The sequence below is a fragment of the Varanus komodoensis genome, unplaced genomic scaffold (genome assembly GCF_004798865.1).
Source record: "Varanus komodoensis strain SLA01 unplaced genomic scaffold, ASM479886v1 scaffold8, whole genome shotgun sequence".
In the NCBI taxonomy this organism is placed as follows: Eukaryota; Metazoa; Chordata; class Lepidosauria; order Squamata; family Varanidae; genus Varanus; species Varanus komodoensis.
In genome coordinates this window covers 1,868,970-1,938,838 of record NW_025336481.1, presented here as the reverse complement: position 1 = coordinate 1,938,838, position 69,869 = coordinate 1,868,970, and the positions used below count along the sequence as shown (strand labels likewise).

General features: G+C 51.0%; 3 protein-coding genes across 3 annotated transcripts in view; 2 read left to right on the top strand and 1 right to left on the bottom strand.

The window, feature by feature from the left end:
• The window catches only part of RAD21L1 (RAD21 cohesin complex component like 1), a 24,977-nt gene extending 10,581 nt beyond the window's left edge, over window positions 1-14,396 (top strand). The window contains exons 6-13 of the mRNA XM_044455121.1: window positions 3,421-3,519; window positions 4,000-4,104; window positions 4,439-4,668; window positions 5,944-6,031; window positions 8,548-8,663; window positions 12,646-12,741; window positions 13,280-13,357; window positions 14,187-14,396. Of these exons, the coding sequence (XP_044311056.1) occupies window positions 3,421-3,519; window positions 4,000-4,104; window positions 4,439-4,668; window positions 5,944-6,031; window positions 8,548-8,663; window positions 12,646-12,741; window positions 13,280-13,357; window positions 14,187-14,396 (1,022 nt within the window). The remainder of the gene's footprint in view (window positions 1-3,420; window positions 3,520-3,999; window positions 4,105-4,438; window positions 4,669-5,943; window positions 6,032-8,547; window positions 8,664-12,645; window positions 12,742-13,279; window positions 13,358-14,186) is intronic.
• A 26,210-nt stretch (window positions 14,397-40,606) lies between these two features.
• Window positions 40,607-51,066, top strand: SNPH (syntaphilin). The gene is made up of 5 exons (XM_044455672.1): window positions 40,607-40,619; window positions 41,499-41,586; window positions 43,293-43,499; window positions 48,082-48,231; window positions 49,803-51,066. Exons 2-5 carry the CDS (start codon window positions 41,543-41,545, stop codon window positions 51,064-51,066), a joined length of 1,665 nt encoding a protein of 554 aa, XP_044311607.1. The 5' UTR covers window positions 40,607-40,619; window positions 41,499-41,542.
• A 6,412-nt stretch (window positions 51,067-57,478) lies between these two features.
• On the bottom strand, window positions 57,479-65,951 carry SDCBP2 (syndecan binding protein 2). The gene is made up of 8 exons (XM_044455119.1): window positions 65,784-65,951; window positions 64,675-64,789; window positions 63,344-63,453; window positions 62,681-62,842; window positions 60,623-60,798; window positions 59,603-59,774; window positions 58,823-58,914; window positions 57,479-58,386 (listed from the first exon to the last, which is right to left on the bottom strand). Exons 1-8 carry the CDS (start codon window positions 65,949-65,951, stop codon window positions 58,332-58,334), a joined length of 1,050 nt encoding a protein of 349 aa, XP_044311054.1. The 3' UTR covers window positions 57,479-58,331.
• Window positions 65,952-69,869: the final 3,918 nt, after the last annotated feature.

The following is a 69,869-nucleotide window of genomic DNA, read 5'->3' as shown; positions in this document are numbered from 1 at the left end:
GTCATAACTTTTAAGATGGGAAAACTTTACAGCTGGGTTGAAATGAAAAGCAATTCAGCTCATATACAAAACTATCTTTTGATAGAATTTTACCAGAGTTGCACTCTGCCTCAGTAATTTCATGTAACCTACTGAGCAATTGTTTGTTTGTTTGGGGGGGTGCATATTTATATTATAGAGGGGAAGATAAGAGTGAGATCAATAACTATTTACTGTGTTCACATGAAATGGTGAGCCAAGATTCTAGCAAATCCTGAATTAACACGAATGAGTAGCATCCCAGTGCATGAAGCCATTTGCTCGTGCTTGGCTCATCCCACTAGTGTGAGCAGCTAAACAAACCAGTTTCATGACTTGTTCTCAACCACAACAAGATTTGTAGGCAACAGCAAGTTCTGGTATGCTATCCTGGTTTGTAAAGGTGGCAACACGCCATGATCCTGGGTTCAGACAACAAGCTAAACTAACTTCCCCCAATCTGTGTGCCAGAGTACAATTCCCATCATCCCCAGCTAGCATGAGGAAGATTTTACTAAACTATTTCTGGTTTGCATGGTCACCAGAGAACGCAGGTACACTGGGGGCGTACAATCAAACGGACATGTACAGTTCATTCAAATGTACAGGAAATGCATGCAGCATGTAGGCACCCACCCAAGGGACTGCCAAGATGGAGTCCGTACAGGATGCTTTTGTAATGCGTCAGTTTCATTCACAGTTTGTGCGAGGATGGGGGATCACATACACAGTAGAGGCACATTAGGATAAGTTCATAGTGGTGCATTGTCTTAAGACAACACAGAGAAAAGAACGTTCAGGACATAAACAATTAGCATGTCTCAGAGTACACTTCCAAAGGAAGACCTTTCAGGATAGGGACATTTACGTTTCGAAGTGGATTCTTGATCAGGTCAGGAATTGCATCTTAAGTCTAAAGCAGTTCTTACAGTGTATGGTTTTAGCAACCATATTATGGCAGAGCTTTCACTCACTTTGTCCTGAAAGTGGCAACACACCAGTGAGAGGAACCAAAAAGAAGCAAAAAGAACATGCACAGTAGAAAGGATGGATTTTGTGGTTTCATTATAACTTCAAGAAAATAGCACACGTTCTCCAGAAATGCATATGATTAAACAAAAAACCACCCTACAGCCCTACTACCCTAAGGTTCTAGAAGTATCTGGATCTTCCTTTTCACTTTTCTTGGCAAATGAGATAATACAGGCCCAGCTGTTGTAATCTCCCCTCATAAAAGAGAATATATTATTTTCAGTAATTGTTGCAGCCCCTTCAAAGTAAGATTACACTGGGTCACCAAACCATGATTAGGGAGAAGAGGATCCATCAAGTCTTTGCAAAACTGAAAGAAAGAAGGAACATTATAGAGGATTGATTTTGCAGAACTAGTTAGGCAGTTCAGTTGATCCTAGCCAGTACCTGGATCCCCGTTGTTTATTCTGAGCTTTGTTTGCTTTGAAACACTATCTCACAGGAAATTCATAAAACCAGCTGGATAAAGTTGATCCCCTTTCACCCTTTTTAAAAGTGTACCTTTGAAGTAATCCATGTTGTCCCCCAGTGGATTACACACAGAATGTTGGTCGCATTGTCCAGAGTCTTATAACTCATACTGCTTGTGCAGGCACTGCTCCAAATTTTGTAGGACTGAGAATTCTACATAAGTCCTTCAAAATAATTGCTGGTAATGGTTCCTTGAGTACTGCATAAGCTATGCTTTGTTGGCCTTTGTAAAAGACTTAGATTTAACTATCTGACCTCAGTCAAAATTATTTACGTAATTGCATTTCACTATAAACATACTTTTATTTTTGTATTCATGTTGTTGGCATTCTTGAGAGCTGGAGCGGACCCTACTTTGTAGCCCTGAGACAGTGTTCCTTATAGCTGGTCATTCCTTTCTTAATGTTACTCATTTTCCCACTAGGCATGAAACCACAGCATCTTCTGAGATTCCTGGTAGCTGCATTGCTTGTTACTATTTTTAAGATGTGGGTTGATTTCTGTTAGTCACTCCCATAATTGGCAAGACATGCAGAACATTGCCTAAAAGTGTAGTATGAAGATCTGCAGGCCTTTCCTCCCCAGTTCCACCTCAGCAGTGGCTGATGCAAGAACAGTACTAAGATGTTACTGAGATCGGCAGCAGAGGCCTCCTCCAGGAACCCTCTGTGAAAGAGGTCAGGAGACAGAGTACCCGGAGGAGGGCCTTCTCTGTGGTGGCACCCCGTCTATGGAATGCGCTCCCCAGAGAGGTCCACCTGGCACCGTCATTATATGTTTTTCGGCGCCAGGTTAAGACTTTTTTATTTAGTCAATATTTTAACAAGTTTTAATATGGAATTTTATTACCATATTTTAATTGCAGCCAGAGTGGGTCGTTAATTTATTTATATTATACTGTTATGTATTGAATTTTATTTGGGTAAGCCGTCCTGAGGCTCTCACAAAGGACAGCGTACAAATATCTTAAATAAATAAATAAATAAAATGTTATCACCCATATTTTGAGGGACAAAAAGAAAACAGCCTCAACTGACATAAACTAGGGGTCCATCTGGATTCCTGCCACGCAGTATGACAAAATCATGAGCTATGTGAGAACTGGAAGTTGAGCCAGGAAGTTCCATACCTAGGTTCCACAGTGGCTGTTCGACTTCTTAAGTGGGGAAATGTAATATCGTGGGTCCTCAAACTATGGCCCGGGGGCCAGATCTGGCCTGCTGTGCCCATTTATCCAGCCCGCCATGCCCATTTGGACCCCCCACACCCCGCACGCAGGGAGGCAGAGGTTTGGTGGCCGGGAGAAAACGATCTCCAAGCAAGTAAGCCGTTGCCTCATGCGCCTGCCTTGCGGCACGTGCCTGCCCCCGCCCGCGCCTCGCCTCACTTTGCCTCATCGCACGCCCTGGACCGCGCACACCGCCAACACCACCTTTCCGGCCTGCACCCAGCACCAGCACCTTTCAACTGGCCCCCTGGTGAAAAAGTTTGAGGACCCCTGTGTAATATGGACAGCATAGTTCAGATCTAGATTGGTATTCTGCATGGCTGTCCTCCTGTAAAAATCTGCCCCCTCTCCTACCACACATGCACATGCAAACAGCCAAAAAATTTACCCTCACAAACATTCTTCTGGCACCTTCTAGACAGAAACGCAACTGGGCTATGGCATTTGGAACAGAAAAACAGCAGGCAGGGAAAGCATGAAGAACTCTTTCCTCACCACTCTCACTGCTGCTTCTTTACACGAACCTGCTTTTTAAGGCTGCGGTGCCTGGCCATCAGGTTTAACCACACACAAGTGCATAAAATGTCTAGTTCAGCCTGAACACACCTATTTTGCAAATCCTTTTTCCGCATGTAAACTTCTGCATAATGTCAACTGTGTATTTTCTTAAGATGATGTGCTTGGAACCGAGCAGAATAGCTTCATTACAGACTTTGACATGGAAGAAGAATGTTTTTTACCCCAAGAACTTCCTGTTGATAATACAGTGGGTGAGTTTGTAACCTGTGTTATACCTTCTGAACTTCGTCTGTCAGCTTCTTGCAGTTTGGCTAATGCCCCCCAAAATAAGACTTCCAGTGGGGTAATTGTGTCAGTCTGTAGCAGCAAAATTAACAAAGGGGCTTAGGGCATATGAAAGATAAGCTTAGGGCCTACTTTATCAGATGTATGGAGTCAACAAGTACACAAGGGAATAGAGAGAGAAAAAACTGTAAATACATGGATCAAAGGGAAAGGAAATGCAAAGGATTTAGTCTGTGATAAGTGACCATATCACATCATTTATTATTTTTGTCTCCTTGCTGATTATACGTAAAAAAAATGCAGAATTACAAAGTGTAAAGTAGCTAGCAAGAACTCACTTTCCCTCAGGCATATGTTCCACTCTTTAAACTTCTATTTCCATGGGTTTTACCATTCAGACTTTATAATCAATTTATTTTTATTGGCTGTGGATTGGTGTTTTGTAGACCATCCCAAATCTAAGGAAGAATCAAGAAGCCACAAACTTAATGAAACCACACAATTGTCGAGTGAAGATGAAGGCTTTGTGCTTCAACCAATTGATGATGCAGGTTAGATGTATCAGTTTCTTTTTTTAAATAAAGATGTAATCCTTGTCTGATAGTACATTCAGAAAAATCATTCCATTTTGTTGTGCATACCTTTCATCGGAGATGACCTATTTCTTAACTCTTAGGCTTTCCTGGGCTCTCAAAAATGGTATTATTGTATCTTTCTCACATGCTTATATTTATCGTCAAGAAGAAAGTATTTTTTTTACCATATGAAAGTTTTGGTAAATGTAATTATGTTTGCAGTGTGCGGAACTGAACTGTGGTTTCTGTATAATTAGCATTCCTTAGAATGGCTTGTAACACATAGATTGTAAATGTTTCTTCTACCTAGTGCTAACAAGAAAGCAAAGAGGTAAAAGGAAAAGGAAATTACTTGTTGATGCAGTGAAGCAACTAAGTGGAGCCGCCATGCAAAACCAGCTTATCATCTACAAGGACACCATGGCGCCATTAGATATTGCGCCCCCAACAAAAAGGCTGATGATTTTGCAGGAGCTGGGCAGTGCGGATGTGCTTCTGAACAGACCTACTCAGCCTTTACTCAATGAAGAGCTGCAAATGGTAATATCTGATCACTGTGTGTCCTGTTTCATGTTGCCATACAGCCAATGGAAAACTGGTGTGTCTAGGTTAGGGCTTCAGCGCCTAAGGTGTTTTCACAGCTTCAGTGTCCGTGCCGCTTTTATTGCGATTGTCCGTGAAAGAGGCACCCTGCAAGTTGCTGGGGAACAGGGGAGTGAGCCATTGCTCTTATGTCCAGCTTGTGGGCTTCGCAAAAGCCTCTGGTTGGTCGATCACTGTGGGACACAAGATGCTGAGCTAGACACGCCTGTAGGCTAATCTGGCAGGGCTCTTATTTTCTTAAGGCGTTCGTAAATTTTAGGCTTTAATTCCAAAAATTGCTAAGGAATAGTTTTGAAGTCAAGAGATTAATATATAAAAGTGAAGAGTGGTGTAATACTTAACTGATTAGAGCGAGTGGCTCTTTCGCAACGTGAGCCCATCATCCTCAGCTTGACTTCACAACGTGCTCTGCATGTGTATATGCCAGCTTGTCAGACAGCAGGACAGGCAACACTCTCACCACTCTTCTCATGAAAATGAGGGGGCTACTTGGCCTGTGTGTGTGTGTGTGTGTTTAATACCAGGCTTGTAGACTGATCCATTGGTACATACATCATTGAACATATTGGACATACACACATACACTCCTTTGCAAACACTTAAGTGGGGCTGTCAAAAGTACGGAGTTCTTTTAAAACAAGATTTTTGACAGGTCTAAACAGGGTTTTTGATAGGGACATGAGCAGCCATGAAATCTCAACACTCTAAGAGTATAGGCAGCTCTTTATATTGTGTCTAAGCAAGTTTCTTTTGTCTAATACAGTCTACTCTGACTGGCAACATGCTTCCAGGTTGTGAGGTGGGGATCTTTCCTTAATTTAACTGGAGATGCTAGGGACTGAAACTGGGAATTTGCACATACAAAATGCATGCCCTGTATTACTGAAATATAACCTTTCTTCCAATAATTTTAAGCTCAGGTGCAACTTTAGTAACTTTTCCTTCCTCTTGAATGACAGCGCTGGCATTATTCCTGGTGTGGTCATTGCTTATAGTCTAATAACAATGACATATTCATGATACCTGATTTGGGTTCCCACAAAATCTGAGTTGGTGGGTGCATCACTTGGAGCTGGAATTAAGAAGGGCTTTGGCAGACTCTTTAAATGGACTTCAATTCATGTAGACATTGTTGCCAAGGGGGAAAAGTGGTTTAAAGCTCAGGTTTGAAAAAGTCCAGAATTATATAGAAAAAAAAATGTGTTCTTGCAGCTGTTTGTTAAAAGTCTAAGAAATAGAAGGAAACAGATGCAACAAGAGCGTGAAGTAGAAGAACAAAGCAAAAAGCAAGATGCCCAAGGTGAGGTTTTCGTATTTTTCTATTGAAATTGTTAGAACTGCTCCCTCTCCGCTTTTTTCTGAAATAAGAATGCTTTATTTACTTCAGTGTTTCTGCTGGAACACATTCAGCAAGTGCACTTGTGCAGAACAAAGTGATTAACTCTGCGGGGTGCCTTGTAACAATCCAGTGCTGTTTTGAGGCTGGGCTTGGGGTGGGGAAGTAAAACTGTTGCATGTAGAATAACAGGTATGGAGACATGGGCCAAAATCTGCACTGGCAGAAGGTAGATCTGTCTCCTTACCCTAACACTGCCATTGGGAAAAATGGTTTATACTCTCGTTCAGAAATTAATGACTTCTGTCAGCTTACTCTTTTCCTGTTTAACTACTTTCAAAGACTCCTTCAAACTAAGACAAAATCTTTCCTTTCCCATAACACTGGTGACCTAAGGTATGGGCAATCGATACTTTAGCAGTGTTCCTGTGAACAATGATTTCTTATTCTTTAAAGAGAACGTACTCTACTAACTTCTACTGCTGAAAGTTATAGATCAGACCTCACAGTCTCCTTGATAACACCCAGCCAAAACAGGGTTATTATTCAGAGAGATATAAGGACTTCACCCCACTTTCTCCTTTCAGCCATGCCAATGGCTTTCCAATGGAGGCTTTAGTATTCTTAAAGAGATGCAGCTGGCAGAAGCAGTCTTGGGCAGTCCATTGTTCATAGCCATTGATATAGGCCAACTGGTTCTTGCCTACTATGGAATAGTTTCAACAAAACCCAGATCAATTAGTGTGAAGCCATTGTGATAGAGAAAAAATGAAAATTTACTGCAGATCAAAATAATGTTACCCTCTGAAAAGAAATAACTGCACGCTTTGAAAAACACAGAAACATGGAAACAGAGCGAGTCAGAAGGGGGTCTCCCGGGCCATCTAGTCTGACCTCCGGCACCAGCCGGCTCCACTCACAACATGCCCACCATGCGCACGTCCAGCCTATCCTTGAACACCCACACCGATGGGGCCTCAACAACCTCCCATGGAAGCCCATTCCACACCCTTGGGGTCCTGACTGTCAGGAAGTGCTTCCTGGCATCGAAATGGAACCTTGGCTCCCTGAGCTTTGCTCCGTGTGTCCTGCCTTCCTCTGCAGGAGAGAACAGGTCTCTACCCATCTCCATGTGACACCCCCTCACATACCTGTATGTCACCAACAGATCCCCTCCGAGTCTCCTCTTCTCCAGGCTGAAGAGACCCAGTTCCCGCAGTCTCGCCTCACACGGCATCCCCTGCAAACCGGCCACCAACCTTGTGGCCCTTCGCTGCACTGACTCCAACCTGGCTATATCCTTTCTGTAATGAGGGGCCCAAAACTGAACACAATACTCCAATTGCGGGCGCACCAGAGTCGTGTAGAGTGGTAGTAACACCTCTCTCGATCTAGAAGCCACACTTCTGGCTATGCAACCAAGGGTGGTGTTCGCCCTCTTGGCCACCGCATCACACTGCTGGCTCATGTTCAGCCTGCAGTCAACCAGCACCCCGAGGTCCCTTTCACAAGTGCTGCTCTCCAGCCACTTGTCCCCCAACCTGTACTTATGACACCCATTCCTATGCCCCAGGTGCAAGACCTTGCACTTATCCACATTGGACGTCATCCTGTTGTCTCCTGCCCACTTCCAGAAGGAAGGAAACAAGAAGGAATTCCAGAAGGAAATGTGTTCTGCCCTTGCACTGACAGAATGAACCAAAGAGTTACATTCCGACAGTCTTTGTTGTTGTTGTTGTTGTTGTTGTTGTTAGTCGCGAAGTCGAGTCCTACCCATCGCGACCCCATGGGCAACATTCCTCCAGGCCTTCCTGTCCACCATCCCCCGGAGGCCACCCAAGCCCACACCCACTGCCCCAGTGACCCCATCCAGCCACCTCATCCTCTGCTGCCCCCCCCCTTCTTTTGGCATCTGTTGTTCCCAGCATTAGGCTCTTCTCCAGTGAGTCTTTCCTTCTCATTAGGTGGCCAAAGTATTTGAGTTTCTAATGATCTTTAAATCATTTTAGGGCACAGTCCTATGCTAAGAGATGTAGACCCTTTTCCTGTATAAATCTGCATAGGGTAGCAGTCCTGATTATTCTTTCCATTTGTATAAGAAAAACATTGAATACTTTCCTTTGTTAATAAAATCATTTTCCACACAGTAAAGATGTTACAAGTTTTTCTGCACTGAAAGGATAGCTGACCACCCATTGAAACATGTTTAAAAGTAACTCAAGTGCAAACTGACATGTTAGAAAAATCCAAAGCTTCATTTATCATGTCAAACCAACTGGAAAAGTTAGTTCTTCTTCATGGTTTCTGTGCATCACCCATATAGGCTCTGCACCTGTCCAGGCCTGTTGTCAGGAGGATTTTCCTAGCTGAGCTCATTTTGATAGGAGTCCTGCCGCCGCACTTGGCCTGTAGAGGAGGGGCTCATGCCATGTGGACAGACGTTAACTGTAATGAACTATTTTGTTTTATTGTCAGTACAGAACTGCAAGTAGCAGAAAGTCAAAGTGTTCTGCAAGACACAAGTTATCTAGAAACTCAATCTACTTTGCAAAATGGCAGAGACAAAAGTGGCAATAGTTTAACTTTTGAAGATATGGTAAGTACTGCAAATTAGTACTTCTTTGCTTAGACAGTAGGCCTGTTCCCACATTAGGCAACCCACTGCAGCTTAAATATCCAGCGGGCTAGGCACCTGTTTTACCATGATTTCTTATATATTGCAAACCCAGGCAACAGAGGTTGTTTGAAGATTGGTTAACCTCAAATAACTCTTAAGCAAGCCATGGGTTATTGGAGGGTTGTCTTCTCCTCAAACAAGCCATGGGTTCACCTCTGCTGTCTGGCAAGAAAAAAAAATATTTAAAAGGTGGCAGGAAACCATGGGAGGACTACAACACAGCAAGCAGAACACCCTGCAAGAATGGCAACTGGCACAATGCAACCTCATGGGTAAATTAAGCCATATCATGCAAACCAAATCAATATGTTATGAATGTTTCCATGAAGACTGGTAGAATTTCAGATACAGTTACTTGTGCTTCAGGATAAAAGGAAAAAGCTGTCTGAAACGTTAGTCTTTTAACCAATAAGAAGACCAAGAAATGAAGCAAACTTGTGTGCCATATGTTTGAATATGGTGATTATGGGGTACTCGGTGCTATGATGGCAAGAGCACATGTTACAAAACCCACAAAGCTACCAATTTTGTGATCCTTTCTTCCAGTTTCTTTATATCTTCTTGTATAATATAATACATGAGAGAGTTTTCCCACCACAGATATATACCACCATTCTGGTGCAAAAGCACCACTGCAGGTGGTTTAAAACATATGAAAATTACATTTTCATAAGCAGCAACAATATAAAATAGTTAACCAAGGAGACGAGGTAAGCAGTTAAAGTATAAACTGAGTGAGACAAAGACCAGAAAACACGAAGTGAGATGTTTCCACACAAGGCTTTTACAGTGTGATTGCACTACCTCCTCACGGAATTTTACAGTGGGTTCACACAGCAGAAACCTTCTAGCTTACCCATGACTTTCCATCATCTTCCATCTTTTTTCTTGCCAGAAAAAAATCTGTTAGGAAAATATGAAATACCTGCACAGTGCATTCTCTGTCTGGAAGCATCCACGGCACTGTGCCATGGTGTTGCATCATATGTTGTGTTTGTGATCATTCTGATTCTACATAACATGGCTGCTACCATTTTATAGTTCCCAAATTTTATATAGGAGGCAACAACACTTAGCTAGTCTGTATGTACCTTGTGTTTCCTTTGTTACTTCTGTTTGTCACATACAGAGACTGGATTCACATGTCAAGGCAAGCAATCATTTTTTTTATACAATTGTGGGCTTGTTGTAGTGTCCAGACCCAGTCATGATATATCACCATGGCTTATTTCCTTCCCAGAAATCATAACAAGAAAATGATGGTCTAACGTATGATTTTTGCCAACCATGATTTTCTGTTGTGATATCTGGACCTGCAAGCTCCATTTTTTCTTTCGTGGTGAAAAAACACCATAGAGTCCTGTGGAAAGGGTGGCAACCAAAGGAGTAGCTCCAGACACCAATCTCTACTACCCAACATATCTTAGCAACACACGTCATCACAGGCATTGTTGTTGTTGGCTGTGTGCTGTGCCTGTCACCCTATTCACTTTCTGAAGCAGGAAGAAACCAAGCAAATGCACAGATAGAGAATGAGGGAATCTCAGGAAAAGTGTTTATTTCAGTGTAAAAAAAAACTCTTCAGAAGCTGGATTGGCTGGAAAACAAAGTGAGGGAGGTACATTCAGGAAGTAGAAGAGGGAGAAGCACCTTCAAAACCTTAGTGGACCAATCAGGAAGAGCTAGCTGAGGTAGACAAGGAACTATATAGTAATGGAGGGGATTTTATTCACAGTGGCTGATAGAATGCATGTCCGGAACTTGAGGGAGAGAACACTACCAGCCATGGTTTGTGATCTACAGAAAGCATTTCCTTACTAAGGAAGGTTTTGGATATCTTTTTTTTTAAGAGCATGCCCTATTCCTATCTTAGCCAAATAGGAAAGCAAAGCATGAGCTTCAATTATAGAAGAGGCTGTTAACCTACTGTGTATCTGTTTCCCATATTATCAGAGAATTGAAATTGAATCTTTATGTTCCTGCCTTTCCACACATGACCTCTAGGTGGTGCAATAGTTTAGCAGAATATCACAATCACACTAATGGAGACATGCAGTTTGTTTCAGAATGGGAAAAAATTCTGCATTTTCACTGCTCCAAAAAATACCACAAACAATATTGCTAAAAAAATAGAAGAAGAAGAATGCCAAAGGTGAAACCAGATAGTGATGACATTGTCCAAAACACCCATAAACAACAGAGAGTGAGGAATGAAAACAAGTAAAAGTCTTGTGTAGAAAAACCCTTATTTTCTGTTCTGCTTCTCCTCTGACTCTAAAGGTATGGCCCAATCAAACAGATTCTTCCAGTCAAAAGCAGAGCTTTAAAGCCTCCCAGTCTGAGCTTTGCTTTCTGACAGGAAAGCAAAGTTTCCAAATAGCTCTAGAATTCCAGATTACAATAGCTGCATTTTATTAGCTTCATGGGCTCCTTGACTTCTTCATATGGGAAGAAGAACAGAAACAGATCCAACATGATTGTGCTGAGGCCTAGCCCTCCCACGAAGAATGCAAGCTACTCTATTTCTCATGATTTCCACTTAGCGCACCTCAGGCAGAGAAAAGGGAGAAGAGTACATTGCTTCAGTGAAAGTGCACTTCAAAGGGGCACATTCTTTTCTGTCACTTCCATGTGGAGGAAGTCAGGCAAATTCCTGGGGAGCTGAACCATCTGACACCAAAACCATCCCAGGCCCTGCAGCTGTTTAGGTGGCAGTCCTGCTTTCCAGGTGTGACAAACAGCCACAGAGAAAAACACTGCCCACATGAGGAACCCCTTGCCCACCATCAGCTCCATTACCAAATCAGAATTCCTGTGATGGATCAGCAAGAAAGGACGTTGGCACCAAGTTTCCCTGCAGCACAGAGTACTAGAGACAGGCACCCTGCACTTGAGAGTTTCGCATGATTCCATGCCGTCCTGCAACTCCTTCCCATTTCAGGATGGAGCTGGAGGCAATCGCAAATGGCATGTGCATGGTACACATCTCCTGAACGGTTCCGTAAAACACTTTAGCTAACCTGTCTTTATGACCACCAGCACCATGGAGCTCTGCCACACACAAGGAATCTGTTATGAGGTGGTGACAGACATCTGCACTCAAACCTTTTGATCATGCATTGCACACCATATGAGAAGTTTCATCCTGTAGAGCACAGAATCCTAGAATAGTAGAGTTGAGAGGGGCCGTGAAGGCCATCGGGTCCCACCCTCTGCTGGTGCAGGACACCACGTCACACCATCCCACTCAGCATGTTGTTAGGCGAGATACTGTTTGTCTTCCCATCCCTTTCCCTGTTTCTCCTCAGTTTTCTTCTTTGCCACTTCCATTTCTCTATTCATGTTTCTTTTTACTGTTCTCCTTTACTAGCTGGAGCACCCCTTACTACCTCAGCCACATTGCTAAATGCATAACCGAATTCACTACAAGTGAAGCTACTGATACCTCTCCCCCTTTAAACAGTATTAACTCCTACAGTTGCAGTTCTGTGTACAATTAGCTGGGAGTAAGTCCTATTGAACTTCACTGGACTTACTTCTGAAAAGACAGCATAGGATGACAAGGTTAAAAAAAACACTTCTTATAAAAGAGAAAAGGAAGAATATAGTTCTGTTTTCATAATGAACAATATTATGTTGCAGCTATTTAATCAAATGAATGTTCTGTGCATACATGAAAGTCTAATAAGTTCAGCAATTAAATTTCTGTATCATCCATTTAAAGAATGAACTTGTCTAAAAAAATCTTTGGGGCCATAAAATTCAACACAGAAGCTCTATCTAGCATCAATTATTCATCTGCTGCTTGGGAATGAGCATATGGACAAAGAGAACATAACTAAGAACTAAATGTTGTTTACTAAGACACTGATCATTTTTTCCCCTTTACTTCTAAAATCAGGAAGCCATTGATGCTGTGCCAGCTTCGTCCAATGGTTCGCTACTTGACTGCTCTGTAAGACAAGAGTCTGGGATTGAGCAAACAGGAATGGCAAATGTACGTCTGATGATTTATTCAAAACTTCATTGTTAGAATTGGTCCATCAGAGCATGATATCCTAATCATGTCTCACCTGCACAGGTTACCAGTTTGCTTCCAAGTGCAATTCAAACTGCTGCTCCTTGCCCTGGGCAGGTCAGTCCTACAGATGGCATTGGAGTGCTTTGGCCCAGTTCTCAACCAGACTCCTATCAGCAGGGCTCTACAGAAAGAGGAGCAGCATTTACCGCTCTTCCTCCCAGTTTTGTTTTGGTTTTGTTTCTAAAGCAATAGAGGAAAAATAATTCAGAGCAGCTCCAGAGTTAGTGTGAACTTGTGACCTGGCCCTGGCCCAGGCCTCTGTGAGCTTTGGATCCTGAGGATCCGGAGCCTTCCCTGATCCATCCACACCAAGTGCCTAATCTTCCCCCTTCACCATTGGAGCTCTGACATTGAAGATGTGCTGGACCGTTCCATGGGGCCAGGAGCAGAGGTCTGAAATCTGAGCTCCATCCCCGACTTCAGAGGGAAATTTCTGTGTTAATCCCCAATGTAGGAACATCAAGGAAGTGATCCAAATAATGAAGAAAAAAGGAGGCGCAAGAAAACTTTAGAGCTGTTAAATACTTTCCAGGTAAGATGTCCTAAGATGTTTTTTGACCTCACATCTGCCACAAAGTTAACAAAGCAAATGCAGATAATGTGATTGCTGTGTTCTGATCATTTGTGATAGACCATGATATAAAAATCAATGGAATTAAGATATATCCACTTTTCATTGTAAGGCGAAATTGTTAAAAGGTCCCCAGGCCCACATCCCTGGAATGTTAGGTGGCTGTCATATATATGAACACCAGTTTCTAGCGTTTGTCTTAGCTGAGCTGCCCTTCTTCAGACCCATATGTAATCCTGAAAATCTAAAGCCTTGGAAGCAACACTGCTCTAAGAGAGCAACGTATACATGAGGCACTGTATACTAAAGGGCAGGCCAGTCTGTGCCATTGCTGTGGGGAGAATGATGCTTCCACGACGAGCCACAAGCTAGGATCCTCCTTAGCAAACGGGCCTGCTGCATCAGGTCTGAGGAACGGATGGTTACGTCTGCCTGTGCATGCATGGCGCGGGTGGGGATAAATGGGAAGTGTAGGATCCAGTGGCTGGGGCCATTGGAGAGGCAGCTGGCCTCATGCGCTGCTGGTGGGGTTCCTGCAGCATCTGGCTAGCCTTTCTTGGAAACGAGATGCTGCACTAGATGGACCTCTGACCTGGTCCAGCAGGACTCTGCCTATGACTCTGTCTAGCTCCTTCCAGCAAATAAATGTTGGAAGATATAGACAAACGCATATATTTACAGAAAGTGCAGCCTCTGTCATAAGACTGACTGCTCATGGTCAACTTCATGCAAAACTCACATCACAACTTTTCTGTCTCTTCTCACCCACCCCTTTTGTTCCCCTGTGCAGCACATCCACCAAAAGGGAGCAAAGCCTTTCAGTTTTCTGGCCCTCTGCAGGAACAACAACAGTAAAGAAGTTGCAGTCAAGTTCTTTAGCTTGCTTGTTCTGAAGAAACAACAGGTGGTTGAAGTGGCTCAGGCTGCTCCCTTTGCTGACATTCTAGTGACAGTAGGTCCTAAGTTTCCTACGCTGAAGGACAGAGTGATCTCCTTTTAACCACTGGCTATTCTGATTGAAAACTGAACCCTGTATTTTATAAAGTTCTCGAAAGAGGCCTTATATCTGCACCTGAATCAAATAATGACTGTGTAGAAATATTGTTACAAATCTGCATAACAAGCTGTCTAGGGTTCAAGCTGCAAATTAGTAGAAATACCCTCTTTTTAAATGTAGGGCTGAGCATTTTGCATCAGTTCTTTATTTATTCCTGTCTTCACAGAGGATAGACGTCATGGCTATTTGCTGTTCTTTGTGGATTGTTCACTTGGTTAGCTAACACAGCCAGCTATGAAAAACAGATATTGGTGTATACTGTGGGCACACCTGTGGTCCTTCTGCAGCAAGGCCTAGCTGAATGACTAGATGCATTCTACAGTGCATCCAGTTCCTCATGGATCCCCCACACTGGTCCAGTACCTGAGCAGCCACGGTAGTGCTTCGCATTGCTGGCATGCAAGTGTTCCACCAGGAGTGTTGCATGCTTCCTCCTTTCACCCCTTGTGGTGCGCTGGAGAACCTAAAGGATGCAAAAGATAAGCTTCAAATGCTAGGTAGACAGATGCTGTTTTTCCACTAATTTGAATGTGCTACATAGAGCCATTGTTGGCCATGACATTGAGAATCATTTCCTTTGTCACTCTTCTGTTGTTATGCATCACACAGGTTTTGCCGTTTTCTGCAGTGCTACAAAAAGTAGCAAATCCTCTTGATCAGAAATGGTCCTAGGTCAGGAAAAAAATACAGTGCGAGTGGCAGCGGGTCTATAATTTCAAGTTTCTGTCTTAAATTCTTATAACATATTTTAATAACTTATTTAAATTATGTGTTTTGTTTAAAATGTGTAGTTATGTATTTACTTCTGCCTGATTTCTAAGTTGTTCTAACTCATTTACTTAATTAAAATATTTATAATGCAAGGAGTCTTGGTATTGTGGAATGTAATGTGTGTACCTTGTCCAGTGTACCTTGTTGGAAAAACAGATAAGGCTCTAAGGCAGGGGTCCTCAAACTACGGCCCGCGGGGCAGAGCCGGCCCGTCATGCCCGTTTATCTGGCCTGCCTCAGAGGTTTCCAACGTGCCATGCACACATGGGGAGGCAGCAGCTTGCTTGTTTGGAGATCATCTTGGACTTGCTCGGAAAAAACGATCTGCAAGCAAGCAAGCCACTGCATCAGGGCGCATGCCCGCCCCCACCTTGCCTTGCTTCCCCTCGCCGCATGTGCCCGCCCACCCACGTGCCCGCCTCAACACCTGCACACCCCGCACCAGCCTGCAGACCCCGCCGGCACCACCTTTCCAGCCCGTGCCCAGCACCAGCGCTTTTCAACTGGCCCCCTGGTGAAAAAGTTTGAGGACCCCTGCTCTAAGGCTATTGTTAAACAATCGGGAATTGGAAACTCTTGTCAGTCACCTATAAATCACCTGGAGATCTATCATTAGTTTCCAGTTTACCTTCTGTTCACCCCGATCTACAAATTATATTTCAAGATATTTCAAGCAAAGCATAGCTGAGAGAAGAAACTGAAAACTGTTTTCACCCTCCCTTGGCAGCAAGCTGATACTCTTCCCCTTCACCATAGATGAGGGTAGGAAGAAAGAGTTTAGCTGCAAGTGCGAAGAGCTGGAGCGTGCAAGAACTGCTTTCTTCTTCATTCCAATTTTTAAAATTATGTATGTGCACCAGGCACATTTAAGGAACCATTCGGTATATTTCAAGTTATTGTATTGAAATCTAAATTGGACTCCCTAATTTGTGATAACTCAAATGTAAATTTGATTATGCAAGTCATCCCAGAGTGTTGTTCAAGAAATAGAGTAGATAATTGGCTCCACCCCTAGCCACCATTTTCCAGCTGGATACATCTGATGAACTTTGGGTTTCTAATAAAAAACAAAAACAGTATAAATCACCCAAGTGTGATGTCTTCCGTCACAGAAATTCCAACTCTCAAGAGGATGAGGTTTCTGTTCACATGCTGACTACCAACTACTACTGTATTGAAAGTATCGAAAACTACCAAATCAAACCAATGGTCCCTCTAATTCAATATTTTCTGTACAGATTGTCAGTGGTATTCCAGAATTTTAAACAAGAGTCTTTGAGCTGATTTATGAACCTCAAGGTTTAGTCCACCATTTCAGTGGTATTTTGATAATATTTGATTTTTAAAAAAAGCCAGAAAATATTTTAGTATCAATTAAAATATCTGTTAAAATAAACAAATAATAAAAATAGCATCTACCTCAAAGGTGGGTGGCACAATATGTCACTGTGTTGAAGTCCTATCCTTGAAAAAGAGATGGAAGAGAGCACAAAGAGCATCTACTCTCATGGAGATTGATTTAGACTTCTGTTCTGGAAAAAGTAATAATTTTCCTGACTGTTAGAGCAGTATGACAATGGAACTCATGACCTAGGGAGGTTGTGGGCTCTCCTAGCTGGAGGCATTCAGGGTACAATGGGACAGCCATCTGAGAGGGATGGTTGAACCTGGATTCCTGTACCTTGGCTTTGGCCCTTTCCATCTCTTCTCTGATTCTTTGATTTCCAGAACAGGGAAGCTCAACACTGCTTGCAGAAGGGGGCTGTAGCAACGGGTCCCAGACTGGAGGCAAGCGGTTCCACTCATTCCTTGAGTTCTTTTTAGAACTGTCAAAGCCCTTTTCACAAACGGTAGGCCCTGAAAGTACAGTGGAACCAGCAGAGCCAGAGTGGCTATATTGGATATGGGCCCAAAAATACAGAAATTAGATAATGTATGTGTTTTCCTGTAACCCAGGATTTAGCAAGTGAGGTTGGGACGCCTGGTGAATCCTCAAGTTGTACAGTAAATCAAGTTATTCTTACCCATCGGCCCTTTCAGAAGTTTCAGAATGAGTCGCACATTTCATAGCCCCATTTTTGTCATTTATGTTGTTTTGCTTTGTTGTAAACTGTCCCAAGATGCCAGTAGAGGTACGGTTAATAAAAGCCTTAAATAAATAAATAAACTCTGTAAATAATAATTTGTACATCTAATAGCTGAGGGCTGGTTGGTTACTTCCATTTGATTTGCATATCTTCCTGGAAAAAAGAGTATGCTATTCTTTCATCTTTGCTGTATAGCTCTTCCACAGTTCTTGTCTGGTTCTTGTCTCTGGTTTCAGTACACAGTCAATTGAGCTCAATAATGCAAATCTTTTCTTTATATGTTTTTAAACTTGTTCTTTAAACCCATCAGAATGTTATTTAAGTTATATTTTGGCACTATGCTTCTGTTAGTGCTCTTTTCCAGCTTCACTCTGATTTTGATATTAAGAATTCATGGTCACCATTACAACCTGCTCCTGATCTTATTTTGGCAGTGAGAACAGAGCTTCTCCATCTTCTATTTCTAATTATGTAATCTGTTTTGTCTTCTGCATCGGCCATCTAATTGGCTGCCTGAAGTATGCATTTGTGAAAAACAGATTGTTGGCTTCACATAATTCTATTAGTTGTTCCTGTGCTTTGTTTTTCACCCCTAGGCCAGATTCTCCAAAAACATTGGATTCTGCTTTGTTTCCTACTTTGATGTTCCAGTCACCTATGGGGATCAGCATTTCTTGTTTTGGTGTATTATTAGTTTCCTCTTAAACATCTACATGAATGATTTCAATTTCTTCTTCTTCAGCATCTCAGGAGTGCAGGCTTGCCTGATTGTTATGTACATAGGTTTTCCACAAATCCTACTTTATATTCTTTGGTCATTTCTGCATTATAGCTCCATAGAACCTTTGCTACATTTTGCCTCAGGATGAAAGGCACTCTATTTCTTCAATGTGTCCTTTCCATAGTAAAATGCTTTCTCTGACTGAAAATGTCCCATTTCAGGCCACTTTAGCTCACTCGCACCAAGTTGTGCAATGCTTCACCGTTCCCTTTCTTGCTTTCTGTTTTCCACTTCGCCTTGTGCTTCTCGCATTCCATGTTCCAATTGTGCTTCTCGCATTCCATGTTCCAGTTGCGCTTCTCACATTCCATGTTCCAATTGTATGTGTGGAGCAGCATCAGACATTCATTTCCATCCATGCATGTCAGTCACTAGACTTCCTTTCTGACTTGTTCTCGTTGCACCATTAGAGATGGTGCCTTCCAGCCTGGGCGCCTTCCAGCCTGGGAGCCCCAACCTCTGGCTCTAACTCTGCTTTCATTTTGTATTATTCCATCGTAGGATTTTCAAGGCGAAAAGATGCAGAAGCGGTTTCTCTTTGCCGCCTTCTGCCCAGAACGAACCCAAGTTGGCTTGAGTGTCCCTTGTGTTGCTTGTGCGCGATCCTCCGCCAGCGTTGCTGTCCAGTGGCTGCCCCTCCGCGCTGTCTCCGTGTCCGGCAGTGAACATGTGAGCTGCGCAAGGCATCTTTCACCCCTGCCTGTGAACCGTGATTGGACGCTGCTGTCAGGCATGCGTGTTAAAAAATGTGGGTTCTTCCAGGTAAGGCTGTTATCACAAGATCACCTTGCTTCCCTCATAGAGGCTTCATGTGGAGGAGGGCCCAAAGCACCCCAGAACCGTACAACAAGCTATGGGCTCTGGGGTGATTTTGAAACTACTCCAGCCATGCATGCTGCCAGGTCCAGATGGTACAGCAACCCACATGCTTCGAAGGCAGTTCAGCAAACTGTACAGTGTGCAAATTGTACAATGCGCACACACAGGCCACCATGGTTTCTTTTCCCCACTGACTGTGCAAACCCAGCCAGTGTCAGCTTCTTCCATATTTTTTCCTACTGAAAATGAGCCATTAAGGAAGAAAACGCTCGCTGTACGATGCCTTTTCATTGTCATTGCAGGAGCACAACGTGTGGCCCTTGTGACACTTCACAAGTAATCAACAAGGCTGCTCCCATGCCTGAACAGCCGCCTCTTGTCCTGCAGAAATTAATTTTACCCATTGATTACATATCTGCACTGCCCAGCCACCAGACACAAGTTAAGCCTTTTCTCACAGGGAGCGAAAGTGAAGGGAAAAGCCCCTCCCTTGGTTAATTCCACCATCACAAACCGCTGACAAGGCTGCAGCAGGAGGACCAGTTGAAAGATAAAAGGTGGCAACTCCGAGCCCTGGCACCAGGGTCCCTCTTGACGAGGATGCTGCCCCTTTAAGAAGGAAGCGCAGGGAGAACCGCAAAGTACGCAGCTGCCTGGGCACCTCGGCGGCTCTCCTCCCCTCTGCCGGCCCCAGCTCAGCTCAAGAGAGCAGCTGCCTCTCCCACAAGCCCTGCAGGCTGCAGGGGAGCATCAGGCTGAGCAGCATGGAAGACGAAGCTGGAGCAGGTGATGGTGCAGGCATTCATCCTTTCGCTTAAGGATGCGCTCTCCTCTTTCTCTGCAAAGGATGGGGGTGCATTGGAGGGATAGGAGGATCTAGCTGCTGGATCCAGGAAGAGCATCCTTTGCTCTCCCACCTGGCTGGAATGTGTGGCTTATGTCTGCTCCTTTCTCTGTCTCCCTCGGCTGATGGCAGGTCGCTAAGCAAGCCGGTAGCTGGCTGCCTCCTGCAGGGACTGCAGTAGGGCTGCATCCTTCCCAAGGAATCACCGGAAGGAGACCTGCTTCGAGCATCTTTGCTGCCCCCCACTCGCCCGGCTGAGCTGTCTCAGGTGAGTACCACACCGAGGAAGACGCTGTATCCTTCCGTGGGGCGTGGAGATAAGTGCGGGGCTTAAGCTTCTGCAGATGCGTGAGGTATGGACTGCTAAATCTGAATGCAGAGCTTTTAGCTGTCACAGATACACAGCTCTGGTGTGCAGGGGAAACACTCAGCATGAGTCATTCGGCGTCCACCCACCCCCTTAAAGCTGACAATTCATCTAAGGCATGCAAAGGGGAGCAGGCGGATCTCTGCAAGCCCAGGGCTGCGTCTTGGGCCCAGTCTCCCCCTTTCTCCTCCTCCTCCTCCATGAAGAGCAGGTAGGAAGAGTCTGCTCTGGATCAGACACACCCATTGCCAAATGCATCTTTCCAGGCAGGCCCGGCTGCTTCCACAATGCAGGGCAAATCTGTACTGCACAAAATGTGCCCCGTGGTCATCAGCTCAAGGAGGGAAGAAACACAGGAATCAGGCTGCCTGTGAAGGGTGCTGACTGCCTTTTTGGCTGCTGCCTCCCCCTCCCTCTCTGTTCAAGGTCATCGGTATATTCTCTTGCAGTAGAATCAGGCTCTTTCTTTTTAATGAAACATGTTCCCCGTAAAAGTAATGATCTTGCCGAGGATGGTATAGCACTGCCTGAAGGCTGGTCTTGAAGCCACTCCGTCCTACCCTCAAAGGGGACTTGGCTCTTTGGCCTGCACCTGGGCTGAGGCAAGGGCTTTTGGGGCAGCTCTCTCCTCCGGGAATGGGATACGCACGGGTAGTGACCTCTCTTGATGTCTCTTGGTGATAGCTGGGCCTCTGGAAGGCCTTCTTTATGCTCTTCAGAAGTGCAATTTCGCCAACTTGGCCTCCTAGCGTTTGTCTCAGTGGGATGGCATCCGCCTGTTTCCCGTGTACGGTGCTTGCCTTCTGCTCTTTTGCGCTTCATCTGAGTCACCAGCTCTTACCTCCTTTACAGCACCCCAGTAATTAACACCACAGGCTCACTTGTCTATAGCACAGGATTCCTCTCTCATACTTCTACCAAAGAATAAGTTAAGTAAATTGCTGTTTGAGTGAGTCTCAGGTTGGCCATGTTCAGAAATTCTTGACAGATGCACTATATTTTGCTTAGATAAAGAGGAGTAAAGTTCCCCTTTCTTGTCCCTTTTCCATTCTCTCCCTAACCCATTTTTCTCAAATCCCAATCCCAATTTTGACTGGAAGGAGGACAATGGCAATTCTTAATTCTTACAGTATGTTTGGGTCTCCTCTTATAACTCCGCACCCTGCCTCCTGATTCCCTTCATTTCCCTTTTCCGTTTTTGCAAATATACAAAATAAATGAGATCTACTAAAGCATCAGACAAGCTACGTGACTGTTAGAACTTTAGAAAGAACAAAGTTTTTGCCTTGAAAGCACCACCTGAAGTGCAATTACTTCTTGTAGCTTTTCCCCAATTCTTGTCCATAATTTTATTTATACTCTGATTATTTATTACATTTATACCCTGCCTTTTTACCTCTTGCAAGAAGCCCGGGCCAGCTCATGAGTTCTCCTCCAGTCCATTTTCCCTGTGTGGTAGATTAGTCTATAAATCAGTGACTGACCCAAAGTAACCCAGTGAGCTTCATGTCCTGAGCAGTTCCTCAAACCCAGTTCTCCCAAGCCCCAACCCGCCACCATATCTCATTGGTCCTAGTGCTTGACATGCATCAGATCGGAGCAAATTCTCTTACAGTGCAAGCACAGCCTGAGAAACTCCTGTGTTTTCCAAGTTGGGTGAAGTGGGTAGAATTGGCTTCATGGAGGACCTTTGAAAATTGTAGAGGTGCGGGGCTTAGAAGGAAGTCCTTCGAGGTTCACCTAAGCTAACCTACTGCATAAATGATGCATGCGTGCCAAACAGATTTCACTGTGCTACTTCAGGTATGAATGTACCAGAGCCTAATCTACTAATTGACTAATTCATTTATAAAATGTGTTAATTGCATATGCACCATGAAGTGCCCGAGGCAAAGTACAATTCACATATTCAAGTGAGACAAGTAAATGCAGCATCTGTTTCAATCATTCAGATAAAAACTTGTGAGAAAATAAAACTGCCATCGTGTCTTGCTGAACGCTAGCTATGTATCACTCCCTGGGCGGCTGGTCCAGAAGGTGCAGCACCAGGCCTGACCTGAACAGCTCATCCTCCAGAAACAGAGATGCTCAGGCACGAGGAGAGCCAGTGCAGATAATGCCACACTCGGGCCAATTAAGTCTTTAAAGATCACAACACCTTGAATTAGTGTTAGTGGCACATAGACAAGCCAGATTCCTTGCTGCAGCTGGGCCCTTTTAATCAGCAGGCTGCAGCTTTCTGCATTAGCAGACACTTCTGGGCCATTACATCTCATCCGGGGTTGCCCTTCTCTTCCTTTCTTTTTCCCCTTTCTAGATATGCTTACACCTCCTTCTCTGCAGGATAGCAATTTTTGAAGCAAGCAGCTTGAAAAATTACTGTCTGCTGTATACCCCCAGAGCATCCCTCACTTCCTGAGAAATTTGCTAGAGTCTGGTATGAGGAAAGACCCATGGCTCTGTCAGATACTTGGAAGGAACCAGGGCTATAGTCCTGCAATATCAGGACAAAATTTATGAAAGGAAGGTGGTTAATGGGTGAAAACTGTACCTGCATGCAGTCCAGTATAAAATGACTTTTTAAAACAAGGCCAATACAGGAGGCGAACAGGCAGGGCAATGACTACAAGCTTAGCAGCCACCCCCAGCCTGGTTCCTCCAGATGCACTGGACTGCAGCTCCCAAAATTCCCGGCCAGCATGGCCACTCGGTGCCTGGTTGGGAAAGGCTGGTATAAAGAGCAAGTTCCCATTAAATGAAATTAACTTTCACATTTAAGGACAGAAGCCTACATTGGCATCCTCTCTGGGCAGTGTAAGGACTGAGGTTGCTACTGCACAAAGGTTTTGTGTTGCATTAGCGTGCAAACTGTGCAGGCAGCCATTACATTCATGTGACACGCCTGTAAAATGATGAAATGTGTGTGCATCTTTTCAAGGGGCATTTTCCAAGCTGGAGCCTAAGCTGCTCCATGCCCAAAACTTAAAAGTTGCAATCCAGTGCATACTTTCTTGCAGGTAAATTTCCTTGGACAGAGTGGGGCTTGCTTTCACATCAAGAGAGATACCTTTGGATTAGACCCATACCTCTTTCAAGTTTGGACTCCAGAAAGACAATCCCAAGTCACACACATCCAATTTCATAGGTTCAAGTCACCAAAGATATATCGTAACTGACCGAGGTAGCTTGTGACAGATCGACAGGTTAGCAGGGCTGCCCAGGGCTCAGAAGGAACTGAGCTAGTAGAAAAGGCAGGGGAAGAGTGGGCCAGGACCAAAGGAGTGGAAGAGGAGGTGGCCTTGAATGAAAAGATGAAGGGGGAATCCACGAGGGGAAGGAAGGGAAACGGAAGAAAGAATGGGAACCGTGGGGAGGTATGTGGCAGCCTTCCTGGAGTACAGCCGCTACCTGGAGTTCACATACTGGTGTGAAGTAACCAGGTGGACCTTTGGCTTCAGATCATCAGGAGAGCCATGGTGCGTGACTCAGAGCACAGAATGCCTCTTTCCAGCCAAATTCCCCCAGAGAGCACTGTGCTATTTTTCCCTCCACCACTGATGCCAGCGTACCTTGAAAGGGCCCTGATGAAAAGCTGGCCCGCGATGGCTCTGTCAGAGCTCACTGCTGACTTCAGTGGCGTTGGCTTCAGTTCGGGGACTGCTGTTCTGCGGAGACCTATGAATAAGTCTGGAGCTAAGGAAGGAAACTGAAAACTGTGGGTTGGGCCCCCACAGTCCAGAAACTGAGTCAATGGGGCTTTATTACATAGCCATTTATACTTAGGGCCATAAAGCTGGGTTATTTCATCTACAGGAATGTTATAAAATGAAAAATGCCACTTTGGTGTTTGCATTAGCACAAGACACTAAACCAGAATTTTTTCAGAATCTTGGCTTATGATTCATTAGCCAGCCACTAATGAAAGCTGCCCAGTAGTTCCCCAGCGGCTCCTCCCGCAAACAGGAGAGACTAAATTAACCTGGTATTCCTAGCATGGAAAACCTTGGCATTATGTCTGAGCCAAATGTTTGGTTTGTCACTCCTCCTAGTCTGAAGCCAGATCCAGGCTTGGTAGAAGGAAGGGATACAGTGCTGAACAGCAATGCTAAGCTTATGCTTTCTAATCTGTCTCTCCATGTTTCATCTACCCTGCCTGGCAGCAATGGCTCTCCAGGCCTTTAGGGACTTGAAAAGCAGCTACACAGAGGAGGGGAAGAATCTCTTCTCAGCCCTCCCAAAGTGTAGAACATAGAATAAGAGGTTCAAATTCCAGGAGGCCAGATTCCAGGTGAACATCAGGAAGAAATGCCTGACTGGTAAAGCAATATGACAGTGGAACCAATGACTTACGGAGGTGGTGCTTTCCCTCACTGGGGGCATCCGAGATGCAGCTGGACGGCAACCTGTTGGGGTGCTTCAGCTTAGAGCCCTGCATTGTGCAAGGGCTGGGCCCATGAGCCTTACTGGCCCCGTCCAACTGAACTATTCGATGCTTCTGTGCCACCTGAGGCCCCTGAAGATGGTGGCAATTGCACCACATGCCTCTCTGGACCCGTTTAGCATTTTTTTCACCGCAGTCCTGTGCATGCTTAACAAACCTGACCCGACTGTCGTGTCCAGTGGGGCTTACCCCAAATAAATTGCAGGCTTTGTCTGGATACTTGAAGAGTTGCTTGATTGGAGACCAAGTGGTGGCTGAGCACCATGTTCTGGGGAAAGATACAGACTTGAATCTAGATGCAAAGTATCCCAAATCCTAACCATAACTGAACGGTGTGGAAAAATTCATTTTAAATGAATTAAAAAATCATTAATTTTGGAATAGACTTGGGGCAGGTCAGGACATTTCTCGTTGTCTCTGGACTTCACAACATAGTGATTATAACTCTAGGAAAGGCACATGAAATTGAAATGCAATAAGAAGTTTGTATAAATTGCATTGCTTTATGTTGTTGAGTGATGTCTTTAATAATAGTGCTGCATTGCCAGCGCTTGCCTGGCTTAGTTCAGTTAGAAGACTGGATACCACAGACCTCATGTTTCCCCGATGCCAGTGCTTGACCACCTTCCTTTTCTTTCTTTCTTTCTTTCTTTCTTTCTTTCTTTCTTTCTTTCTTTCTCCTGGAGAGCTTCTGAAGAATTCAGTTTCAGCAGATTCGACACCCTGCCCAAGCAGCTTACTCTGTTACTGGTCTCCTCTTACAATTAGGACATTTTTCTTAATCCTCCAGCCGCTGTTTGAAGATCAGGCCTGGTGGCCCAAGCGGACTAAAAGTCATTTGTGGCACTGCAATAGTTTTTGTTTCCTTAGAGGCACAGCTGCCTTTTGGGTACCCTTCTGTCATAACCGGAAGCGATTTGGCATCCCTGGATTCCACCTCTTTCATAGCATGGAGAGGTTTTTCTTCTTTTTATACTGCTCGAACCTGGGGACATCCCGAAAGGTGTGAGAGTCAGGGCACAGGCAAGGAGATGCATCTCTACACCACACATAGTGAAATGAAGGAGATTAGCTACTGCAAGATATAGTGTGACAGTCCCCAACTTGGACTGCTTTAAAAGACAGAATCCTGAAGGATAAGGTTCGATCCTACACATATCTAGGCAGGGAAAAGCCTACAGTTCCCAGCAACCCTACACTGGCTGGGACAAGCTAGGCACTATAGGATTTTTAAAGGCACCAGTTTGCCCTCTGAGACGATCCTTGGCTGCTGCTTCTGATGTCTGCACACCAGCTCAGTTTGCCTCCGATCACCACAGTGGGGAACACAAGCAGGACAATGCTGTGTGTCCATGACTGGGGTCCGCCCGGAGGCACCCGGCTGCCCATCGCGGGGCGCAGCTGGCTGGGCTGGACAGGGCTTCACGCTCTTCCTGTGCCCCTTTTGGATGAACACTGAAAACTTGCCGCGCTCATTCCTGCTCACTCTTTACCTCTCTCTCACGTCCCTCCCCCTCCCACCGACCCGGTCTGCAAGGTCCTCAAAGCAGGGAACGGTGCCTTTGCTAGGTTATGCTGAAGGGGGGCAATAACGACAGCAGCGGATTGGAACAAGCTGTTTATGGGACGCTTATGCAGAATGCTTTAAAACGTCAGCTAGGGTTAAAAACAGCAGCCGGCATGCTGTCCAGTGCACACTGGGCCATATCATCTGGTATTGACTGCCTTAGCTGCCGAGCTGTTTCTGGACATAAAGCCCTCGACGGCGTAGGGCCAGACTGTCTGCAAAACCCCCTTCCTGCGTTATGGACCCGCCCGTCGTTTCAGGACCTCTTCAGGTGCTCCCCTGCCCTGGTGCCCCACTGCCAAAGGGGCTTAGGTTGCTGGACCCTCTTCTGTGGCAGCTTCGTCCTGTGAAACAGTCTCCCAAAGACAGTTGGGCCTCCTCATTTAGTTGTTGGGGGCTGTTAAAACCTCTTTGTTCCATATTTTAAATGCCTTAATTCCCGACTCTGTTCTGAAGATTCCCTCCTGCTCTTAATTCTGCCGATGGTGATGTTTTTGAAGTTTTCAATTTATTTTAAGTTTTAATTGTAAGTCACAAGGAGCCTATTTGAACTCAAAGGGACTCAAACTTAAACCAGGTACAGACATACTTATTTATTCTGCCTGGCTTGACCCAGATGTTTCTAAGGAGTTTAGAAATAAAACACTGGATTTTGCTGTGTGCAGAAAAATTGGAATTTCTAAATGCACTTCTAGGTGACCGAACTGACTCCAGTCTGGTTCTAGCATTGCTTGTGTGCCCTAGATGATACTTGCACAATTTGTACACGTGTAAATAGATTTTTTCTCCTCAGGGATGCTTTGAGGAATGCCTTCCCCTCAGATGAAACTAACTCTGAAGATGAAACTAACCCCCTCAGATGAAACTAACTCAGTTTGAACTTCCCATTGCTCAGAAAGGAAAGAGCATGAAACCATGGGTTTGCTCAGCATCTTGCAGAGTTTTATTAACTTGGTCTGCACAGAACAGCAAATCTGGGTCAATCGATGCACATTTTGCCATGTAAACAACCTGTTATCATCCTGCTTGCAGTTTGTGAGCCCAGTGTGCAAACCCAGAGCACTGGGTGTAGGAGCTAAACTGCTTAGCAGCTAACACTGCAACACAGGACAGGTTAATTAACCCACAACTTGCTGCCCCACTGCACTTTAGTCAGAAGCTTCCTTTTTCTTAAAGTGGGTTCAGCAGACCTTCCCTGATATTGTGAAAAATCCACAGAGTCACAGAAGGAATGAAGGAGGTGAAACATGACCACACATCTCTGTTTTTAAGAGGGCATTCAGAATTGGATTCTTAATTTATAATTGCACCCAAACCAGGCCAGTGTAAAGTCCTGCGAATCTGGCATCACTTGGCTGAAGCTCAGGTTTATTTTAGGTGCAGAAAATGACAGTAAACGGCCTCTTCTCTTAATGCAGGGTTGAGCAACGGATGGCCCTCCAGCTGTTTTGGCCTGCAACTCTCATAATCCCGCCACCATTGACAACTAGGGCTGACAGGATTAGTTAGCCAAAACTTCTGGAGGGCCACAAATTCCCCACCTTTGCCTTAATTGTGGTAGCAGCACCACATACGCAGCCAACTAGTTTGTCTTCAGTTGGATACAATAATGCACCCAGCTATCTGTGTCGTTCGATTTATATATAGTTTGTTTTTAATATTACACTGGCACTTTAATCTTAGTGATCCGTGCAAACTTGCCCACTTTCACCGATCACACTGGTAGAACCGTTTCTAGCTTCTCGGGGATCAAAGCTGAGCATGCCGCCCCCTCCGTGGGGCTAGTCCAAGCAAAGACCCGGACGAGGGCCGAGCATCCATCCGTGCCGCCGCTGCCCTTCGGTCTCGCCAGGCGCCATGCCACGTCAGGAAACAGCTCTGCTCAGAGACGCTTACCTCCCGGAGGCCGGCAAGCTGCAAACTGCCAGTCACTGCTGAACTCCCTGCAGGTCCTCTCTGCCAGGGAGCTGTGCTGCTCACACATCACCAGGTCAGGCGGGCCTGCATGGGAACATCTGCTCCCAGGGTAGCAATCTGACGGCTGATCCTCCAGCTCCCAGGGGATTCTGGATGCGTCCACCAGGACCCTCTGGCTTCAGCAATCCTGTCCTGCGCTGTCCCCGGCTCTAAAGTCAGCCCCTCCTCGCTTCTTTACTGTCATATTTATTTTGCTCTGTCCAAACCATCCTTACCTCGACCCATCTGCAGGATGACTCACTTGAGGCAGAAAACCAGGGGGAGTTCTGGACACACGAGAACTCTGTTTTCAGCTGCATCTGTATTCCCCATATTTTAAAAAGGTCAACTTTTAAATGACCTTTTTCATGTTCCTGTTTGGATTTGCTGATCAGATTTTCTGAATGGATATTATTTCTTTTCCTTCATTGACCTTTTAAATCCGTGAGATGTGATATTGAGTGTCTGAGGCAAACGGGAGCTTGTAGAAAGAGATCTAATCGGACATTTGGTCAACATGGACACAAATTTTGCATCTGCCTGATAGATTATTATACAAAAAAAATCTGCTTTGTTTTGATCATCGACTAAATATACTTTTTTTAAAAAGGCTTTCATGATTCACTGGCCTCTGTTTTACTGGTATAACCCGATTATAAATATTTTATGTGTCTTTGTATTTTTATCTTTACCGTTCAACACAGAAGTTTTCCAAAGCAGCTTTTAATTTTGTAAATAGTTAATAAAAATGCTGCTTCTCAGATTGCAACTCAGACAGTGCCTCTCTGTGGGTTTCAGAGCGCAAAATCTGTACCACACTCTTCATTCTGTTCCTGTACCGCACCCCCCTTCTGTAGGGTACAGCCAGACCCCCGTACGCGACCGTGAAGGATTGATGGAGGGACAATTAACCCTCTGGGCAGAATGGGCGAAGGCACTACCATTAGATGTGCGTGATCTGGAGGGGGAAAGAGGCCACAGTGGGCCCTTCGTGTCCCACCCATGCTGCCCCGAATCCATAATGCCCTCGGCAGGCAGGGTTGCCAGGTCACCCAGCGACAGCCATGCGAGTCCCAAAATAGCCCATGGGTTGCAGGGTGGTTTGGGTGCCTGCCTCCCGTCCCGCAATCTGTCCGCCTCATTTGTTCAGACAACCCGGCAACCCACACCTCGCCCGGGTAGTTATGGAAATGTGGTGTCAACTGGCACAGGAAGGTGGGGGAAAGCAGCCCTGGCGTTTCTCAGCCCTGCAGCCCTAGCCAGTGGCCGTGGGCTCTCGGCTTTTACGGTGGCGGGAGGCTCTGGTCTGGGACCTTGCAATTTTGGACATGTGATGAAGGAAGTATCTCAAAAGGCAAGGACGGAGCATGTTCTGCTGCCGTACCTCAGGCTGCCAGAACCAGACCCGAGAAAGCTTTTTTCGGAGTTGCACAGAAAGGGAAGGCCTATGAATTATGAGGTTTTGGACCAGACCTGCTGGTGTACTTCAGCTGTGATCTGTATAATTACCTCTTACTGCAGAGATGTCTTCGGGAAATGCCCTTTGGTCCAAATGTTCCAGTAGCTTCCATCCATAATACTCTGCCTCTTATATGCATCTAAGCGCCTGGGAATTAAAGACTCTGTTTAATCTCCCTGCCATTCTCTGTCTGTGATCTGTCTTCTTTCACATGGTCAGATTAACATTTAATTCCAAGTGTGTGTTCATTTTGAGAAGTAAGCCAATAAGTGCACAATTTGGCGATGAAATAAGTATGACTTTTTCAGCAATAGTCTTAAATCCCAAAGTAAACTTCAAATTGCAACCTACAATTGAATACTTATTCTTTAATTACATTCATTAATTCTTTATATTTTCAAATTATTTATTTATTTGTGAGTTATTGTAACTCTGCACAACTTGTGTGGCCCAACAGGCCAAAGGCAGCCTACCAGAAATGGAGCAAATGTTAGTCTGTTGGGAGCTTGGCAAAACTCCCACCTCAACTTGTGTTTGCAGCCCCGTTCAAGTTCATCGAGGCCCTGTAGGGCCAACCGACTCTGTTGTGCAGCCACAGTCTGTAGCAAATATATATTTAGACTAGACTGTCACTACTAGACGTCCTGCTTGCATCCCCATATGCTTGCAAATGCTTCCCCAGAATACTTGCGTGATGCAAGAGCGCTGATTCTTTCAAATTCCTCTCCAAACCCACTTTTCTCATGTTTTGCTATAGCTTGTAATTAAGCCTGAATGCAGAACAATTCCAGGAACAGAGCAACTTCCCATTTACCAGTTCCCATCCTACCATTTCCCCTGTGCCACATCTTAGACGGCAAACATCTGAGAACAGGATCTGTGAAACATGGATCTTGCACCTCAGGCCATCAGGCCAAATTCTGCCCCTCCTGGGTCCTCATTTGTCTTTCTGGGGTTCTTGCGATGGGGCTGACCACCTCCCTTTCCCAGACCACCCATCACTTGGCAGTTTCCCAGCTTTGCATTTCCCCCCTCCATTCTAACAGGCTGAAATGCCTCTTCTAAGGCTTAGTTGCTGACAGCAAGGGCATTCAGCTCCAGGATCCTGGTATTTTGCTCCGTTGGCACCACCCCTTTGGCCGGGGCAGCACGCAAGGCCAGAGAGCTTCCCCAAATTTGAATGTGTCTCTTGAGCTCCAAGGTTCAGTTACCTCTGCTGTGAACACGCATCTTTAAGGCTCTGTACAAATAATATGTTTAGATTTGCCTGTCAGGAACCCATTTATGTTGTTTGAATATAAGATGGTTTTTTATCTTTTATATGCAACCTGGAACAACTATGCTTCAGAATGGGAATATGTTACATATGCAAAAAACTTGACATTCATTCAAAATTAGCTGTCAGAGTCTCACAATTTTAGCTTGCATCCATCTGATCTGGAAAGAGGTGGCCACCTTCTGCATATTCACTATAAATTATCTCATTATAATATATTATCATTGAAGTGGATTGCATATGCATTTCCCACAGTGTCATGTCTTAGCACATGGTTGCAGGCTAAAATATCATCTTCAGAATGTCTGCAGAAAGTTCAGGCCAGACTTGAATGTGAACTTGATTAATTAAAATACTGAGTTCCTGACAGATTGGCTGTTGAATCATCTCCTTTAGTGCATTAACTAATTTGACCAGAAAACAGCATCTAGTTCTATGTCACTTTGTTTGGAAATTTAAATGCTAAGGAAGTGCTTAGAGGGAAGAGACATGTACATGAATGCCCCCCCCCAACCCCTACCTGTTGTATCCTTGCAAATTGCCCCCACATGACTTTCCTTTGCAAAATAGAAACCCCACTCAAGGCTTCAGCAGACAGTGATGCAGCCAGAAGTAAAACTGACATTCATCTGGTCACTTTGCCAGCTAGGAACCATTTCACTAGTTGGTGGTTTTTCAGGCACAGGGTTCAGAAGAACCATTAATTGTGCTTTGCAATCCAGGTATCTCTTTAACTGTATTACGCAGAAGGGGATTAATTTTTGTGGCACAAAAATGTGAATCTGTTCAGACTGGTTTCCTGCCTTCAGCCAGATGTTTGTTTTTTAAATAACATGTCAGTCTTTAAGTTACCCTCTTGCTCCCTTGCCTCACCTTAATATAAATAGCTAAACTCTTCCAGGTGAGGTCCTGTGCAAACTTAGACCAAAAGAGCGTGCTGGGAGCCATCAGCCTTTCCTCTGTCTAAATTTGCAGGGGACGGCACCCGCAGCGTCATAAGACTTCAAGCAGTTGGCAGTGCTCCTAGATGAGGCTTTCAAAATGCTATTGCTTTAATTTGTTTGTGGGATTTTATGGGGGTTCCTTCTGTCGTTTCTCATTATGTGGAAAATCTGTTAATTTCTCAAGGCGTGCCATAGCCGTGCAAAAAAATTCAGGCAGCGTAAATGCTGATATCGCAATATTCTGACTTTTACTGAAGGTAAAGTCATGATGGGCACTGTGGCGCTACTTAGGGGCTGTGTTTTGTGGGAGTGTGTATTTTCCTGAATCCACATCTTCCTATTTATCATTAATTTCTATACCACCTACTAGCTAAAGCTCTCTGGGAGGTGAACTGCAGCAATAAATACAGCAAAATACAATACAGAATATTTTGTGGGTATGTGCTATCAAGGTGTCTCTGACTTATGCTGAGCCTACGAAGGCAGGCCCCCCAGAAGATCTTTGACAGCCCTGCTGAGTTCTTGTAAACTCAAGGCCGGAGCTTCCTTTATAGAGTCAATCCAAAACAGCCATAAAACAAAATTACATTAGAAGAATTAATGTCACATTTAAAACCACAGTTGTACTACAGAACAGTTAAAACACTGGTAGACCTCCAGAAAAACAGCGACAGACATGTTAAAAAAGCATGTAAAAGCTGTGTAGCCCGATCCCGAATGGCTGATAAAATGCCCCAAATTCCAGGGTCCTTCTGCAGAGCCTCTAGGTTTTGAGGGGCTCACCAATTGCAAGACAAGCATCTGGTATCTTTGCTTTCTCTTGCATGATATTTATAATGTCTTCTGGTTCCTTTTGTTTTCTGTAGAATTTAGACAATTCTATTTTGCCTGCATGAGGAACTATTAGCATTTGGTCTTTTCAAATTTCAATAAATGCCATTGTTCCTTTCGAATGAAACTCCTTCCTTTTCGCCCTGGGAGCAGTATGAAAGGGAAATTCTTTGTTGGTGGGCAGAAGAAATGCTGGGGAAGAAAGCAGCAGCTGAATAGGAGGAGGGCCAGGGAGCTATTGCCGCATCCTCTCCTGCTCTGCCCATGTGTGGACAGGAGATAGTAGGATAATGCAAAGGAAAATAACGAGGTCTCTTCTGCATTTCAAGACGCGCTGCATTTCTGCACTAACAAAAAAGAGTTCCCTGCACATTGGGGTCATTTTGTACCCCAGACAAAAGTGCCTTGGGCAAGAAAAATGCTGCACAGGAAAAGTCTTGGTTCTGACTCAACCCCCCCCCCCCCAGGAGGTTTCAATCAACAAAAGATCTCAGCTCTCAGCAAGTACAGGTAATTTAAGGTTTGCTCCTTCCTGAGCCTATGCAAATCAAGAAAATCTGCATAATGATGCTTGGCCAGTTGAACTTTTCTTTGCATAACAATGATTTGACCTAATTACTTTAAAAATTTGAAAAGCTTTCCATCAATGGATTTTAATTCTGTTTGCTGGAGATTTTAGCTAACAATCATAGCTTTAAAAAGAGACCAAGATGATCTATATTGAACCTTGTTTTAATTCCCTTGTTTTGGGGTATGAAAGTACCCCATTCAACTATTTCTATGGAGATTCTGGAATTTTTTTGAACACCAGGTATGTATTAGCTTATGGTGAAACAAATCGTAAAAGGCAAGAGACTGAAATTTGCAGATATTTTAGAATAGGTAGTTTGTGACAATGTCTTAGGACAAGTCAGTAGGACTACCTGTGTGTAAAATACAGTATAGAATATGACCCAAGGGGATGCCAGCTGCCCCATGATGCAGGAAAAAAAACCACCTGAGTGTTTCTGAAACTGGATGGAAGGTGGCAAAATGCATCTGGTTAGTCCAGGGCCCAGTCAGCTGCAGAAAACAAGTCATGTTCGGAGCCACAGCGGCACCGGGTGGTCTCTAACACTCGGCCTGTGTTGCCGCAGCAGCTCTTTCTGTGAGTTGCAGCAACTGCGGGTTCCGCATCAGTTCTGGATAATGCTCAGAAGTAGCGGAACAGGAGGAGAAGGGGGATGCATTAAGCACCCGACCGGCCAGTGGGAAGGCCCCATGGAGCGCGTGTTCCGCTGGCATGTGCCTGTATGTGTGGAAACTGCCCCAAGGGCCTTTCCATAGTTTCTGTGCCTGAACCAGCTCAGTGGCGAGCCCTGGTGTGGGTTTTCAGTGGGCTGTCAGCCCGAGTTTTCTCAGTGCCCCACCCCCACGGAAAGATGAAGAAATTATGCAAAAGATGTGCCCTGATTTGCAGAATCGGTTTGTGTTGCATAATCCATCTTTTGATACAGAACTGGCTTTTATACAAGTGTGGTGTGGCCAAAAATAACTGCCAGCCAGCCATCTTTTGTGGCTCGGATTCTGCAAATCCATCCTGGAATTACCGTTTTCCTCTCTCGCCTGCAGCTGCAGTGCTGTCGGTGTCGTTGCTGAGTCACTGCCCACTCAAGGCCTCCTCTAATCTTCTTGTCCTTTGCAGCAATAGAAACAGGATTCGTTATTTCTCCCTCCTCCTCACCCCTCATTTATCCATGTGGACTTTCTTTTCCCAGGAAATGCCCAGAAATATCAATAGGGGAGTGGTAGAGAGACCCGTGTGATGCAAAGGTATGCGTACCTGCCTTCCATATGGGATGCCAGCAGCGGGTTCTCACATGCACACGTACCCCCAACCGTACCTCAGATTCCAACCCACTTACCTCAGAGCATCATGGAACAGGAGAGTCAGAAGGGGCCAGAGGACCATCCAATCTAACCCCTTGCTCAGAGCAGATCCCGAAGTTAAACCATCCCTCTCAGGCGGGTCCCCAGTTGCATCCTGAATGCCTCTAGTGTGGGAGAACCCACCACCTCCCATCATACTGCTCCAAGAGTCAGGAAGCTTTTCCTGCTATCTAGCCAGAATCTGGCTTGCTGTACCTTAAGCCCGTTATTCCATATCCTACACCCTGGGATGATCAAAGAGAGATCTTGGCCTTCCTCTTTGTGACAACCTTTCAAGTACTTGCAAAGGACTATACCATCTCTGCTCAGTTTTCTCTTCTCAAGGCTGAACAAGCCCAGTTCTCACAGTCTCTCTTCAGAGGGCTTTGTTTCCAGTCCCCGGATCATCCTTGTTGCCCTCCTCTGAACCCTACCAGCCTGCCTGCCTCTTGCATTAACTGCAGTGCCCAGAATGAGGCCTAACCAGTGGTGAGTAAAGTAGACCTAAGACTTCTCGAGATTTGAAGGTGATGCTTCTATTAATGCAGCCCCTTTTGCAGCCTGTGATGTTCAGCAACCCCCAGATCCTTCACGCTTGCGGTATTGCGGAGCCAAGTATTCCCCACCTTGTAACGGTGCATCAGGCCCTGGAGATCTGAACTCTTTCAGCCCATCTGGATGATCCTCGGCCGTTCGCCTGTCAATCCTGAGCTGCCATCCTGCTCTCTCAGCTTGCACATCCCCCTCATCAGGAAGGTCATAGATCTTCTTTTGGGAGAAGACTGAGCCACAGTAGGGATTGAGCACTCCGCCTTTTCTTTGTCATCTGTGATCATTTTGCCATCCACATTGAGTAGTTGAATCCCCATTTCTTCTTTCTTTCTTTATTAAATGTGTTTGAAGAAGTCTTTTTGGTTGCCTTTAGTATCCCTCACTGGCCTCAGTTCATTCCTCGCTTTAGCCTTCCTGACGCCATTCCTGCAATTCCCTGCAACCTGCCTATATGGCCTTCCTTCCACTTCCTATACATGTCCTTATTGTTTTCAAAGCTTTTAGTGAAGCCACATGGGCTTCTTCCGTTCTCTTCTACCCTTTTTCCTTGTTGGAATTGTTTGTAATTGTGCCTTTAGAATTTCCTTTTTTAAAAAATTCCCTCCCTTCTGAGACTCCTTTTCTCATTAGAGTCACTTGCCATGGGACTTTACTTCTCATTGTTCTGAGTTTAGTAAAACTGGCTTTCCTGAAATCCAAGGTATATGCTTGGCTACATTTAGCTTTTGCTTCCTTTAGAATCAGGAATTCAGATATGGCATAGTGACTTTCCCCCAGAGTTCTTGCAGCTGCCACTTCATCCACCCCGTCTTCCCGGTGGTTAGTATCAAGTCAAGGATAGCCGCTCCTCTTGTTCCTTCCTCCGCTTTCCCTTGGAGTAAGTTGTGTTATTCCTAACACACGTTAGGAATCTCTTGGAGGGGCCATGTTGGGCAGAATTTGTCTCCCAACGGATTTGGGGGAAATTGAAATTCCCCATCGGGCCTCCTTGAAACACGGGCCATTTGTTTTCCAAAAGCTTCACCCTCGTCTCCTCCTCGACTGGGAGGCTGGTAATAGCCTCCGGCCACTGCGTTCCTTTCATTCCTTGCTCGATGTACGTTAACCCAGATGCTCTCGGTGGGGCTGCTACGCTCATCCTCCTCACAGAACACAGTGGGGATTGAGAGCCATGTCTGCATTCTGTGTCTTGGTCACGGCAGAGTAAGGCACAGACAGAGAGAGCTAAGGAAGGAATCCCATGGGTCACATCAAGAGTTAGCATCATCAGATTTTATTCCATGCACAGCTACAGGGATCTGAAGGCCACTGCGTCCAGCTTGTAAGAAGGGCGTGCAACAAGCGCTAGCAGAATTGCTCATTTGCTGGAGCCCCAGACTGGAGCAAGGGGCTCTGCTCCAAAAATTCAAGGTGCTGGTTATCACCTACAAAGCCCTCAACGGCTTGGGACCTGGATACCTAAAGGAGCGCCTGCGTCCATATTTGCCCTCCCGCCCCTTGAGATCGGCAGCAGAGGCCCTTCTCCGGGAGCCCTCTGTGAAAGATATTAGGAGGGCGAGTACCCGGAGGAGGGCCTTTTCTGTGGTGGCGCCCCACCTCTGGAATGCGCTCCCCAGAGAGGTCCGCCCAGCGCCGTCGTTGTTTGCTTTTCGGCGCCAGGCCAAGACCTTTTTATTTAAACAATATTTTAATAATAGTTGATTTTATTTATTGGTTTTAAATACTGAGCCAGGATGTATCTAGATTTTATATGTATGCATTTATATGTATTTGTTTATGATGTTGGAAGCTGTCCCGAGGCTTATGCGAATGGGACAGCATACAAAAATTCCAAATAAATAAAATAAATAAATACATAAATGCTCACGTTGCACTGAGCATGCCAAAAAACACCAGAGGCACCCTGTCATCCCAAGCCCCATCTGTTTGAGGTGAAGGGGTCCTTCTGAGGATGCCTGACCCATTGGCTTCAAACTGCTTGAGCTGACAAGGGCCTCCACCCCTTGCCGCACCCTGGCTGAAGAGGAGGAGCCGTCTTTCCAAAACAGAGCGGAGATCCCTTTCCTCAGCTCCTCACCCAGGGAGGCTTCCAACCGATGCAACTCGTGACGCGTGGCCGCTTGCCAGAGTGTGCCTGGGCACTGCGACCGCGTGGCCTCTTCAGGGCCACGCAGTCCGAGATCTCCTAACTTTGACAGTAGCATCTCTTCGCAAATTTGTTCCACCAATAAGCATCAATATTGAATATGCTCTGGGAGACATCTATGAGTTTGGCATTTGGATGGAGAAAAGAACGGGGTTGTTAGTTTTCTGTCTGGGCTGGCTTGCACCTGGCCCTCTTCACAGACCTTTGCCATGGCTCTTTTGCTCTAGCCTTGGTTTAACAATGTTCTTCTATTCTTAGTTTCTGCTGGTTTCTTTTTCCCATCCTTCCCACACGGTTTGTCACCATGGAGAATCTAACTCTCCTAGCATTCATTCCTCTTGCTTAAAATAAACTAAAATAAACTAAAATAAGAGGAAAGTTGAAAGGGTATTTGCTTTGTTTGGGTTTTTGTTTGGTTTTTTATGTGCGTTCCTTTTGCCCAGCAGTCAAAGCCCCCCACTAAGAATCGGGGTGCTTCTCACATGCACACTAATTACTTGACCAAATGTGTTCACTTGGTTCCTTTTGTCTCAGGAGTTGACATTAGGTGGTATCAATGTTACTTCGGTGACAATTAATATGCACGGCCTCATTTTTGTGTCCAAGTGATGCTTGTTGAGGCCCCATCGGTGCGGGTGTTCAAGGATAGGCTGGACGTGCACATGGTGGGCATGTCATGAGCAGAGTCGGCTGGTGCCGGGGGTCAGACTAGATGGCCCGAGAGGCCCCTTCTGACTCGCTGTGTTTCTATGTTGCTGTTGTTGTTAGTTGCGAAGTCGTGTCCAACCCATCGCGACCCCATGGACAACACTCCTCCAGGCCTTCCTGTCCTCCATCATCCCCAGAGTCCACCCAAGCCCACACCCACTGCCCCAGTGACTCCATCCAGCCACCTCATCCTCTGCCGTCCACTTCTTCTTTTGCCATCAATTGTTCCCGGCATCAGGCTCTTCTCCAGGGAGTCCTTCCTTCTCATGAGGTGGCCAAAGTATTTGAGCTTCATCTTCAGTATCCGGCCTTCTAAAGAGCAGTCAGGGTTGATCTCCTCTAGGACTGACCGGTTTGATCACCTTGCAGTCCAAGGGACTCGCAGGAGTCTCCTCCAGCACCACAATTCAAAGGCCTCAATCCTTCGGCGCTCAGCCTTCCTTATGGTCCAGCTTTCACAGCCATACATTGCAACTGGGACAACCATCACCTTGACTATGTGCACTTTTGTTGGCAGGATGATGTCTCCGCTTTTTAGTGATGGTACTAACCTTTAAAGCTACCCAGCCTGATATCCTACATTCTGGGATGGGATGCTAAGGGTTTAGTCTAACACATCTGGAACGCACCAGGTTTGAAAACAGGAAGGTGTTACATTATACAAGTCAGTCCTCTGGTCTGTCTAGGCCTGTACTGCCAGCACTGACTGGCAGCAGTGGCTCTCTGGGGTTTCTGGCTGGTTTCTTACCTAGCCTTGCCTGGAGGTGCCAGGAATCACCCCGGAGCTTCAGGGAGAAGGAAAGCAGCAAGGTGCCCCTGAGTTGAGCAGACTCCGTTTCAAACTGTGCCTCCAGTGCAGCCTCCCCGGGAAGCCTTAACCAGGCCTCCGCCCCCAGCTGCAACACCGACTTTGTTGTAGGACAACACAAATACTACACAAATACAGATATCCCAGGCCTTCATGGTGCTCCGCCTCATCTGGAACTCTTGCCCAGGTTCCTGATTTCTAGGATACGTTATGCGCTGGCGTTCCATTTTAGGACGGTCTTGCCATTCAGGAGATGAGTGTGATAACACCACTTGACACGCTCAGTTGTGTTTTGGAGTTGTCCTTTAATTGTCCAAGGATTTTTATTATTATTACCTTAAGTGGCTAATCAACAGGGTGGGAATTCTAGTAACGACTTTGGTCAAAACTTCACATGAGGTTCAAGTTTGCTGTTGCATGTTGCTGTTTTTTACTTTAAGTAGAAGCCAGAATTGGGGTGGGGATGCGGGATTTTGTGGGTAGTGAGTTTTGATTCAATACTTTTGCTCCAGTTTCTTCCCCACACTAAACACTAAATAGCAGCTCTGGAGAACGGATTTTGTCAAGAAGATGGAATAGGGGGAGAGGATTGAAAACAAAACATAGTCCTGACCCATGCTATTCCCACCATCACCACCCTGCCTGGCATTCCCAATTAAAGGAAAACCGAAAGCCGCATAACAAAATCAAACCATGTGTTTAAAGAAATGTGTACTTTTTTGTTGTTGTTAGTCGGGAAGTCATGTCCAACCCATCGCAGCCCCATGGATAGCATTTCTCCAGGCCTTCCTGTCCTCCACCATCCCTGGAGTCCACTCAAGCTCACACCCACTGCCCCAGTGACTCCATCCAGCCCCCTCATCCTCTGCCGTCCCCTCCTTCTTTTGCCCTCCATCGTCCCCAGCATCAGGCTCTTCTCCAGGGAGTCCTTCCTTCTCATGAGGTGGCCAAAGTATCTGAGTTTCATCGTCAGCATCTGGCCTTCTAAAGAGCAGTCAGGGTTGATCTCCTCCAGGACTGACCGGTTTGATCGCCTTGCGGTCCAGGGGACTCTCGGGAATCTTCTCCAGCACCACAATTCAAACGCCTCAATTCTGTGGCGCTTATAAAAAAGATGAATCCATCCATCCAAACCAGTTTTCCATCAAGCTTAAAGGCAGGGGGGTGGGGGGTGCCCCTTGTTCAGCCTTGGTTCTATGCAAGGACCACAAGAGAAGCTGAAACACCCTGCCTACCGAATTCTGTACACGTCAAGCAGCAGGCCAGCCAGTGCTGCTGAGCACCATGGGGTCCCCCCACCCCCCATCTAGCCTTCCTCAGCACTACAGCCTTGGATCGCTTCTGGAAACAACTGCTTCTGCATGCTGGGCGGACTCATTCGCTGGGCACGGATGTGTTCTGCATCCCGGGCCTGTGGCGGCCCTGCACCTCCTCTGCGCCTCTGTGCAGCCCGGAGACCCTCCCCACACCGCTTTGCTCGCTGCTCTCTGGCGCTGCCAGAGCAGGAGGCTCCCCGCTCGTGCTGCAGTCAGCAGAGTTTGCTCTGGCTGCACTCACAGCGGGCAAGCAAGCAAGCCCGGCGATGACTAATCTTGGCGCATTAGCAGCTCCCCCTGTGGCTTTGCATCTTGGGGGAGCAGGCGTCATCGAGCCGGGAGCTTTTATCCAGAAAAGCAACTGGGTGCACGCACCGCTGGAGGGCCCCCACCCAGAGTGTCTCCCCACTTCCCTTCTTCGAGGGGAATGGAAGGATGCAACCGGTCTGGTTGCAAAGGTAGGCAAATAAATGTGTCTCTCTCCCCCTTTCCGTGCATTTTTAAGTTTGGGGCAAATCGGTGAAGGTGGTGGAGAGAGCAGCAGCACAGGCTGAGGGTGACTGCAGGTGACCTCCCAGGCAGAATGCAGGTGACTTCCAAAATCTCACAGGCCCCCCGAGCTGCTCCTGCCAGAGCTGGTTCCGTTCCAGCACTTGCTGCCCGTCGCTGGGAAGCGGTGCAGCAGCTGCCGAAACTTGGCCCACAGAGGCAGCGCTTACCGTGACAATCCCTGCCCCCCAGCTCCATTGGTCTACTTGTCGCTCTCGTCCCCACGAGCACAATTCGCCATTATCCGATCGCCCACCGATTAGTTAATGGCCGTGTCGATTGCCCCGAGTCTGTCTGGATTGTGGGGAGGGACGAGTCTCTGGGTGGGGGGCGCAAATGAGTTGGGTGCATCCCTGTCGCAAGGGGCATTGTTGAGAGAGTGTCTTCCTGCTTAATGTAAAATATTTCATTGCTTCATCGTCCAACGGATGCCTAGAACTGATAAATAGCTTTTGAGAGGCCGCCACTCTCCCAAGCGCAATGCATCTTCCATGTGCTGCTTCCGGCCAGAGCACGTTTCCCTGCTCCCTTTAAACCTTGGTTTTAGATCCCGGATCAGGTGAGAATTCACCAAAGAGATGGCCAAAAGGTGACTCCCAAGCAAGTTGCAGCCTGGATCGTGCCCACCATGATACGGACAGACAAACCCAGTCCCAGACTTGTGGATGGGGGGGAGGGGGGGAGGCCAACTGGGAAGCAAGAACATAATCGGGGAGAAAGGGGTCGTGTTCATAACCATCAGCCGTTCTGATGGTTCCTGCAGTTTTTCAGCAGCCACGTAGGGAAAGACCTGGGTTTGAATTTGGCCACCAGGAGCTGGGCCCTGGAGCTGCCCACACGGATTCTCACCCCACAGTCCTTCTCTTCCCTCTGTCTCCATTTCCCTCTTTCTCTTCCCGCATCCCACAGCTGGAGTCGCCGCTGGCTCCTCCACTGGCACGATCCACAGCCCCACTGCTATGTCCTTGCCGGGGAGCAGACGACCCTCCACGGGCTCCCGAAGGTGAGTATGGCTGGACTTTCCCCCTCTGTCCACCTGCCACATCGCAGCCTCCCTGTGAATTCACAGCAGAGTCCCTCACCTGCAGACCGGCACAAATTGCATCCCACAGCGCCTTCATGTACCCAGAGAGCAAGGAAGCCCCCCAGCCATGGTGCGGGGGCTTCTCCTTCCATGCACAGGCCGAACGCTCTCCAGCGCCTGTGGGAACCGCCAGTCCCAAGGCAAGAGGAGCACGTGGTTTCTCATGGCTGCCCACAGTCCCAAGTTGCATGCTTGTAGCTGTGCGCACACACCCCTGTTGTGCATGTACGGACCCCCCGCAAACCGACATCGCCACAATCGATGCTGGAATCACGCCTCCATTCCGCATAGCCAAAGGCAGGTGTTGCAGGATCCGCTTCTGCAGCAGCAGGAGGGCAGGGATCCCATGGCTGGGGGCGGGGGTTGGCCAGGGCCCTGTTCGCCCCAGTTCTCCGCTGCTCGAGAGCCCCTGGGCCACTGCCACATAGGAGATGTGGGGCAGCATCTCCAGAGGATGCAGCTGTGGTCTTTCCGGCAGGCCTTCTGCTGTGCCTTCAGTGCGATGCCGCACAGCCGGGGACCTGCCAGGCCGAGTGCAGAGCGCAAAACGGCGCCCAGCCCTGGCCAGAGGCCGCCAGCTCCTGCCGGGCACAGGAGTCCTGTAGGTCAAGGATGGCCGCCCAGAGATGCTGGGCCTCCCTCAGGAATGAAGAGGCATTTGTTAATATTGATCAAGGGAACGAAGGACATGCTGTCCCTCTTCCATTTAAAAGCAGAACTGCTTATGGGAGGGGGAGCTTCCCCCTATATAGGGCATGGCGGAAAAGATCTCAGGCACGCCGGAGAGAACCTGCCCCATCGCCAAGGAGGCACCTTGTCCCTAGAGACCTGCTAGGGAAGAGAGGCAGAATCCGCCGTTCCGGCTGCCTTGAATCTCAAACGTCTTGTGGGGAGACAGGCACTGTGCCCCTTCCAATCCTCTGAACAGAGGGTGTGCCCCTGTAAACCAGTTCCTGGGGCACTTGGGAGGGGCTGTTCCCTCCCATCCCCTGGGCAGCTGGCCTAGAGGGACCCTCGGCCAGCCAGATCCAGCATAAGGGCTCTGATTCTCACCTCTGAAGTGCTCCCAAATTGTGGCACGGAGAGGTGACCTTGCTTCGAAAGTGAAGGAAGGTGGGAAGAGGAGGGGCGAGCGCCCTCACATTTTGCGGGGGGCTCTCAGCATCCAAAGTTCAGAGCCTGCGGGAAGGTGGGACTGTCGCTCAAAACCGCCTGCACCTTTCAGCCCGCGAAGGCGCTTGCGACGCAGGCACCCGAGGCGGGGAGCCCCCGCCCCCCCGCCCCACGGAGCGCCCCACGGGCCGCGGGGCTGCCGAGCCCACCCCTGCCCGCGCGCGGCTCCAGCGTGGCGGCGGCGGCCATCCCGCAGCTGGTCCGGGCCGGGGGCGCTCCCCCCCCCGGTGCTGCGCCCGATGCTTCGCTTCGCGGGACCGGGGGGGGCGCGGCGGGGGGGCCCGGGCCGTGCTCAGGCCTGCCTTTGCTACTGCTTCTCTAACCTGTTCGCAGACGGCTTTGCCACGCCCCATTTTGAACCCCGCCTGTTTGTTCTTGTCCTTTTCTGTTCCGTTTTCTTTTCGTTCTTCTTCCTGTCTTGTGTGTGTGCGTTTCTCTGGTGGCTTTTGAAGTCGTGAGTTTTATGGAAGGAGTGGCTTTGCCTCGCTCTTTAAGTCCGCCACGGCCCCTGCCACTCCGACTGAGAAACAGCCTCTTCTTCCTGCCTCCAGGCGTCCCTCCCCACCTGTGAGCATGCGGGACACCTACGGCACCTCCTCGCTCAGCAGCAGCAGCAACTCCGGCTCCTGCAAGGGCAGCGACAGCAGCCCCACCCCCAGGTAACCCTGGCCCCGCGCGGCGCCGCCGCCGGTCCCGGGCGCCTCCTGCGGGGTCTCACGCGCGGGCGCCGGCGCCTCTGCGCCAGCAGCGGGACTGCCTGACCGGGATCGCCTTGAGCCCCGCGCCTTCATGGGTGAGGCCACCCGGGCCCCCTGCAGTGACGTGCGACAGCATGAAACCGGGTAGTGGCTCTCCCGGGCAACCGCAAGCGTTTAGAACATGCACAGAGTGTTTTATGGATTCTGAGCCACGTGGGCCCAGCAGGGAGCACAGTCAGGAGAAGGTCTGCAGAGTGGGCTCAACACAATGGCGTTTGATTGTTGTTGTTGTTGTTGTCAGTCGCGAAGTCGTGTCCGACCCATCACAACCCCATGGACAACACTCCTCCAGGCCCTCCTGTCCCCCACCGTCCCCCGGAGTCCACCCAAGCCCACACCCACTGCCCCAGTGACTCCATCCAGCCACCTCATCCTCTGCCCTCCCCTCCTTCTTTTGCCATCTCTTGTTCTCAGCATCAGGCTCTTCTCCAGGGAGTCCTTCCTTCTCATTAGGTGGCCAAAGCATTTGAGTTTCATCTTCAGGATCTGGCTTTCTAAAAAGCATTTGATTGCAGGAGATTAACTTAATGATCCTGGGATTTTGAGTCTTGGTGTGCAAATGAGGGTGATTGCATTAACCTGGCAGCCTGACCAGTTCTTCCTGAGCAGCGAAACAGCCGCCCCGGCAGCTCCCTGGGGAAGCCATCAGGTCCCACTTCTTCCAGCAGCAGCAAATGCCAGCAGTGACCTGGCTTGGGATTTCTGGGCGCTTCCTGAGAAAGGGGTGCGGGCATTTTATAGCACAAAGCAACCCTTTTCTGCCAGGATTTAGCTGCATTTTCCCAACAAATGCAAGCTGGCCTTTCTGCTTGTTCGATTGCACCCAGAGTCTGCTCATCCAAGAATGATCCTAAGCTCTGAAGGGGAAGGTTTCATTTAGCTCTTCCGGCTGATAGCCATGTACAGCCTCATCATAAGGACTATGCCCAGCATAGGTGCAAATGTGAAGGTCTTTGAGCATAGAGTCCCCTAATCCCAGATACCAGTTGATCCAGCTAAGCAGAGACCCTGTAAATCAGGAAGGGTTTCAGGATGCAGGCCTCAGAAACTCACAGAGCGGTATCTTCTCCTGCTGGCATCCATTTCAACTTGCAGGAGCTCCGTGGCTGAGCAGAAAGCCCTTTTGCGTGAGATAATTTCCTGCGGAGACGTTGGAATTCCAGGTGCGATGACTGCGCATTGGGCAGGCGACTTGTGTCCTCCAGACGTTTTCACCTACAACTCCCAGCAGCCCTAGCCAGCATAACCACTGGCAAGGGATCATGGGAGCTGCAGGCCGAAACATTCGGAGGACCACCGGTGACCTGCCTCACAGGTGTGCACGGGCCATTATGCACACCAGGTGCAAGCTGTTGTGCATACAGAAAATAAATATTATGGGATCTTACAAACACAGCCCAGAGGCATTTCTCTGGGGAAGGCAGGTTCTTTTGTCCTTGTCTTACTTTTAGTGTAAATGCACCTGCACGATTCCAAATAAAGGCAGAAGAATTTGTAGCGAAATGCTAAACTGAAGCATGGATTTATGATGGTTTTTGGAAGTCATAGGCGCCCATATACATGAAGCCATGAAACAATGAGCTCATCAAACTCACACTGTTTGTGAGGATACAAGTGCAGCTAAAAAGTCGCTCAGCTTTTCCACTCTGCTCACGAGCAGATAAGCCGTCCTGCTCCATGTCAGTGGCACACGGATGGAGACCCAGGGAGTGATGCTACCGGTCAGGCCTCAATCCGTGGAGCCAGATTTCTCACCCAAAGGTGGATCCCGTGTTTAGACTCGGTTTTTTCAGACAGGTACGGCTGGGGAAGACACAGACTGCCGCTAAACCACACTTTTGCCCTGTTGATAAGAAGGAACATGCAGCTTGCAGCTCAAACGTTTTCCCATAGACATGCAATCTGTGGCGAAGGAACCAAGAGCGGACACGATGACGGTCACGGCTTATGCCAGCAGATGGCGTAGCCACCTACGGAGGCGCTTACGGATTACACGTTTTTGGCATTGCCTCGCCGCTCTCCGGTGCCTCGTCCCTCCGTACATCGTTCAGCCTACCTGTCATCCTGCTGCTGATGGTGCTCTCGTCCCTCCCTCCCTCCCATCACACCACGTCACTGTCAGCTGCCCAGGGTCGGACAGATTATGTAATAAAAACGTGATCTTAGGTGACAGCCCCACACGTCCTCTAACAGGCAGTTTCTGGGCCAGTTCAAAATGTCATTCTCGAGCTGTGCCCCTTTAAGTTCCCAGTCTCCGTCCGACGCAGTGGTACCGAAGTCACAATTTTCTTAGAAGTCCGGAGCTGCCCAGCTTCAGAGCTGTTCTGAAGTACTAAATCCTCTTTCTGCCCAACAGCCATCAGTAGCTTTTATATTCTCGGCCCCTCATTACATGAGGGATGTAGCCAGGTTGGAGTCGGTGCAGCGGAGGGCCACGGGGATGGTGGCTGGTTTGCAGGGGAAGCCAGACGAGGAGAGGCTGAGGGAGCCAGGTCTTTTCAGGCTGGGGAGGAGGAGACTCAGAGGGGACCTGTGGGCGACATATAAGTAGATGAGGGGGTGTCACATGGAGGTGGGGAGAGACCTGTTTTCCCCTGCGGAGGAAGGCAGGACACGCCCCAACAGAGCAAAGCTCAAGGGACCAAGATTCAAGGTGGATGCCAGGAAGCACTTTCTGATGGTGAGGACCCCCAGGGCATGGGATGGGCTTCCACGGGAGGAGGTTGAGGCCCCATTGGTGCGGGTGTTCAAGGACAGGCTGGACATGCACATGGTGGGCATGTCATGAGTGGACCCAGCTAGTGCCCGGGTCAGACTAGATGGCCCCTTCTGACTCGCTATGTTGTCGGCATGTCGTGAGCAGAACCGGCTGGAGCTGGGGGTCAGACTAGATGGCCCAGGAGACCTCTTCTGACTTGCTCTGTTTCTGTGTTTCTATGTTAAAGATGGCCCTTTTATGCTGTCTGGGAAGCACAGATGCAAGGGGTAGGAACGGGGGCAGTCAGCGACCCCAGAAGCTGTTATTATTACTTTTACAACAAGACATTCGCACCCCCTTTCCCCCTCCTGCAAGGAACCCAGGCTGGCTTCCAAAATTCTCAAAGTTCAGTCAAGTGCAGTGGTGGGAGGGGGGGGGGGGGAAGCAAGGAGATCCATCTGTACCCTGCTGTGAACAATCCGCAGAAATTGAAACAGGTCACTACCACTTACCCAGAACATTCATAGCATTTTAAAGACAACTTTACAGTCGCATTAACATTCTTATCTCTTGCTGGCCATATTCACACACAACAAGAAGTCTGGTCTCAGCCCTGGCAGGACAAACAGACATTCCAGGCCCAAGGGAAGAACGGCTCAACGCCAAGGCTTCTGAGGCACTTTTTGTCTACCAAATCATACAAAAACCTACCTATGTATTTAATTATTCTAGACATTTCTGCCCTGCCCTGCAGAGAACACTTCAGTCAAACAAGCCCCAGATTAATATGCACTCCACGTAATCACAGTAAAAGAACTGAGAAGAAAGATGGCATATCAAGGACAAGGCTCTCACACTTAAAAGGCTTGGGAAAGTAAAACTATCTTTGCACCAGAAAGAGGGCAAGCCAGTTGTCCCCCCAGGGAAACCATGCGCCCCTCTGAGGCACAGTCCCCTTTCCCGTCGCCACCCGTCCTTTCCGTGGCAGTGGAGGCACCTGTCCCGCGCGTGCGAGCGAGGGCGCTGGGGGTGGCCTCAGACTCGCAGGCAGGCCGGGGGGGGGGGCGCCTGGGCCACGCTCTGTCCCCACTGCAGCCAGTGCGGCTTGCGCGGCTATGTAGGAGCTCCCCTCCCGCCTGCCTCCCGAGGGCACAGGTGAGCCCAGGGTGGGGCTCGTGGGCGAACGCCACCCGGGGGCCTGGAGCTCAGCAAGTCCGTGCAGGCAGAGAGCCGCTCACCTGGCCAGCGCAGGCGCACGGGCCTTGTCTTGGAGGGCTGTCTAAGCCGCTCCTCTGCCACGTTTCCCTGTTTCTTCACCGCCGTTTCCCCCATGCCTGGGCAAGGGGCGCCCCTGAAGCACTCGCCGGCCTGGAGGGCTCCCCTGCCCTGTTCTCACCCAGCTTTGGGAGGGGGAGCTGGGCACATGCCCCGCCTCGGAGCAGCCGAAGGGAGTGCCGAGTTTCTGGCGTTGCAAAGCCCCGTTCCTGCCCCGAGGAGCTTGCCAAGTAATTTCCAGAATGAGAAAGGCGGAATAGAAAGGGGAGAAGGGCGAGGCGAACGAGGGTCGGATGTGCATTGGTGAAAGGGGGGGCTGTGGTCGGGCACTCTCAAGCCTCCGCAGAACCGGAGGTCAAGTCTGCCTCCCAGGATGAGGGACCGTGAGGGCTCCCCCCGGGCTCCCACGGATCGCGCTCGTTCCGTTCGCTCCCCAGCTGTTTTCTGCAAGCAGTTCGGGGCGAGCGAGGAGGAGCGACGGCCTGTTTTGACGGCTTCCTGTCTTTCCAGACGCCCCATCAAGTACATGCTGTGCAGCGATAACCACGGGATCAAGCCCCCAACCCCTGAGCAGTACCTGACCCCCCTCCAGCAGAAGGAGGTCTGCATCCGGCACCTGCGGGCCAGGCTGAAGGACACGCATGAGCGCCTGCAGGACAGGTCGGTATCGGCCGCCCCTGCGTCTGCGGCAGGTGGGCCCACGCTCCCCTTGGCCCAGTCGGCCGGCACCTTGCGCCTCTCCGAAACGTTTGACCGGGGGGTTCACTAACGCGGGAGGAAAAGCGGGGCTTGCTGGGAAGCGTCGCCCTGACGAGGTTGGCAGTGCTGGGCGGGGGACTTGGAAGGGTCTTCCCTGTGGAGACCCCGCAAGGTCGTGCAGACCCCGGCTGGTCTCCCAGGGAAGAGCCGTTGTCAATTTGCCAGAGCTGCACCATCTTGGTAGTGTCATCTTGGTGTTCAATGTGGATAAGTGCAAGGTCTTGCACTTGGGGCACAGGAAGGGGTGTCATAAGTGCAGGTTAGGGGACAAGTGGCTGGAGAGCAGCACTTGTGAAAGGGACCTCGGGGTGCTGGTCGACTGCAGGCTGAACGTGAGTCAGCCGTGTGATGCGGTGGCCAAGAGGGCCAATGCCACCCTTGGTTGCATAGCCAGAGGTGTGGCTTCTAGAGCGAGAGAGGGATTACTACCACTCTATGCGACTCTGGTGCGCCCGCAACTGGAGTATTGTGCTCAGTTTTGGGCCCCTCATTACAGGAAGGATACAGCCAGGTTAGAGTCAGTGCAGCGTAGGGCCACAAGGTTGGTGGCCGGTTTGCAGGGGATGGGGTATGAGGTGAGACTGAGGGAACTGGGTCTCTTCAGCCTGGAGAAGAGGAAACTCCGAGGGGATCTGTTGGCGACATACAGGTATGTGAGGGGGTTTCACACGGAGATGGGTAGAGACCTGTTCTCTCCTGCAGAGGAAGGCAGGACACACAGAGCAAAGCTCAGGGAGCCAAGGTTCCATTTGGATGCCAGGAAGCACTTCCTGACAGTCAGGACCCCGAGGGTGGGAATGGGCTTCCATGGGAGGTCGTTGAGGCCCCATCGGTGAGGGTGTTCAAGGATAGACTAGACATGCACATGGTGGGCATGTTGTGAGTGGAGCTGGCTGGAGCCAGGGGTCAGACTAGGTGGCCTGGGAGGCCCCTTCTGACTCGCTCTGTTTCTATGATAGGTCCCTGTTCTAGTTTTTTGCTCGTTTGGGGCACTGATCTTTCCCCCTTCATCTTTCCCAGTATCCACCCCTCCATGCAGGGTGCTGGTTTAGTACATCCTAGCCCTCCTGAGTATGACTTCAGGCAGTCAAAGGATGAAACGTGAGACTTTCCAAGAATGCCACAAGCCAGTGAAGCACCAGAGCTGCATCCTTTGGCTTCCACAAGCCCCATTCAGCACTCTGGGGGCCTTAGGGAAGCCAATAAAGGTAATTTTTCAGAATCTGCACAATAGGTTTTTGGAATTTCTTTCTATGGAAAACATAAATAAGCAACCCATAAAGACGATAGCAATACATAATCAAAAAAAGTATTTCACAGAACTGGCTTGGTAAGCACTGATCACTCACAGCCACTTGCTAGAAATCAGGGCAGCGCTCGTAATGCTTTTTGCACTGAATGTTGGGGTTCGGGGCCGCGTGGAGTGCGGGAGCAGCCCAAACCGCCACCATCTGCTTGTCTGCCTGCTTCAGGGATGCGGAGATTGAAGACCTGAAGACTCAGCTCTCGCGGATGCAGGAGGACTGGATCGAGGAGGAGTGCCACCGCGTGGAGGCCCAGCTGGCGCTCAAGGAGGCCCGGAAGGAGATCAAGCAGCTGAAGCAGGTCATCGACACCGTCAAGAGCAACCTGATCGAGAAGGACAAGGGGCTGCAGAAGTACTTCGTGGACATCAACATCCAGAACAAGAAGCTGGAGACGCTGCTGCACAGCATGGAGGTGGCCCAGAACGGGGCCGTCAAGGAGGAGGGGGCGGCCGAGTCCGCGGGTGGCTCTCCGGCGCGCTCCCTCACCCGCAGCTCCACCTACACGAAGCTGAGCGACCAGGGCGCAGCGGACAGGAACATGGGGGGCTCCCAGACCATCTCGGTGGAGGAGGGGGCGGACAGTGGCTTTGCGGCGGCCGAGGACTCGCTGAGCCGGACCGAGCTGCTGGACCAGAGCAGCCTGGTCTCCTCGGGCGTGGACTGTGGCATGGACGAAGGCTCCCTGCAGACCTCCTTCACGCTGGGCTCCCGGGTCCCGACCAGCTCCACCTACGAGAAGCTGATGGGGTCTCAGCAGAGTGTCGAGGCCGCGGTGCAGGCGAGCTGCCTGCAGGAGCAAGCCATACAGACGGACTATGTGCCCTACGAGCCGGACCTGGACACCATCCTGGAGAAGGTCATGAAATCCCAGGCCGGCAGCCTCGGCAGCCCCACGTCAGTGTGGGTGTCCGAAATGGAGGATGCCGCCGAGGCCAGCAGCTCGGAGCCCCGTGGCCAAACCCTCGCGGGGGCCGTGGATTTGGCCGCCCCCGAGCCCAGCTCTGCCGCGGCAGCCGGTGCAGGGGAGCAGGCGGAGAACCCAGCAGGACCCCCGGGGTCCCCGAGCCCGGAGGCCAACAATCCCTCGGGGCAGCAGCCCCCCCGTGCGAGCGAGTCCGTGAGCATCGTGTGTGCTCCGGAGGATGACGAGTGGGCCGAGCCCGGCCAGGACACCGCCGGGGCGGCGGCGGCGTCCGCCCTGGAGCCCAAGACGTACTGGAGCCGCCACTTCATCGTGGATCTGCTGGCTGTGGTGGTGCCCGCCGTGCCCACGGTGGCCTGGCTGTGCCGCTCCCAGCGCAGGCAGGACCAGCCCATCTACAACATCAGCTCGCTGCTGCGGGGCTGCTGCACCATCGCGCTGCGCTCCATCCGCAAGATCAGCTGCCGCTCCGTCGCCAGCGCGAGCGGCACCTCCGCCCAGCCGTAGCCGCGTCCGGCTGTCCGGCCGGCCGGCAGCATCGCACACCCGCCTGGGGGAGAGAGCGCGTCCTGAGGGCAGCGGCCATTCGGCTGACCACTGATTGTAGGTTCCATACACGTCCCGAAACTCCTTATTTCCTCACTCTCTGGGTGTTGGTCTGGGGACACGAGGACAGCTTGACGCGAGTTCCGCCCCGCTCCGTCTCACGTCGCGCTAAGTGACCTGAGAGGCGGCGTCGCTGCTGTTTCGGAATTCTTGGAGGACGTGCAAATGGAAGCGAATTGTCTCTGCGTTGCTGTAGCCAGAAGGCCAGCTGCCTCTTTGGAAGGGCCCTCTCCTTCTAGGGGATCCGGCTTCTGGAAAGGGGTCTGCCATCCCACTTCAAGAAAGTTACAAGACTTTCCTTAAGCGGCTGGTCCAGCCCATTCCGCTGCTTTCCCTCTTAGGCTCTCTCCAGACATTTTGCGGTTTGGCCAGGAAGACTCCCCAGGGCTGCAGCTGTTGTCTTTCTCTTCCATTTCTTCCAAGGCTTTCTTTACGATCCCTCCTAAGACCATAGGGAGCTGCCCTTATACTACCCAGGTGCCCAGGTCTTTGCCACCAGGCCCCCCACCTGCTCTGCACACCCCCCCACTCCATTCTCATCCTGCTCCATTGCTACGCCTGATCAGCATCACCCCCGTTCCTCAACCCAGGGCCCTCCAGAAGTTTGGGGCTTCAGTTCTCACCAGCCCTGCCGACACAGCCAGTGATCCCGAAAGCTGGGAGTGGCCGTCCAACACTCCTGGAGGCCACCGAGTTGGGCAGGCGGCCTTCCAGCCAGGTTGCAGGACTAACTGAAGGTCATTTTGTAGATCCTGGAGGGGAAGGAAAGTGGCCCCCCAGGGCCGCCTAGCGATGGAGAGAGAGATCCTAAGTCACTGCCAGCGATGGAAGGGGTGGATCCTGCAGCTCTCCCTTCTTTCGTCCCATCGCAGGCAAAATACCTGACCGGGACCCTAGCAAGGTGGAGTTCCTGGCCAACGTGCCCCGCCACCCCACTGGCCCCGCAAACATTTTCCTGTCTGTCGGACGGGTGAGCATCTCTGAGCGCTGGCTAAAATACACTGAAAGGTTTCAAAAAGTGCATGCGCATCCTGACATTGACTTCTTTTTGCAAAATGAAAAAATGGGGCTTCATCCATTTGGCTCCCACTTTTCAGCCCCTCCTGCTGTCTCTGGTGGAGCCGCTCTGACGGGGCTGAGAGCCGGGGCCTTCCCTGCCCATCCGATAGAAAGGAAGCTGTTCCGATTTAGAAACAGCCCCTGCAGACGGGGGGTGGGGGGGGTAGACTGCGCGTCCTGCAAGGACATGGGTCCTTGTTAAACAGGCAGCCTTCCTCACTTGCTCTGAGTACTTTGAATTCCACATTTCTTCTGTACAAGACGAATTACGCAAGTTGGTGCTGCTGGGAACGGAGGCTGTGGCACTGGCGAACCAGAGGCCAGTCTTGCCCGGTTGTGGGGCCGGCGATCTTTGTAAACCTTTGGCAGCTTCCTAAATCTGGCAGTCATGAGGGGACCTTGAGGACTGGCAGCCTGCTCTGCCCGTTAAACACACCAGTGCATGGGGCTTCATCCTGCCCCCCCCCCACCACCATTTCATTCCAAGGATCCACGTTTCAGACCGCAAGGCCCTGCAGTCCCTTACACCTGAGCCAAGCAATGAACCCCCATTCGAGCTCATTTCCTCCTCTACCTCTGCTTCCTTTCTGGGTTCAGGCCCAACACCTGAACACCAGCAACTCTCACCTGGATGCCCCCATGCCTGCCCCCCCCCCCCCCGCAGGCAGCTTGATTGGCCAACTGCAAGCCAATAATGCTTTTCTCCCTCCACTAATTGCTAAAACATGCACAGTTTCTCAGACTCCATCCTCTTGCTTCCTGCAACCTGCATTTCTGATGTCAGGTATAAACTTTCCAGTTTTCTACTTAGAAAATCTCCCCTAACACACACTTTTTTTTAAACAACCCACTAAGGAAAAATTCACATTATCGAAGTCTTGCTGCCCCTTTACAGGCATCTTCAGCATTCGTGAGAAGCAGTTGACACCAGGAACAAATTACGCAGCATATAAAATTATTTTAGAGAGATGGTTGTTAGGAGAATCCACATAGAATTGCTTCTCAGTGGTATAGAAGCCCAAGAGGCCGCACATTGTGTAGTATTTGGCTGAGATGTTTAATTTTTTAGACTCGGGCCTATCTCAAAATCATGACCCAGTACTCTGAATTTTCTATCCCTGATTGTTCCATGTAGCAGATGCTGATTGATGCTGCACTGGCAAAAGGAAAAGGCACTCTGCACTTTGTCAGAGACACTCACGTCATTATTTCACAGCTTCTAGAGTTAAGCCTTGGAGAGTCTGTACCATTTTCAAAAATAGCACTCTGCTGGGAGGCAAAACTGAAGCAGGCATTCTTGAGACTTCAAGAAGTGTTGCAGGGAAGGGAGAGAGAATTCAGCAGCTCTGCACCGTCGCCACCCCAGAGTGTTACGGAATGTAGTGAATTATGAATGTTGTGTGCAAAAAAATCACTTTCGATGACCACGGAAATGTCACTCCTGCCACCGTCCCCCAGCCCGCTCACAAGACTTTTGAGCTGTTGATTCTGCCCCTGCGCTGCCGAGCTGGAAGCTCGTTCTCGGTTTTCCGTGTCTCCGAAGCAGCTGCAGGACAAGTGCCCAGCCAAGGAGAGTTGCCAGTGACGTACCTCGGGCAGAGGAACTTGCTGTTTCGCCCCTCCCCTCCCCTCCCCTCCCCTCCTCTTTGGGGCACGGATGGAGGTCCTTGAGTCAGTTTTCTCTTGCTTTGCACTATGTTCACTTTTTGCAACCTTGAACCCACTGGACAAAGGTGACAGGCTGAAGACGCTGGACGGCTGTGTGGCCCCGCGAGCATCTCGCCTCCGCGCCGCCGGAACATCCGATTGCCTTCCAGAACTGAAGAAATTAGAAGATAGCCAAGAACCAAGCAACAGCCCTCCGGTCCCCGGTTGCTTCTTCCTTGCATCGTGTGAGCTTCGAAAAAGAGATAGGAGGCCGACGCTTGGTGGTCTTTCTAGACGAGCAGAGTTTGAGCAGAGGAGAGTGTGCTGTGCCAGATGTCTGCGGATGGTCGCTCTGCCCATTCTGGGCCATGGCCAAGCCAAGCGTGGTGGGTTTCCTGTGGGGCAGGGTGGTCAGAAGTAGGAAGTGGCGAAGACGCCCAGCCTCTCCTCCTCCCATGGACTTTCTTATGAAGGTGCTTGCGCGACAGTTTCTACCAACTTAAATTCTGCCGCTGCAGCCGGCTAACCAAGTGCCGCCGCGGCAGGTGGCGGAGGGCAGGCAGAGAGCGTAGAGCACTGAGCGCAGCATGCGCTGAGCACCACGCAGGCCGCTTTCCTGTCGGAAGGGAGAGCAACCCATTAATTAGATGGGGACCCGTGAGCAGGGCGCAGTTTGCAGCTGCTGCCGCTGGCTTGCGGGCACTGGGGAAGCCAGCTCTGGCCTGCCAGGATCCCTCCTGGGTTCTGCTTCGGCGCCACATCGGACTTCTGCGAAAGAAAGCTAATTCTTAAAAAATGCCTCAGTGCCCTCCCACGCACACACCCCTGGGACCATGTTGCAGAATGTCCTCCAAGCATCCGCGGTTTCGTTTCTGGCAGCCATGCTGCACGACCCGTCTCCCCACAGGGAGCCGCCCAGAGTGATGCTTGGCGCAAGTTTCCGTGGAGGAGGCCAAGGCGACGTGGAGGGGGAGGGACGGACAGGCCCCCCCCAGGTTACCGTTTGCGGCAGGAGCAGCCATGGGGGCCACGCTTGGGGGGAAACCGCACGCCGCTGCCACTGCGGTTCTCACTTCCTCACCTCTCAGCAGAGGGGGGAATTTCAGAGGCCCTTTAACGCAACTCTAGTTAGTATCGCTAGGAATGCAGATTTGGGAACGTGCCTCGAGTTGTGTATCAGTTTCAAAGCAAGCGTGGTGCTCAAAAGACCGGAAAGGGGACGTCATCTCTGCCCCAAGGAGCCTGCAGTCTACATTAGAGGAAAAGTATGGGGCAGGAGCATGGGCCACAGGTGCATGTGTGGGCTCCTCCAGGAAATGGCGGGGGGGGGGGCAATGAAACTGGCACAATCTGCTCCGGCGGATATGGAGCAGCTGTGCCCCCCCCTTTCATGCAAGGCACTCAGGAGAACTAGATGCGAAGGAAGCCGTGTGGCTCGCAGCCCCGGGCGCATCCAAGCTGTGCTAGAGCGGGGGGTGGGCAGGTGGCCTTCCAGGTCTCGTCTCTGTGCAGAGCCCCCCACCTCTTTCTCCATAGTGGCACACGCTCGCCCGAGTTTCAGGCTTGGTGAGCCTGTGCCAGTTGCTTCTTGCTTCACTTGGCCCCTGTTCTCCCCTGGGGAGGGTGGGGGCGGTACATCAGCACCCCCGCTTTGCAGCTGCAGCCTCCACGCCACAGCCTGTGATCCCTCCCCCCGCCCCACATCTAGGGTGCCGTGTGTTGCAGGACGGTGACCCTGTGGGAGCAACCCAGCCGTCCCGTGGCTCTGGCACAAGCAGCGAGCGCTGAAGGCCCGTGGGGGGCCGTCCGTGGGGCCTGCAGGCTCCGCTCCCCATCCAGGCCTCCGCTCTTCTAGGAGCATGAAAACAGGCGTCCCTCCAGGGGCCAAGCCAGACGCCGTGGGGGCAGGAGCCTGGCATGCTTGCGCTTTTACGGGGGGGGGGGGCAATTCTTTCCTTCTGCCCCCCAAGTCTCTGCAAAAAACTCTCCCCCCACACACACCACCATTACCCTGGGTGGAGAACTGCCCACTGAGGGGCATTTTCCCAAAGGGGGGAACCCTCGCCTGCTGCAGCCGCAGCGAACACCACCCCATGCTGGAGGCGCATTGGGCATCCCCTCCGTGGGGCTGCGTCAGGGAATGGGGACCCCTCCGTGGGAAAGCAGGCGATGCCAGACCGTCCGCGGCATCGGGGCAGCCCCTTGCTTCCTGCGCTCCAAGGGGGGGCCGCCTCCTCCGCAGAGAGAAGCGCGATGTCCTGGGCTTCGCTCTCCCTCGCCCGAGTGGCCTGAAGGAGCCCCGCCCTAACCCCGCGCCCTAGCAATGTGCCGGACTCCATGTCCCATCATCCCCACCCAGCAGTATCCTCTGCTGCGGGGCTGCCTCCCTGAAGGCAGAAAGCATTCCGTGGAAGTTCGGAGCTCAGGCGCCTGCAGAGGCCAAGGTGGGTGGCCGGGCGGTGGACGGAAAGTGCGGCTCGTGTGTCGTGTTTTGGGAGAAGGGGAGCGGCAGGATTCCAGAAAGGGTCGTTTTTGGAAGGGAAAAAGTACTGACACCCCCATGTGACGCCCCGGGGGGCCGATCAGGCTGTCGGGCAGACAGGGCGCTGGCCCTCTGCCAGGTGGGCTTCCCGTAAAGAGCAGCCCGTGGGGGGGGGGGTTCTCGCTGCGGATTCTGAGGGGCCGGGCCAGGCTGCCCCCCGTGACCCCCTCCTCGTCACCGGGGCCCCCTCTGCGGCCCGCGACTGCCAGACCCAATCCGCACCACCTCCCAGCACACGCGTGTGAGGAGAGAGGCGGCCATGGCTCCCTTTCCTCCCCGCTCCGGTGCCCACCTGGGGCCCTCGGCCGGTGCCCAGGCAGGGCCCCCAGGGGTGCCGGTCCCAGCCCTGCAGCACAGACCCGCCTCAAGAGGCTGACGTCGCGGGGCCAAATTGGCCCCCCAGACAGGTCCGCCTTAACCCGACTCTGCCGCAGGCCATGCTGGTCCGCCCCCCCCCTTCACATAGCTTCACTCTGGGCTCCCGGGTTGCATCACACCCTCCTTGCCACTCTGGGGAAGCCCAGGGCCCTTCCGCACACAGAGCAAGCCCTTGAGCGGCACCGCTCGCGTCGCTTCCGGTGCAAACACGACGGGGAAGCGGTGGCCGGGGCCGATCGTCGCAAGTCCGGGCCACTGCTTCATGGGTGGCGCACATGCCCCCGGAGAGTAAGGCAGGGATGCGCTTGTGGCCAACGGCCCACGTGGCTGGGCTTGAGGGGACACGCCGTGCTTGGACCCGAAGCGGCCGCTCCAGGGAGCTCTGAGTAACCTTCCGCATTCGCCGGGGTGCCGGAAGTTGTGAGAACTGCGGGGGGGGGGGGGTGGGGGGTCGTGCCTCTGCTTTAACTGTAAAGTATGTGGGTAGGGAAAGAGAATGTACTTTGGCGAGAAGGTCGCAACCGTGGTTGGTACACCAGGAAACGAGCCGCTTGCGCAATGTACCCGTGGATACGTGTTCACGTCTGTTCGACTATCCAAAGCTCTGCTGAGAAATAAATGTATGACTATATTTGAAAGAGAAAGATCTATATAATATATTTTTAAATACGGAACTTAAAAGCTGTATACTCTTCTTCAGTTTTAATTTCCACTGTCCTGTGACCTTTGTCTGTTGGTGGCTGTAATAAAACGTTGTTTGGGTCTCCAAAGATGTTTGCTTCTGATGCGGGGCGGTCTGAGGCCACGACACAAGGAAGCCCCTTGCCCAAGCCGGAGGGGGCAGGACGAGCTGCCTGCAGGAGTGCCTTGCAGCACGGACCCCCGCTCACCACCGAGCCCGGATGCGGCCCCTTCCCCTCGCGTCAGCCCTCTTGTCCTTCCCGCTTCTTTGCAGGGCCGTGCCACAAATGTGCAGAACAGCACCAGGACCGCGGAAGAGAAGCCCAGTTTTGGTACAGAATCGCCTCTTTGGGAGATCATCGTTTGTAACATCTGTGACACATCAGTGGATCACCAGGATTCTCACAAAAAGAGCAAAGCAAACGACAAGACGGAGAGCAGGGCAGCCCCCCACCCACGAAAAAGTTGGCACCAGAATGGGCTATTTGGCCATGTGAGCAGTCCTCAGAGGGTGTGTTTTGTGTGTCCGGATTGTGCATGAGCGGTTACGCAGAGCAGAACACTGGCCGCTTCAGGTCCTCCTGCGAGAGAGAGTCACACTTGCTGGGTGAATTCACCCTCCCAAGCTCAGCATGAAACTATGCTCAGAGGCTGCTCGGGCTGCAGGACTCGGCCTTGGGTCAGCCTCAGTCCACACTGGGAAATTCTGCCGTCCGCAAGGCGTATCAAAGCTGCCAGCGCTGGGTTTGTCCTTCGTCCCTGAGGGAAAAGAGACCATTTCCAAGGGCAGAGTCCGTGGTGCATTTCAGGTCAGGAAGGGCAGGTGGCGGAGGGAACGGACCTCTTCGGAATGGCAGTTTCACACGTCAGGTACTGAATGGTCCATGGAAGATTTCACTAGCCCACTCGAAAGTCTTAAGGGAGAGAGGGAAGGACATGGGGTCAGTCCTGGGTTTGCAGGAGTCCCTTCAGATGGGTCAGAATGCTCACTTTCGCAGCCAAGACCAAAGCTGGGATTAACAGGACTTGGCTGCTTGGGCGGGCGGTGGTGGCGCAGCAGTCCCGCCAGCCGTGCTGGCCACGCAGGCCCTCCGGGTCAGGCCCCCACTGTGGAGGGCGGCTCTCTGCAGGCTGCGGGGAGGCAGTCTGCCGGCCTGCTGTGGGAAGCAAGACCTGAGGCCCTTGCTGGGATCCAGCAGGGCTCCCCCCCCCCCCCCGCCAGCATATTCCAGGCGAGACCCTGGCCGGGCCCACCTCTTGCCTGAGGCCAGATACCAACCAGGGATTTTCCAGCAGGCTTGCTCGCCCCCCTGCCCCCCCCCCGTCCAGCACCCGCCCTTGGGCACTTACCTTTTGATCATGTGCTCAAAGATCACGGCGGGGATGATGGTGAGCGTGATGATGTCACCGGCACTCATCAGAATGCTTGTGATCTGCTTGTCCTTTTGAGAACAAGGGGGAGGCTGGTGAGCTCGGCGCGGGGGCAAAGGGACGGGCACAGCTGCGCAGGGCAGGCTGCACCCGTGCCTTGATGGGGCGGCTCAAGCACCCGGTCACCCCCCCCACTCTGGTGCCCGGTGTGCACCCGCCCCTCCTCACAAGCGGGGCCCAGGCCTGCCCAGAGGGGTGGGAGGGCAATGCCCCCGCTCAGCACCCCCAAGGCTCCAGTCCGTGCAGTTTGGAACCGGGTGCAGAAGCGGCTTTCATTGCACCACGGAAGAAAGGAAGGAGAACTTCCAGGTGCGTCCCCAGTTCCAAGTTGAGCCAGTGGAATCTCTTTCAACGGAGGGGCCAAATCCAGTTTTGGAGAAGTTCCCAGGGGCCACCTTCCCACGGTGGGGGGTTAAAGGGATGGGACCAGCATGGCAGCGTGTTTTAGCTCAAGGGCCTTTCCGCAGGTAATGACGCCTCTGGAGAAAGGCCTCCGATCCTTTCTTTCCCTTGGGTGCTCTCCTGACTTGGGCCTCCGAGGAAAAGAGGCCCAAGACAGGAGAGCACCCAAGGGAAGGGGGATAGCCGGGGAAGCCGCGGCCCTCGCGGGAACGCCGGTGGACTGGGCGGGAAGGCAGGCGGGCGGGCAGAGGCCGCACTCCCACCCCACCGGTTGCGTCCCCTGCCCCACGTCCTCACCTGGAGGCCGACGACGTTCTGCCCGTTCACCTCGCAGATGTAGTGGTGGGTGAGGAGGCCGTTGCGCGCCGCGGAGCTGCCCCGGGCAAGCGCGCTGACCTGCCCCTTCTTGACGACGAAGCCGACGTGGCCGCTGCCGTCCTTGTGCATAGTCACCGTGCGCTGGAAAGGCCTGCCGGGAGCAGACGAGGCTTGGGGTCCCTGCCCTGGCCGAGCCGCGGGCTTGTTCCAGGAGCACCGCGAGCGCTCGGAGACCCCCCCCCCCCCGTTGGCTGACTTCGGAAGCAGGCGCACTGAGCGTGAGAGGACACAGCCCTGCTTCTCTCTGGTGACACCACTTCGGACTGGGGGCAGGGTGTCCTAGGAGTGAACGGTCCTCCAGAGAGAAAAGATCCCTCCAAAGGGACTCTGCATTTCCTCCGAATGCAAAGGGAATTTGCACTTCAGGAAGAATGTGCTGCTTTTCATCATGGAGGCTGTTCTTTAAAGGGAGGATGTGATCAGCTGAGCCTCCCATTCGTGTGGAAGCGGTGCAGCCTGGCCGGACGCCAGGTGGCCTCCTCAGCCGGGACCAGGCCCACGCTGCCTGTCCCGAATGTTGCTCTGGGAAAGCCAGACGCCCGCGGAGCTCACCTGTGTGAGGAAACCACTCCAGAGATCTCCCGGCAAGCTTTGTGGCCAACAAGCGGAAAGACCGCGGGGGTTTTTAGCATCCGGTGAGGCAGGGGGGCCTTCCGCTCTGGGACAGCAGAAGGCCACGTCTGGGGAGTCTTAGCCCAGTCACAGAGCACAGGAGATGACCCGTCCTGGGCCAGCCTGTCCCCTCCCCGCCCGCCCCCAAGCAACTGCTCGGGTTCCTCCGAGCCCAGCGGACGAAGAATCGCCCAGGAGGAAGGAGCCCTCCAGCTGCAGGGGGCCTCCCTGGCGTTCTTCCTCCCGCTGCGGGGGAGGCCCAAGCAGCCCATGGGTCAGGAACTGCTTTGCTGCTCACCTGGCCTCGCCCCCGTGTCTGAAGCTCACCTGTCGCGGACCACCATGACAATCTTCTCCGGCGAGGCCTTCTTCAGCACGCGCTTCGCCCTGTCCATGCTCCAGCCCGCGCAGTCCTTCCCGTCGATCTGGAGGACCTGGTCCCCGAAGCGCAGCCCCACCAGGGCCGCGGGGGAGTTGGCCTTGACCAGCTGCACAAAGAGCCCCTGGGGAGGGGACAAGGGGGGGCCTGAGTCCCCGGCCGCTTTTTCACGAAGCCGGAACACAGCAGCTGCGCCAGCGAGGGCTGGAGAGCAGCAGCCGAAGCAGGAGGGGAATGCAAAGGCCACTTCCTGGAGAAATGCACGGCTCGCTGGAACCCTGAACTGCAGATTCCCTGGTAGGAGGTGAGGACTGTTGGGAAAATGCAGCTAAATCCTGGCAGAAAAGGGGTGCCCGTGCGTCTTTGTGTTATAAAATGCCCACACCCCTTTCTCAGGAAGCGCCCAGAAATCCCAAGCCAGGTCACTGCTGGCATTTCCTGCTGCTGGAAGAAGTGGGACCTGATGGCTTCCCCAGGGAGCTGCCGGGGTGGCTGTTTCGCTGCTCAGGAAGAACTGGTCAGGCTGCCAGGTTAGTAACATTGCCATCAACCCTATTTGCATGCCAAGACTCACAATAATCCCCTGATGATTAAGTTAATCTCCTACAATCAAATGCCATTGTGTTGAGCCCCCTCTGCAGACCCCTCACCTTCTTCTGACAGTGCTCCCCTTATTTTGTCATCAACTGCCCAGCTGCTGGGCCCACGTGGCTCAGAATCTATAAAACACTCTGTGTATGCTCTAAAAGCTTGTAGTTGGTGGTGAGATCCACTACCCGGGATCATGCTGTCGTAAGTCCCTGCAGGGGCCTGGGTGGTCTTTCAATCGAACTGCGGAGGTTCAAGGCGAAAGGGTCTTTCCGGGCTGAACCCGAGGATCCTTGTCACGGCTGCCAGCGAGGCTTTCCAGACAGGGTCCACCACAACTTTTTCCCAAGTCCTCCCCCCAGGTTGTGACGATCACACAGCAGCCCTTGGATCACACATGCCCCTGTTGTCCGTACAAGCCCGGCAGCGCAGCTTCCCCCGTGACCACAAGTCCCCCAATCCCCGGCCAGCCCTTTGTGGGAGACTGCGCTTGAGCACACAAGCCCTCCAGCGCTCCGGAGAGCAGCAGGCCATCCTGGACAGCCGGCCGGCACAGCTCCCCGCTGGTGGCAGGATAGAGCCCGTTCCAGCCCCTCCGAGGGGCAAGCGGGCTGCTCTCGGGCCGCTCCCGGCCTGGCCCCCCTCCATGGGAAGCCCCTCGCGCCCAGAGCCTCCCGGAGAGAGGGGGAAGGGACCCCGGCTCTTCAGAGAGTGAGGCCCTCCCCAAAGTTAATCCCCCCCTCGCTTTTCTGGCTGCACATCCAGCACAATTATACCTCGTTACACATCGAACTGCCTCGTTACACCGTGCAAAGTTGCGGAACAAGGAGCAAAGCCGCCAGCAGAGAGCCAGCAAGGGGGCCGCTCCTTTCCTGCCAATATTCCAGGGCAGGGTGAAGAGCCGGGATTCCACCGCAGGCTGCATTACTGAGCGCAGCTTTTCCCAGGCTGTTGCCCTCCAAGGGTGGACCACAGTTCCCATCCTTCCCAGACAAGGGTCATGCCAGAGAAAGGCTCTCCCCCAGAAAAAAAAGCCATCCCTTTCCTCCAAGATGCCAATTAGGGTTTTGAAGCAAAAATCCCGAGCATCTGGGGCTGCAGCCCCACCTTCCTGGGCACAGCGTTCCTGCATCAGGGACTCGGTCTTGCTGCCACGACTTCAGACGGCAGAAATGAGGCCCCAGCCTTAAATTAATCCAGACGGAACAACCCAAAGCAAACATTCGCACTGCCGGCTTGGAAGCCTCTCGCAGCAGGTTGCACAACTCCCCGGAGGCACCAAGCGGCGCCAGTCACGCACAAGCTGCGGGGTCAGAGGCGGAGCGCACCGCCCGCGCCCCACGCAGGAGGGCCTCCCGGCCAGCCGGCCCCACAGAGCTCGGCCCCCTGCCCTGCCCAGACCCCTCCCCCAAACCCACCTTGTCGATGTTCCTCAGCCGCAGGCCCGTCTTGCCACGCTCGTCTTTGCAGAGGTGGACCTCGCGGAGGCCTGGCCTGATCTCTGCCCGGCGCAGCCCCACGTCGCTTCCCGTCACTGGAGCAGCAATCGGGCCGTGCGCAGAACCCGCCGCGGCCACCGCCTGCCAAAGCAGCAGCAGGAGCCACGTTAATCCCCTCCCCACTCAGCCGGCTGCCAAGACCCCCACCCCGGGCCCCCAGCCGCCTTGAGCAACATCGGCTGGCCCCCTGTTCTCTGGGGACCGACTTCTCCCCACCCAGAGGACTGCGCCAGCGCCTGATCTGGGACGCTCGCACCTCCTTTTTTCGGCACGATTCAAGGCGGAATTCGGAGAGCCCTGAAGAGTTCAAGTCATGCTGATCTGCACGACCCGAACGAAGAGTTTCGCGTCCGAGCACCTTCCTAACGTCCCGCAATGCAGGAAACACTTCCACGCCATCACGCCTTGCGGACGGCCGCAGAGTTGGATCTTCTTGGTGAAAATAGCGATGGGTGAACGGAAGGCGAAGATCCAGCGCACTCGGACAAGCCGCTGGGACTCCTGGTGGGATTTCTCTGGGCACAAGCCCACCCGACAAGCCCATGAAAAGCCGAGAGCCTGCATGCGCCCAGAAACGCTTACGTGGCTGCTCGCTGGGGCCAGTGCCAGATTCTTCCGGACTTCCTCACTTGACAGCGAGAGCCCCATGTAGTCATTGAGGTCAGCAAGGTCGGGGTACAGAACTGGTGGCTCTGGGGAAAAGAAAGCGAAAGAGGACCTCAACTCAGAGCGTTCCTTTCAGAATCCAGGCTGGAATCTCAGCGCCGGCATCCGCCAAAGCAGAAACCTCTGGACTCACGAATGCCAACAGCCCACGCTCACCGTGTGAACGAGCCAGCACCAATCAGCACATCCGACGCGGCTTTCACGTCACTCGGTGTGAGATCACATCGCACTTTTCAGCAGAGCCAGGTCACACGGCCAGCCAGCTTGGGGTCCCCTAGAGCCGAGCGCCACGCTCTCAGCTCAGCACCGTCCACAAGGCAACCCACAAGCTTCCGCTACGTGAGCAGCCTCTGTGGCTTCGGAAATCATCGCTTGAGATGTTTCACCGCTTCATAAGCCTAAACGGCTTGGGACCTGGGTATCTAAAGGAGCGCTTGCGCCCATATATGCCCTCCCGCCCCTTGAGATCGGCAGCAGAGGCCCTTCTCCGGGAACCCTCCGTGAATGATATTAGGAGGGTGAGTACCCGGAGGAGGGCCTTTTCTGCGGTGGCGCCCCACCTATGGAATGCGCTCCCCAGAGAGGTCCGCCTGGCACCGTTGTTACTTGTTTTTCGGTGCCAGGCCAAGACCTTTTTATTTAAAACTTATTTTAATTGCTAAATTATTGTATTTATTAGGATTTTAAAATTAGCCGAGAATGCACCGGGGGGGGGGGGTTAAATGTTTTTTTTTCTTTTAAATTGTTATATTGTTATTGTTTATGTATTTTTTTGTGTATTTTTTGTGAGCCGCCCCGAGGCTTTGTTGCAATGGGGGTGGCACAGAAATGTTTTAAATAAATAAATAAAAATAAGCCACGTTTAAACCTGTGACCTGGCACCACCGAAAAGCACGGAGGGGTGGTGAGAGGATACTGTGATGCGACCTGCTGCGGCTCGTTCACACGTGCAAATCACCCACCTGATGCCACGGGTGACATGTGACCCATCCTGGGGTCGTCTGCAGGCAGGTGTGAATGCTGCCTTTGGCCCACAGTCTCCAGTCCCCCAGCCAGGGTCGGGTCTGTCCACCCTAGTGAGCCGTCTCTGCACCCGAGAACAGCGCCTGACAGATGCACGGACCGGCACTGGCCCAACTTGCCTCTGAGGAGGTCCGTGACCTCTTGGCTACAAAAGCCAACACTGCATTAATGCAGCAGGTTTTAAGGGTGACACAGAATTCCGCGTTTTTTTCAAGCAGAGTTACCAGTGGATTTGGGTAGCTCGGGATCCTTCGCTGCAGCGGCTCCAGGAACTGAACCCGAAGATGCAGCTAGCGCAGGGGGGGCAGCTGGTGCCTTCGGGGCCACATTATTCTGGGCCTGCAAGGACAGAAACAGGACAAGACTTTGGTGCGCCTCTGTTGACGGTGGTCACGTGGCAGTCCTCCCTCGTTTGCCGCAGCAGCGGTCATTCTGGAGCCGCCGTGAGCCCATGCGCAGAAGGCCTTCCCTTCACACCTAGACCGTGGCAAGCCCCCAAGGAGCCCGGGGCAGGGGGCCAGCCTTCCAGGCCGGCTAGTGCCCTGGGGGATGCCCCGGCGAAGTCCACCGGCCGGGCACAGCCAGACTGGGACGGCTCTTGCAGAGCAGGAGCACCGAAACCCGCCCAGAACGGAGGAAGCGCTTCGCCTGCGAAAGGGAGAGCGAGCACGTCCAGCCTGCGGAGCACAGGGACGGCGCCTTCTAGAGCGACCCCGTGCTTGGCAGGGGAACGTGGAGGAGAAGCCCTGTGGGCAAGGGGGGGCACGCGGGGGCAACGCTCCTTGGGCTGCCTGGCTCGCACCTGGACTCGGACGGGGCAGCCCTTCAAATGAAGGTCCACAAAAGCCGCCAGGCCACCGACAAGCAGAGGGCAGTCGTGCCAGCTGCACGGTGTGCTGGATTATAATGCCCATCATCCCGCACTTGGGGATTGACGGAGGTTGTAGTCCAACTCCCCTGGGAGGCACCAAAATGTCACAATTCAGCCAGCCGCGCAGGACCAGCCCCTCCCCAGGATGGCCATTTCCAGCCCGTAACCCCTGAGCCTTTCTCGGCAGCGGTGGACTGAGCCGTGCTGAGCAGCACCGTTTGGGGGGGCTCCTCACCCCACCCCGCTCTCCTGACTTGGTTTCCCCTTCGGGGTCACGGCATGGAGATGCAGCCTTCCAGGCCTTCGGGGGGTGGTCTGGTCTGCCCCATCCCTCCATCCTTGCCCCCCCCCACAGCTGCCCCCAAGGCCTTCACGCCTCTCCCCCTCATTCTCGCAGGCACCTGGCGGGCAAAAGCCCCGCGTGCCGCCTGCAGGGCAGTGCCAGGGCTGTCAGGATCGTACGGGGCTCATGCCCCTTTCCCGGGCAGAAAATCGTTCCGGGGTTCTCTCGCAAGGGTGCAGCTCTGTCCCCATCCCAAAAGATCGAGACGCTGCTCCTGAGGGGGTCGCTCTCACCTGCAGGGCCTGATCCACCTTCATGTCCTCGAGTGACGGGTACAAAATCGACATGCTGGCTGGATCCACCTGCAAAGACATACACAGGCGGCATCAAGGTTGGGGCAGAGGGGAGATCCTGGGACTGACCCCCCCCCCCACAGCACTCTGCCCTGGGGAAGGGTGGGCTGGGCCTGGATTGCTGACAAACCGAAGCACACCTGGTTCCTCCATATCATCGTTTGCTTTGGAATCCACCTTTCCATCAGAAATGGCACTCAAAGAGACTAACAGGAACCACGCAAGAAGTGGAACCTTCAGAACAAATAAGAGCAAAACGGAGGGGGAAAGAAAACGAAGGGTGCCCAAGCGGATACCACAGCCTGAAAGCAGTTGGCGCGCCACGGATCTGCCTGAACAAAGACGTCTTTGCCCACCAGAGGGAGCCCGGGGCAGCCACCAAGAGGGCCCTGACTCACCTGCCCGGAAAGATACCTCCAAAGATTATGGCCCCCACTGCGGGTCTTAAAAGGGACGTCAGCACACCCGGAAAAATCCAGACTGTGCCCATTAATAACACGCGTTTCAGCCGATCAAACCAATTTGCGCCAGTTGGCAAAGTCCCAAAGGAAATGTGTCTTTCATTGATTGCTGAGCCAGAAAAAGTCCCAGAACTCCCAGGAGTCCCCATGCTGGCAGGGGAATGCTGGGAACCGCAGGCCTAATTCTGTCTAAATGGCCCTGGGATCGCGCCCGTATGTTCCTGCTAATGACACACACTAGGAACTAGATGATGAAATTCCCCAGGCAGCTAGAAAAGATTATTCCATGACAGCGTGTTATCCCGCCTGCTAATTAAGGCCACCAGAGGCTTGGTCACAGGTTCCGAGGAACGTCAGCCACCGAGGTGATACCGCGAGTTGCTCAACAGGAGCATTAGTCATAGGAAAGTATCACTGGGACTATACAGTGGTACTTCCCCATTTTCCATGTGTGTGTTGTTGGAAAAAGCAAGCCTTTGTTTTGAAATGAGCTCCTCGAAGAACTGCCTTGGCAGCCGGTTCCCCGCCTTCCACCATTAAGTGGCACCTCTTAATGGCCACTCGGCCACCGTGGAGTCCACAAACCTCTTTCCTGTATGGACCGTGCTAGGCCACTCGTCTCCCTTAGGAACAGAAAGGGAACTCGCTAACTTTGTTGGCAGGGAAAATTTATGGACAGGGTGGCAGATCAGGGGCAGCTGTGGGAAGAATGAGATTCTTGGCTTACGGAGGAAAACAAATTCTCATCACCAAATGTCATAATCGCAATAATAACAAACTCATTCTTCTTTTTGCTCTTTGCACTGCAATCCAATTTATCATCCCTGATTTCGTCTTAAAGTTCTTAACATGGGGTTGTGCTTTCTCCAGCTATTCCAGCTTATTACAGAAACATTTTCCAATAAGCGTCTTCGTTTGTCGAAGAGCTTTGTTAGCACGGAGTGGATCGGATGGCCGACCATCGGCATCCACCGCACTGTGGGAGCGCGTCTCATGATCTCCCTCGGCAGCTGGCTGAGGAACCACTGCCGTGTCTTCCGGCAAAAACCGTGCTCGGCCGCCCTTCGGCATCCACAGGCGGCAGCGAAAAGCCCCGCACCGCTCCTCACGAATGCCCACTGCGTGGCCTGCCGCTGCTGGACCAAACCACGGCTCTACCTCATCCAGCATCTGTTCGCCAGCCACCACAAGTCTCGGACTCTGGTCCCATAAGTACTTGCTCCAAGAAAAGGGTGACCACGTCACAGATCCCAACTTCCACACAGAATCAGACTTCAGAACAAGGCAATTCCCCCACCCAACGTTTGCAACCACTTCCAATTTGTAATTCTCTGATTTCTGAATCCCACAGAGGTATAACCAGGACGGCAGACCATTCATCTGCCTGTTTGCACCTCCAGCTGGTCACCAGCTCAGATCCTTTCTTGCCCACTGTATGAACAACCTTGCAAATTTTGGCAAACGACCCAGAGTAAACAGACTCTGAATTCTCTCTCACCCACACTGGCCCTGTTCATTGGGCTTGGGTATTCCTGGCATAAAAAGGACCGTTCCTACATCCCCTGTGTGCAGCGGGGGGAGAGGTTAAGGGACTGGATGGGGGTTCAGGAGGGCCCAGTTCTCCTCCCTGCCCATCCAGGAAGGTCACTTGGTGATGGCCACTGACTCTGAGCCTAGCCTACCTTGCAAGGTTATTGTGAAGATCAAATGGAGAGGAGGCAGCAGGGTATACATGCAATACAAGCTCAAGCTCAAAAAACAGCGGAACCCAACTCAGCCCTGGTTTGGCTGAAGGCACGGGGATTCCAACTCAGACTCTGACGGTCAAGGCACGCAAAGGGCCTGCGACGACCAACCCTGTCCATTCATTTCCCCCGTGTCTCAAGCTCACTTGGTCTCGTAATCAAGTTCTTCTTAGCAAAACTGAACTGGAGCAGAATTTGCGCCCCTCCCATGGGGCACCCCCATACTACCGTCCGGCCTGATTTTCAAAGAACGGGGCGCTCGGCACGTGGGCAAACCGCTCGCTACCTTTGGAGGACTCCGGGAAGGGGAAGGGTTAAGGCAAGGCTGCATTAAGCACACACCTAGATAGGATTTATTTATTTATTTATTTATTTATTAAAACATTTCTATGCCGCCCCATTCGCCAAAGCCTCGGGACGGCTCACAACATAAAATAAAATACAAAAATAACAATACAAAAATAACAATATAAAATAAATAACAATATAAAAGAAGTCGCCCTGGCCAGATAAATAAGCAAATACTGTTAACAATTAAAATGACGCTTAAATAAAAAGGTCTTGGCCTGGCGCCGAAAAACAACTAACGACGGCGCCAGGCAGACCTCTCTGGGGAGCGCATTCCACAGATGGGGCGCCACCGCAGAGAAAGCATCGGAGGCCTTTTGCTAGCACGGTGGCACACCGCTCGGACTGTCCAAAGTTCAACAAACAATACTGCTAAAATGCCAGTAAAGATAAGGGACACGGAAGGGGCAGCATAAAATAGACTGGGCACGGCAGGGCTGGAAGCGGCCCACCTGCAGATCCCCTCAGAGGAAGACGGGCAACTGGGGGCCCGCCGGCCTTTCTGCAAGCTGACCGAGCCCAGGTCACACAGCCACACACAGGCACGGGCGCAAGCACAACGCGCAGCCGGCCAAGAAAGGCGGTCTGCGCAAACCCGTCTGGGGCGGTGCAGATAAATGTGTCTCGTACATGGATCAGAATGCCAAAAGCATCCCTGTTCAACCATTAAACAGCACTAAGTCGTTTCTGTGGTATACGGAATATTCCACGGATTTCTAAGCATGACAACGCCATGTTTTCTAATAACTGGTCCTTTCAGAGAGAAACCCCTGTGGACACAGCCTCAGGCAATCGCAGTATCTTCAGGAGAAGATAAATGCTTTGGGAAAAAAGGCAGTTAAGCCAGTTAGTAAAAACCTGACGCCTTCTAAATTCTCAAAGGAAAAGCGGAGATACACGGCTGAGTTTAGTTCCTCCACACGTAAGAAATCAGCTGAGAGCAGATGAGGCCCCATTCCCTGGGTCCCCAGTAAACCATGACCTTGAACTCAGTGTGAGCCTCTGTCGGACTTCTCCTCTTTTGACACGTCCCGAGCCCAAGCATTTGCGCCGAGCCGCCCACGGAGGCCCAGGCCCTGCCTTCTGCCCACGGCCTGGATTGCCCACACCCTCAACCCAATGCTCCCCCCTCGGAGAAGGGGAGCTGTCTGAAAACACTCCGCACCGACCCCCAGCGGCTGAGCGCAGGTGAGGCGAGCATCAGCCCCTCTCCCGCTGCAGCCTCCCTTCCCCCGGAGGCCCGATGGCTCACCTGTCTGCCGCCTTTGGCGAGAACTCGGCCGAGCCGTTTGCACTCTGGCCCGGAGCCCTGCCTCTTATAAGAGCGGCTCGGAGGCACCCGGCTGGGCGGAGGCACC

Bases quoted from the DNA above. Each gene is read 5' to 3' on its own strand.
- SNPH (XM_044455672.1), top strand. From the start codon at position 41,543: ATGTCCTTGCCGGGGAGCAGACGACCCTCCACGGGCTCCCGAAG. The intron at 43,500-48,081 runs GTAACCCTGGCC...CTGTCTTTCCAG, and splicing joins GACAGCAGCCCCACCCCCAG to ACGCCCCATCAAGTACATGC. The intron at 48,232-49,802 runs GTCGGTATCGGC...TGCCTGCTTCAG, and splicing joins CATGAGCGCCTGCAGGACAG to GGATGCGGAGATTGAAGACC.
- SDCBP2 (XM_044455119.1), bottom strand. From the start codon at position 65,951: ATGTCGATTTTGTACCCGTCACTCGAGGACATGAAGGTGGATCAGGCC. The intron at 59,775-60,622 runs GTGAGCTTCAGA...TGCTCCCGGCAG, and splicing joins GTCATGGTGGTCCGCGACAG to GCCTTTCCAGCGCACGGTGA. The intron at 58,915-59,602 runs GTGAGGACGTGG...TGTTCTCAAAAG, and splicing joins AGAACGTCGTCGGCCTCCAG to GACAAGCAGATCACAAGCAT.